This window comes from Lates calcarifer, linkage group LG11 (assembly GCF_001640805.2).
Source record: "Lates calcarifer isolate ASB-BC8 linkage group LG11, TLL_Latcal_v3, whole genome shotgun sequence".
NCBI lineage: Eukaryota > Metazoa > Chordata > Actinopteri > Centropomidae > Lates > Lates calcarifer.
Window position 1 is genome coordinate 19,850,134 of NC_066843.1, and position 72,089 is coordinate 19,922,222.

The 72,089-nt window shown below is 38.5% G+C and overlaps 2 protein-coding genes across 2 annotated transcripts; both read left to right on the plus strand.

Annotated features, from left to right (window-relative positions):
* Positions 1–6,637: 6,637 nt before the first annotated feature.
* On the plus strand, positions 6,638–21,246 carry LOC108898568 (beta-1,4 N-acetylgalactosaminyltransferase 2-like). The gene is given in 13 exon segments (XM_018698492.2): positions 6,638–6,724; positions 10,032–10,085; positions 11,435–11,578; positions 13,061–13,100; positions 13,102–13,168; positions 13,494–13,531; positions 14,398–14,464; positions 15,107–15,220; positions 16,091–16,177; positions 16,936–17,117; positions 18,645–18,788; positions 19,210–19,438; positions 19,554–21,246. Coding segments are annotated over 12 exon segments (1,344 nt in total). The 5' UTR covers positions 6,638–6,724; positions 10,032–10,050; the 3' UTR covers positions 19,751–21,246.
* Positions 21,247–23,079: 1,833 nt separating this feature from the next.
* On the plus strand, positions 23,080–25,728 carry LOC108898572 (cytochrome c oxidase assembly factor 3 homolog, mitochondrial). The gene is made up of 2 exons (XM_018698496.2): positions 23,080–23,298; positions 25,410–25,728. Exons 1-2 carry the CDS (start codon positions 23,130–23,132, stop codon positions 25,514–25,516), a joined length of 276 nt encoding a protein of 91 aa, XP_018554012.1. The 5' UTR covers positions 23,080–23,129; the 3' UTR covers positions 25,517–25,728.
* The last annotated feature ends 46,361 nt before the right edge of the window (positions 25,729–72,089 follow it).

The window sequence follows — 72,089 nt, forward strand, 5'->3', positions numbered from 1 at the left end:
GCTTCATCTGGTTTGCATATGTATTTGAATGGACTGAATGACAGGCAAGACATTTATAATTAAGCCCAAAAAAACTTCTAACTTCTGTGCTGCAGGACTGCTTTGAGAAATTTCTATAAACGTTTCATCCTTTTTCACCCACCATTAAAATATATCACCATTCTAATTTTAACAGACATAAATTTAAGATGAACACAGAGCACTGCTGCAGATTCTAAAAGTTGGGGGGTGGATGGGATGGGTGGGAGGGTTACCTCATTTTTTGTGTAGTTGGAACTGGAACCTCCATCTTTAGCCCTCCAGGACAGCTATGGAATATTACAAAATAGAATATCAGCAGGCTGATCACACACACAGCGGCAACCACCCGAACCTGTGCTCCATTAAATACAGCCATCTGTAGAGAAACACACACATTTTTAAGTTTTGGCCCCATCATTCCTGAACTATGTGGTGTTAAAAATAGAAAAGAAACAGGCCTTGGTGTTTGGTTATGAGAGATTCACCAACGAGAGAATTGTTTAAGCAAAACTTTCAAGCTCATATCACTAATTTTCACTAAATGAAAGACAAAAACTAATTCAAAAATATATGAATTACAAACAGGACAATGCAGAGCTGGCTCCACTCCACTGGCAAATTAATCATTAAGGGGGCAAAATGCATTTGTTCAAAATTCAGTGTTTGTTAAACGTTTACATTGCAAATACTGGAAGATGAATGAACTAAGAGGGAATTTTTAAAACAATCCTTATTTCATGTGTCATGATGAACAAACTCCTTTTAAGCCTGTGGAGCAGTAGCTCTGCCCAGTTCACCAGGGGTGTACCAAGCCTGAGCCACGCCTGAGATTTAAATGGATATGGGCTAGGATCAGAAGAAACAGGATATATTAAAGTTAAACACAGAACTCTCCTCGTGTGGAGTTTCCCTCAGAGGAGACTTATTGTTGTCGAGCACTTACAGGGTTTCAAAATATGAAAACGCCGGGTCAAGTATGCTGCCAAGAGCAAACTTCACTCTTACGTTGAATCCACTTTTGATGTTTCCCACGAGCATCATGCACAGTTTTATTTGTCATACAGTGATCTATAACCACCTGCAATTAAAAACCACCACAGTGCCTGTAGGCTCCAAATAAAGCAGAATTAAATGGTTGTTGAATTTATATATTTCTGGAATTATTTTAACGTTTCTGTCAGTGTAGATCTGACAGTTTTATATTAACGATTTGGGGAAAAAAAAGACGCCATTTGCAGTTGAATGGGCGTGGAGAGGTCTCTCTCTCTCTCTCTGTGTGTGTGTGTGTGTGTGTGTGTGTGTGTGCACCTTGATTGCACACTGCTGCTCGTGACCATAAACGCAGCGATCAGCTCTCCTCCTACTTCAGCGATGACAAGTGCTAAGAAATGACTCAATACCCTCAGATACACATAAATAGACCTGTAACCAAGGCGATTTGCCTCTCGATTTTCTCCTCTCATGAACTCTATGCAGGCTACTGGAAAGTCCTGTTTGTCATTTGCGCATTCATGCATATTAATACATTGGACAAAAAGAAAAACCGGTTTATCTTTCCAGTAAGTAAAAGGTCAGAAGAAAGAAAAACATGAACATTCTCTGGCTTTGTAAAAGGAATCTGTAAATAACTAACATGAAGGAACACAAAACACTTTTAAAATGGATTACATTTACAAAGAAAAAATACAGAAAAAATAGATTTTATGATGCCAGTTTAGCTTAACTCATCTTTATATTTAAGGACGACTGGTTTTTTCTGAGGCACTCCTCACAGCTGTTCTCTGAACAAACTTCCCCTGTAGAAACTTTGTGTTTGTCCAGGACATTATTGCGGATGTAGATGTGTTGTTATTTTAAAATGTGTAAATGACTAAAGCTATAAATGATTAAAACAAAGGGAAAAAAAAGGATTAGCCCACCTTGCAGAATTTGGCACATATTAATTCTCTGTTTATTTTTTCCTCTTGGTTTGTAAAGAACTCCAAAGTATAGTCCTACTCGTTTAGCCACTAGTCACTCTGTTTTGAACTTAAAAAAAAAAGAAAAGGAAAAAAAGTAACATTTTATGAAAAAATAAGGTTTTAATATAAATGTATTGAAATTACAGAGAAAAAAACAAAAGAAAAAAACAGCAAAACATCAGGCTTTACTGGTTCATATCCAAATTAAATTCCCAACATTATTTGGATTTAATAATCAGCACTCGAGGTGACAGAATGACAACATGAGAACAAACTGAGAACATTACAGGCTATAGTAACATTATAGAAATAAAGAAATACTAACCATTTCCTGCGGCTCGGGTTAGGACAGGAATAAATCCAAGAGAGGAAATAAAAGGGGACAAACAGGACGTAGGTGTTGTGTAAAATCAACAGATGGCCCCACCCTCGTCATGTCAGGTAAGGAACGCCTCTGCAGCCCACAAGTTCGACTGTTATCTGTGTCCATAGGCTACACTACCGCAGGTTAAAAAAAAGACATTTTATGAAAACAGCCTCTCGTTCCGGGATATTTTGCTACTCGCCCTTACCCATGATGAAAATCTATAGACATATACTGACTGACTGCGCCCACCCACGTTATTATATACACCGCACCCCACCCCACCAAAACACACACCTGGGAATTGCGTGCGATGTTACTATGTTACTATTACTATGACACTTCAGTAACATGACACTTTAACTTATTCACCCACTATGTATTTATTATTATCACTATTGTATAGTAATTTCTTAACTTGTTATTCTCTCTTTCCTAACTGTGTTTTGACTGTCGAATCAATTCTCCTGCGAGGGTGAGGTTTTCCGAATCATTTGATCTTTCCAAAGTTCTTATCTTAAATGCAGAATACTACCAAAATCCCGAATAACAGGTAAAGCTACCAGGTTGTGAAACAACCTTGCTTTTGAATGAGAGACTTTATGCTGTTATGGTGACTCAGGTGTGCATTTCACAACAACGAGGCATCGTGTTTGACGGTGATGTCATATCGTTTGTAGACATTACTGCTGCCTGCTGAAGTGCAGGCTTCTCTGTGCCTCTCATGTTCAGCTGAGTATCTAGAACCTTGCACAGCACCGCGCAAATTCACAATCTTGCGGCGTACTGAGGCCTGGCATGACAGACTAGCTCCAAATATTAATAATAATAATAATAATAAGGTGATTGATATGGATAGCTTAGCCTTTTTTGTATGGGCTTTTTGGTTAAATACCTGGAATAAGGTCTGTGAGTAACACAAGCTCAAGACACATTCATGTTTTATTCCAGTAAGAAAATACTCCACCTCTGACTTTTTAAGCTTTTATGTGTCTTAGAAAAGATGGCCACTAACAAGTGGCTAAATGGAACTACAGAGGTTGTGGACATTATAATGCTGCAGACAAAAAGTGATCTACTCATCAGTCCACCTCTACAGTCTCGTTGTATTTATATTTATGCTCTTTCAAACACTAACTTTAATCAAAGTGTGTTCTTTTTTAAGAAGAAAGACTTTTGTAGAAGAGTTAAGTGGCTAAATCAAATTACAAGTTAGAAGCTTATGCATGAGGTCATGATGTCATGCAACTGTGGTGTAGTTCGTTTATAGCCTAATATTACCTTTTTAATTATTAAATTTAGGCTTCAAAAAACATCAAAGTGGGTGGTGTATGTATTTGTGAAGATTATCTTGCTGAACAAAATGTTTACATATCATAAACTTTTGTTGATTGTGAAGCTTATTTTCTGCAATACATAAGCTTATTTTCTTATTTTCTATGGGCCCTGATGGCATCAGTGCCAGACTGCTCAAGGACTTTTCAGATCAGCTCTGTGGGGTTTTTCTGCACATCTTCAACTTGAGCCTCTGTCTGGAGAGAGTTCCACTCCTGTGGAAAACATCCTGCGTGGTCCCAGTTCCAAAGACTGTGCATCCCAGTGAGCTGAAATACTTCAGGCCAGTAGTCCTAACCTCTCACCTGATGAAGACAATGGAGAGGATCGTCCTAAGCCACCTCCGACACCTGGTGAGTGATGCGATGGATCCCCTGTAGTTTGCCTACAGACCTGGCATTGGTGTGGAAGACGCTGTCATCTACCTGCTGCACAGATGCCTTTCACACCTGGAGAACACTGCAAGCACTGTGATGGTCACCTTCTTCGACTTCTCCAGTGCTTTCAACACCATCCAACCATCTCTGCTCAGGGGGAAGCTGGAAGGAGCTGGAGTGGACTGTAACCTGGCTGCTTGGACCACCGACTACCTCACCAACAGACCGCAGCATGTGAGGCTTCGCAACTGTGTGTCTGATGTGGTGGTCTGCAGCATGGGGGCCCCACAGGGTACAGTACTGCATGAGACTATGGGAGACCTGAGTAGCTCCTTCAGTAACAGACTGCTGCATCCACGGTGCAAGAAGGAGCACTATAAATGACACAGGTCATTTATTCCAACAGCCATCAGACTGTACAACACCAGTCTGACCCAGCAATAAACCTGCACTCTGGACTCCACTTTCTGGTCACTTTATATATATATATATATATATATATATATATATTTGGAGACAAATGACTGGAAAGATTAAATATAACAATCAGTCAAGAAATAACATTTAAAAAATATATAAATACACTTTGTGATTCTATTTTAAGGGTTGTATTTCAAATTTGGTTAATAATTCATAATTTGAACAAAAAAAGAATGTTATCATTAATTAATGAATGTATTATAGTTCTTTACAGTGGATCAGTTTTATTCAGTGGTGTAGTATTTTGGGGGGAAGCTGATTTTATGACCTCATCAAAAAGAATACTGCACACACGAACACACACACACACAAAAGGCTTAAATGTTTGCCAGATAAGGTTGGGAAACTATTGCTAATCAAGTACAAAAATCAACACCAATTATAACAACAATTATAATGTGTGTGAACGTTGCTGGTGCTGGCTGTCTCAGAAGAAACTGATGTTGTTCCAACATTGTTGTAATTGACATCTTAACGATAGTAAAACTATATTTTTCTGGCGACTCTTTTTAACGCGGGGTTCATAAATTAGAAAGAGCTGTGTAGCCTAGAATCACATTTCTTCTCGTTTTTTTCACGAATAGGTGGCAGTATCTCAGGATGATCACGATCATACTATCATCAGTGTTTTACTTTTTATATGTGTTTTTATATGTAGGCAATTACAAAGAGATATTTGTGTGTTATACCTGTTTTTCAATTGCTAATAACACCAGTTTAACAGTAAAATTGTTCTCTCTTCATGCTGAAATAAGTGGGCGGACGGCATTCCCTGTATCTCCCTCCCACTACACTACACACATGAGACATGACAAACTGAAAAAGGAACAGATAATAACAAAGTTGCTCTTCACTGGGTGAGAGTTGGCAGGGAACTATATGATAAACCTGTTCTTGTGATGCTAACAACATGACATCTAACTTTAACTGCCCAAGTTACAAGAGGACACTATGGGCTGTGGAGTTTACTGTAGTATACTGTACAATAGACTGGCAGGATTCCCTGTTTTTTAACAGGATTGTTGTGTCTCTGTGTGTGACACAAAGGCATCTTGCAAATGTTTAACATGACTTGGGGAACTAGGGGAATTTTCAAAGTTAGAAACTTTCCTTGGGAAATAATGGGATATATGGGAATTTTATGGGAATAAACTGGAAATTTTGTCAATTGCAGGTTAGCCTGTAACAGGGAACTGATATGAACTTAAATAAAACATCTTACAACATAACGTTGGTTGAATTTCTACCCTCCACTGTGCATTCCTCTATCACACGCACAGATAATTTCTAGAATCCTGCTCACTGCAGCCACACTACTGCATCTGAGCCAAACTTTAACTAGCAAAAAATACATCAAAATGTGTTTATACAGTAGCTAACCTCTAAATCAGATATGCTAAATGTAAGCTAACACCATGTCTGTGACATTTTGAGTCTGGTTCTGCTCAAGGTTTCTGGTGCTGATCATAGTGGGAATTGTTGGGTCTCTTTCTGTAAATATTATAATATAAAAAGTACAGTCTAGACCTGTGCTATATGAAAAGTGCCTTGAGTGTGTTAGGGAAGTAATATTTTACAATTAAAAATGTGTTAATGAATTTTTGGGCAACACATGAGAGCAGCCTTGATCAAACATGTTGCTGTTAAGAATGAGGAAAATCCTGTTTAAACAATAGTAGTAGGTGTGGACTAGGTCTATGTCAGCACCTGTTTTTTTTCTGTTTTAAATGCTTTTCATTCTCTTCATACACACTCACACTGGTCATGCATGTGGAACTAGTTTGGGGGATCAAGCAGAGTATGCCTATATTGCTAGCTGACAGTAAAGAGATGCAACAGAGAGAGTTTGTTGAGTTCAGTAGAGTTTGATCTGTTTTTATCATAAAATATGATAACATTATGATTAGTTGATTTAATTTGCTGTCCTGTCTGAAGTGTGTTGCATTAAAATGTGCCATATATATATATATATATATATATATATATATATATATATATATTAACCTGCGGCAGTGTAGCCTATGGACACAGATAACAGTTGAACTTGTGGGCTGCAGAGGCGTTCCTTACCTGACATGACGAGGGTGGGGCCATCTGTTGATTTTACGCAACACCTATGTCCCCTTTGTCCCCCTTTATTTCCTCTCTCGGATTTATTCCTGTCCTAACCCGAGCCGCAGGAAATGGTTAGTATTTCTTTATTTCTATAATGTTACTATAGCCTGTAATGTCTCAGATGGTTCTCATGTTGTCATTCTGTCACCTCGAGTGCTGATTATTAAATCCAAATAATGTTGGGAATTTAATTTGGATATGAGTAAAGCCTGATGTTTTGCTGTTTTTTTTTCTTTTGTTTTTTTCTCTGTTATTTCAATACATTTATATTAAAACCTTATTTTTTCATAAAATGTTACCTTTTTTTTTCTTTTCTTTTTTTAAGTTCAAAACAGAGTGACTAGTGGCTAAACAAGTAGGACTATACTTTGGAGTTCTTTACAAACCAAGGTGAAAAAATAAACAGAGAATTAATACGTGCCAAATTCTGCAAGGTGGGCTAATCCTTTTTTTCCTTTGTTTTAATCATTTATAGCTTTAGTCATTTACACATTTTAAAATAACAACACATCTACATTCCGCAATAATGTCCTGGACAAACACAAAGTTTCTACAGGGGAAGTTTGCCTACAGGCACTGTGGTGGTTTTTAATTGCAGGTGGTTATAGATCACTGTATGACAAATAAAACTGTGCATGATGCTTGTGGGAAACATCAAAAGTGGATTCAACGTAAGAGTGAAGTCATTTGCTCTTGGCAGTATACTTGACCCGGCGTTTTCATATTTTGAAACCCTGTAAGTGCTCGACAATGTGGTGTGGTTTTGGCTTTACTTAAATACCAAAATGGGCTTGGTACACCCCTGGTGAACTGGGCAGAGTGTACTGCTCTACAGGCTTAAAAGGAGTTTGTTCATCATGACACAAGGTCGCACTCTAAAAAATATTACACTGGCACAACTTTAAAACATTAAGCTAACAATTTGTATGGATTGTTTTAAGTCATTCCAGCTCAGTCACTACTAAGTAAAAAAGCTAAGAATTTTATAGTTTAGCTAACTCAGTTACTACAATTAACTTGATTTCTCTAAAAATGTAGTTAAGGTGAAACAACTTAATTTTGATGATATTAAGTGGTCAAATTATTTAAATTTAAGCTATTCGCTCTCTCTCTTTTTTAAACATTCTTCTCAGAAATGTCAATGCAAATTGTTACCATATTTTTTTTTATGAGTAACTTATTTCACTTCACTTAGTCACAGTAAATTACACATAGCAATTCCACTTTTATGATCACACTTTTATTACAAAACCAATGTTCACTTATGTGTAATTTGTATACCACCATGTGTAAACAAAATAGACATGAGCACTTCCAAAAATACTTTGACTCAACCAAATGAGTTTTTACCAAAACAAGAAGAAACAAAACACTGTACAACATGTGAGAAGTTGTTGGTGTTGGACAAAAACACATCAAATGGCTACATGGTAGTTTTGGCTAGGTGTACAACTGCCAACTGTCAACAGTACAGCTACTGTAACTTGCACAACAAAACAAACATGTAACAGTGCAACATTTCCTACTGAATTTAAGGACCACCAAATTCTTCACAGTCTTAGTGCATCAGTTTATTTTTTGTAACATTACCTTAAGACCAGCTTTTAGTCTATCCAACTCCAGGAATATCCCTTGAAACAAGAGTTTTTCAGTTCTTTTGGGTAGCTGAGGTTGAGTTTGTATATTAGCCACATTAGCAAGGCACAGGCTATGAGGATGTCCAGGTCTTTCAGAACTTCTGTTTCCTCAATCATGATCCTTGAGCTGGCTGGGTCAGATGTTATGGCACTTTGGGTTCAGTCTGGTAATCTTCATCACTTTGTTGGTAATAGCACCACCATCCTGGTAAAAGTAGGTCACTATCAATATTAGTGTTTTAAGACATCATATTTAAAAAGGAGAGTAACAAAAAGTACAGTATGTGTGAATGTAAGCATTTGATTTACCTACCAACTGATCTTTGAAGAGATCCTCCTCCTGTTGTCTGACAACTTGACCGATTAGTTCTTCTAATACTTGTAATACTATTCTTATAGTTTCCAAATGTCTGGCAAATTATGTTTTTATGTGAGTATTACTGACCAAAAAGAGTTGTGGTGTCTACAGACCCATTTTACTCATTGCCAATGTGGAATGTGCTCGCTGCTTACCTGTCACACATTATGCAGCAGACTGTTAAACAGAAAAAAACATCTCTCATTAACTTACCTCTAAAATGTGTCCAGATGTTCCAGGTAGATAACAAGTTTTACTATGGCATTTCTACAATGTGGTGTTGGTTTCCTGTTTGCACTTGGACACAGAATATCCTTTAACTGTGGCTCAGTTAACCATTTTTAACCTCAAACCAAACTAACTCTAAGGCTAAAACACCAACATGCATCATTTTAAAATCAAAGTATCTGTAGGAACCAACATTTATTATGGCTTTAGTCATGAATGTCAAGCAGCCCACCCATGCAGCTGCTGCCAACTAAACCTGTTGCACCTAATGCTGCATAATTTCAGTGCCAATCATCTGCTGCTGTTAACAAAACAGAAAAGACTACTTTGAATGCTTCAGCTAGTCTACTGACTTTACAGTTGCTGAATTAGCTTAGGACAAAGCTCATTTAAATTTTCAGTGTTGTGTAAAAATTAATTCTTGTAGTGTCGATATAGTTAGTAGCTACTGCAAGAAACAAAGAAAAATAGTTACTCACCAACTAACATAAGCCATTAACGATAATCCATACAAATGGTTCTCCCCCTAGCAGGCACGGTGTGGCAACAAAACAAGTTCACCTCCTGTTTTGAATGACACTCAGTAGAAGTTCAAGTTGCACTAATACTTTTCTATTGTTATGTTGAGGGAAACATGTTTATTCAAAGTGTATACATATTTAAGTCAAGACAGTTTTCGTTATTTTGATTTTGACCAACTTCTTAAAATAAGTTGAACTGCTTAAAACATTGGTACTGGTTACTGGTAACAAATCATTTCTTAGAGCGCAATAATCAATGACATAATAAGGATGAATTGTTTTTAAAATTCCCTCTTAGTTCATTCATCCTCCAGTATTTGATATGAAAACGTTTAACAAACACTGAATTTTGAACTAATGCATTTTGCCCCCTTAGTGATTAATTTAAAAATTAGCGATATGAGCTTGAAAGTTTTACTTAAAAAATTCTCTCATAACCAAACACCAATTTTGAAATTCGGAGGCCTGTTTCTTTTCTATTTTTAACACCACATAGTTCAGGAATGATGGGGCCAAAACTTAAAAATGTGTGTGTTTCTCTACAGATGGCTGTATTTAATGGAGCACGGGTTCGGGTGGTTGCCACTGTGTGTGTGATCAGCCTGCTGATATTCTATTTTGTAATATTCCATAGCTGTCCTGGAGGGCTAAAGATGGAGGTTCCAGTTCCAACTACACAAAAAATGAGGTAACCCTCCCACCCCACCCCCACACACAGACATCCTGGTAATGGCTTACTATATATATATATATATATATATATATATATATATATATATAGGAAAGGACTTAAGGACTTAAGGAAGGACTTCTTCCGCTCTGTTTCAATCTTTGAGCGTGCATAAAGCTTTTGTCACAAATTTCTTACCTCCCACGGTGTCAATTGAAAACATGTTCAAATGCCAAATGAGTTGTTTAGTAGGAGTTGTGTCAAGTTAGCATGCAGCTTTCTAACATTATATAACTATTAATTGTCACAACTGCACCAGGCTTTCTTTCCCTTTCACCTGACGCTGAGGAGCTGGTCAGCACTCTGTGGTGCTGTAAGGCCCAGTATGCGCCCGTCACAGCGGCTCTTCAGTCCGGTGTTCTTCAGTATAAGGGGGTGAAGGAGAGACCAATGTGGTTATGGCACTAGTTTTCAATGTTAAAAAGCTCTAGCAGCATTCAAATTCAATACAGTTAATGCCACAACCTGTTCAAAGTGTTCAGCTGTGCATCTACCTCTGAGCTGCTGCAACAGGCTGGTGTGTGAGTGTCCACACCACCAGCACAGCTGCTGCAGAATGATTTTATTATACCCTCCTTCAGAGAGCGAGAGAGAATGGGAAATACTGGCCTTCATATTATGTTTTGTTAATTCATTGACATAATTTCAATATTTCTTGGGTTCTCCTTCACCTTATGCTGATGAGCACCAGGAATGTTCACAGGTTAGCATCAGCTCTTCAGAACTGACTCGCAGAGAACTCTGAGCTCTGACGTTAATGCTTAACTCGATAAAGCATTAACATCAGCTCAGAGTTCACTCATCTGGGACTAGAAAATCATTTCTGTTGCTAGGTCGTTACTAAGGGTCTGGTTATTTGCTGTAGTGGTAAACTCGATTCCATTACACATAGGAGTCCACTGACGTGACTGATTGTGTTCCAGTTATTAGTCACCCATGTATTTCCATGGAAAATCCTTTTCATTTTAAGAGCAAATTGCTGACAGATTAAAAAAAACAAACACATTCTCTTACATAAATGCCCTATTTTTGGTTGGTTTTTCTTTTTCTTTTGTTAGATTATTTGTTATTATTATTATTAGATTACACAAATTAATAGCACACAAAGTTCAGAATTAACATTTTTGTGACTGGTCAAATACATTAATTAACAATGTATCCTTATCATGTATAATAGAATAGCAGTACACTTCCTTGAATGTTTTTGCTGTTTCAAATTGGTTGTGTAGTAACATAATTTATAGTTGGACAAAAACAATAGCAGAATTGTGATTCTTCAGAACTTACTATTACTTTCATCCTTCCAGGTCACAACTCCCCAGTTATCTTCCTCTACCCAGTCCGTGCACTTGTCCTGCTGGCTCAGTGCTCCTGAAAGATCAGATCCCTGAGGAACAGTATGAGGAGCTGGCCCAACGCCGAGCTAAGGAGTTCCAGCAATACAAGGCCAGGTAGTAGATGGGTGGGTGCTAGGATGGTTGGATGGGGTGAATTATTTAATTCTTCACAGCAGCAAAGTTAATAAGGGAGTAATATCAAATAATAATAATAATTATTAATAATAATAATTAATAATAATTCAGAATATTTATATAGTACCTTTCAAAACAAATAATGTAATATAGTCACTGAGCACTTTGTAATTAAATTCTAATTGTAATTAATAGTAATGGATAGGGCCTTGCTTTGCTCTCAAAACAGCCTGAATTCATCTTAGCATGGATTCCACATGATGTTGGAAATATACTTTTGAGAGGCTCTTCCATGTTGACATGATTGCATCATATAATTTTGGCAGATTTGTCAGCAACACTTTCAAATTTGGTGTTTATTTTCTGTAACAGGCAGCTGATGAGGAACTTGTAAATCTAATAATGTCCACTCTTTCTCTGGCGAGCCTCTTTTTCTGGACAGACTGAAACAAAGTGACCTGACTGGTAACAGTAGTGGTAGTGGGTAGTGGGTGCTGGCAACTGGTAGACAGACCAGAAATGAGAAAACATGATGAATGAGGTGAAAAAATGTACGGTTGAAAACTGCCATTTGTGTTGCCAGGTAAGAGGTCAAAGCATTTGAAGTAAAATTTCAATGATATTACCTTGAAATAGAAGAGTGGTGTGTAGTAAGGGAGAGAAAAGGAATTTCAACATTATAACTAATAATAAATTCCTGAATCACCACACTTATATCATCCCATCAATGTGCTGAAAACAGTAACTATTACAGTGTATAGGTAGAATGATGCTCTTTTTGTGGTCCCATTACCATTTAATTACAAGGATTGTACACCCAGTTATTACTGAGAGCACATTATGCAGATGAAGTATGATTATTGTGAACAGATTAGCCTATTGTTACCACACGTAACATGTTCTTAAATGTTCTGTCCCCTAGTTACTCTCATATATGTTTCCCTAATACTACCCTGTTTACTATGTTTATTGTCCCATCAATACCCTAATTACAGAACTTAGAATCCAGCGTTACTTGCATTACCATTTTTTCACAAAGGTATTACTAGGTTATTACCTCATTAAGTAAAATATTGCTAATTAATAACACTTGTCTAGTCAGTCTCCTTGGATCTAAATGAACAGCTTTTTTTCTGGGCCCAGAAAACAGACTCAGTGCATGAAAACCAAAACTGTAATGAACACTTTTTCTGAATGACAAATTCTAGTAACAGTTTAATATAAGTCTATCTTCTGACATTTTGTTATTACAGTCTCCAAACCGGACAGTCTGCTGCACAAATATATTACCACAGAGTTACATTGTTACAAAGATAATATTCTCTCATTGCATTGTTGTATTGTGAACTGCAAACCACTCATCTACTATGAGAAAAATCAATGTAATTTTTTTAAATTCATGTGTTCTAACCCAACCTCCTCCTCCTCCCGCCACCCCCACCCTCACCATCTCCCCAACAGGACAACCTCTGTACTATCCAAACTACTATTTGCTGCAGCCTAACTCTCCTCTACAGTATCCTATCCAGGGTTTTACAGTACAACCTTTGACTACCACTCACATACCAGGTATGTCTGTATGTATTGTAACTCAGGGGACAATTTGTCGGTTTGAGGTTTTTATATTGCACAACAAAATAAAAAAACGGTAACAAGTTTGAGAAGGTTGGGTTCATCTGAGGTATGGAAAAATAAACTGAAAAATAATGTTGCATTACAGACTACAGACGTATACCTTGCTGGGACAAAAGCTGTAATGTAATTTGAAGCGCTTTGAGTGGTCAAAGGTGTATTCCAGACGCAATGAGAGCTTAACATCAAGGGTAGCATAACTGAGATGGATGTGTGCCCTTACATGGAAAGTATAAAAAGTACAAGGTCATTCCGCTTTCAGGTTTAGCGTTGTACGCAGAACGAAGGAGCAGCTACAAGGTTGGTGTGATCCTATGAATAAATGGGTAATTTTTGTTCAAATTAGCCTGGTAAGTAATGAAATGGATGTACTGTTTGGCTTTTGGTTGACACAAGATGGTTGCTGAATGTTTGACTTCATTCATAATAATTCATAATAAATGTACTACACATTGGATATACTACATATGAAACACGCTGCATGTAGCAGGTCATCCTATTACATCACATTACACTTTCTGGACACATGAAACATACACAAAACTGTATAATAAGGAAGGCAAAGGTCTGTTATAATTTAATCAGATTGATTACACTAATGACTTTTGTTGCCATAGAAATAATTACTCAGCTGGTAAAAGTGCTACTGTATTTCCATGACTTCATTTAACATCACTGCACAGCAGCCATCTTGGTGTTAACCTTGGAGATAGGGGCAGGAATTCTTCTACAACTAAGGGATACTGGTCCTGAAACTGCTGCAATAGATGCATATGGATTTGATTTTGAAAGCCAATATTTGAGTTTTAATTTGAAGCTGTCATGTCTTCAGTATTGCTTTCTCCAAAACTGAGTTCCTGTCATAATGTCAGGAAAACACATTCTTTACCTGAATAGTCAAAATTTAAAGTTGATGAATATTTTTTTATAGTCTGATTGTGAACAAGAATCAAAAAAATCACTTTTGGCTTTCAAAAATTCTTAACCAATGCAGCCTGAATTTAAGGGCAGTGGTGTAACTGTCCGCCCTGTTCTTGCAGCCTGTGCTAGTTGTGTGTGGAAAGATCTACACAGCAACAAAGCTTCAAAGACTGTGATTGTGCATCCTTGGTGCAGGTATGTTTACTCTGAGTTCTCTCTAGTTTACTCAGGTGTGTCTACCCTAGGTATCTTTAAATGTGTCCAAAGGCATCCTGTCCACAGAGATCCCAGCTGAAGGGGTAACAGTCCAAGGTGAGATGCCAATAACAGAACTAACACAATATAGTTTGTAGTCTGGGTCAACTTACTTCTTACAGACAACTGGTAAACAAAACATGTATTCAAATCAAAAACCTCATTCACTGTCTTCTTTTGAAGTAACAGTCATAGAGCTGCTTCTCTCTCTGTGCAGCATTGTTATTGTGAAGAAACATGATCCACATTACCATATATTATTCATTTTTTTCTTTTTATATTGTTATCATTTCTGTTTCACATTATTATACTTACATATTATTTGTACTGTCTCATTATCAGCTTGTCAGCACTAATCTGTATGATAAGTATAGAATTTATTAAAGTGCAAATACAGTCACTTATTGATAAATTACCATTGAAAAGAGTATTAAAGAAAAGCATTCATAATCTGAAGTTGCTTTTCATGTCATATGGAAGAAAATGCATTTAACGTGTGACATCACTGTAAGTCATACAAGCATCCATCATTTTTTATCTAAGGAGCTAAAACACTGGTATTACCTTTGAAGGCACAGCCATTTGATAGGCGTGATTTCAACAAACTGAATACAGCTGGCATCAAGCACTCAAAGCATCAGAGTCATTTTGTTAAAATCCTTTGAAATGAACTCTTTTCATGTTGTGGTAAAATGACAGGTGACGGCCAGACGAGCTTGATTATGGAGTCCAGCAGCCTGTTGACACTCAATGACCTCCTGGCTAAAGTGTCCTATACCAGCACTGTCTACCATATACACACTGGAGACCTTGGTATGTGTCCAAGAAATGGAACCTGAGCCAGAAAACAGAATTTTTATCTGAAAAATCTAAATTCAGTGGCAGAAATTTAAAGCACAATATGAAATGCAAAAGTACTGATACAGTAGATGTAGTTAAAAAGAATTAGCGCACTTGCCAATGTGAGTGCATAAAAGTGTGTTCCTGTCTGTGTTGAATGTTCAACTAGAATTACTGAAATTAGTTTCAGTCAAAAATGTGACGGCAATTTGCGTATTGTTCTTCTTTTCAGGTAATACAGCATTTTACACTGTAATTTCACTATGTGAATCAGGTATCAGTAAAGTATTTATTGGTTCCTATTAGTAGTTAAATATAACTATAGTGGCCATTTTAGATAAAAGGCCAAAGTGTGGGTACCCAGTGGGAGACAGTGAGTAGAAAACAAACATATCTTTCTCAAGTGTACAGCTATAGAGGGCTTCTATTGTCATTTCAGGAGGAAAAACTATAACTTTATAATTTCATAATAATATAACACAGAGATAAACGTGGCTCAAACAGTAAATCTTTAATGTTTAATGAGTAACCTATAATTATTATTTAGATGTTTTACTACACAGTACAAACCAGGAATGTGGGCTGTAATATTAGTGTTCACCTTTTCTCTCCTTTTCTCTATAATTCCCAATTGTAACAAACTGAAATTATATGTTGTTCTCTGTAGTCTTGTTCTTTGTCACTGTACCTACATTTAACTAGGAACCAGTGAGTATGTTATTAGTACCGATTCATAAAATGAAATGAAATTGTATTTTATGTGTTACCTGAGTTAACCTTGTTTCCTAAATGTCATAATTTGCTAATCTATTACCACCTAGCTGTTCCTCTCTCTGTACTTAGCATCCTTCAAGTTTGAAAACCATGAAGCCGTGTTTCCCATCACCATCAAACAGCCTCATGTACCAGTCCTGTATGACATGGGAAAAGGTAGGAGGGCACTCATTATAGTGGTCTGAAGTTAAAAATCGAGTTCACATTCAGTTATTTATGTTAGGAAACTACTGCTTATGTACTGTGTGGAAGAACCTGTGTGGAACCTTCAGAAAATCGTCCTGCAATGTCCTGCAATCTAGTCAAAATTAAACCATAAATAACAAAGGGAGCACAAAGATGACCCCCTGACTGACTATAGACTAGTTTCATGATGTACATTCACAGGCAAATTTGATGTGTAAATTTAGAGTTGAATATTTAATATAGGATTTTACACTCATCAAACAACACTTTTTAGTATTATTTGTTATAAGAGTGTTAGTGTAATGCTATTAATTAATACACTGACAATGAAAAATGTAGAGAACTGAAACCCACCATGTTCAATTGAATTGAATTGAATTGAATTACTGTATGTGCTATAAAAACATCCCATACTTTTAAAAATATGTTATATCTGCCTGGGGCACATTTGCCTTGAATAATGTATGTTTAGGCATACAGCCTTTCAATTCAATGTGATTTTGTTGGTGGAAGTGTTTTCCATTAGTTGTCAAAATAAGACATCTGGCATTATGGACCATTTTTGAAATGCAAACTGCAAAAACTGCTCCAATAACTAGCTAGCAATCTCATTTTAAATCCTGCTGAAAATTCACGCTGCCTTGTGTACTAGGGTTGTGTACTAACCCTAACCCTAACCCTTATCTTTTTTATTGAAATGATTCTTTGCCTACTTCCCTGTGTGTCAGACATCAGCTCTCATGTCACCATCATCACAAAAACATTCCTGCGGTACACAGAGCTGAAGGTGTTGTTGAACAGTATCCGGCAATTCTATAGCAACATAGAAGTCATCATTGCAGATGACAGCTTGGAACCAGAGAACATTACTGGAGAACACATCCGACACTACATCATGCCTCCAGCACAGGTAGACACATACACTTTTATTTGACATTTTAGTCTGAAGTGGCATTTACAAAAGATATATGTCAATTAATTTAATTCTTAAGACATGAATCAATCATTTCAGTTATAAAACCAAGAGACCCCTTCAGACTGATAGAATTTGATTTTGGCTATTAAGTATTAACCAAACTTACATATTCAATACATTAGCTTCTATCATATTTGATACATATTGACCTATCAACCATCTTCAAACAAATACAAGAACATGCTTTAGAATAATACAGCACATAAGGAAGCATTACATGGAATTATAGTGTGGTTCGTGAAAAGGCAGTCAGACACTTCGAAAGGTTTTATTAGTTTAAAGTGTTAAAGACAACAGTTACGTCAACTGTTTTTTTTTTTTTGTTGTTGTTTTGTTTTGTTTTTAATGCTGTGGCCGGGTATGGTATGTTTTGGAGAGTGATGTTTGACAGCACTGTCAGCCATAACATTATGACCACTGACAGGTAAACTGAGTAACATTGATTATTTGGTTACAATACAATGTTCTCCTGAGAAACCTTAGGTTCTGGTATTTATCTCAATGTTACTTTGACACGTACCACCGACTAAATATTGTTACAGACCAAGCACACCCCCTCATGGCAAAAGCACTCCCCAATGGCAGGGGCCTCCCCCAGCAGGACAAGGCTTCAACCACTCTGCAAAAACTGCTCACAAATGGCCCTAGGAAAATGACAAAGAGCCTAATGTGTTGACCTGGCCCACAACTTCCCCAGATCCCAACGTGATCCAACATCTGTGGGACCCTAATATTGTGTAGTTCCCCCTTGTGCTGCCAAAACAATTCTGAGCCGTCAGGGCATGGAAACAGGACCTCTGTGTCCTGTGGTGTCTAGCACTGAGTCGTTGGTAGCAGATCCTGTGGTTTGTGTGTGGGGCCTCCATGGATCTGGTTTGTTCCAGTGCATCCTACAGATGCTGGATCAGATTGACATCTGGCGAGTTTGGAGGCCAGGTCAACACCTTACGCTATTTTTCATGTTCCTTGAAACTCTCTGTGGTTGAAGCATTGTCCTGCTGGGGAGGCCCCTGCCATTGGGGAGTGAATTTGCCATGGGGGGTGGGGGGTGGGTTGTGCTATTGTCAGTGGTAGGTGTCAAATTACCATCTAGACGAATACAAGGTCTCTCAGCAGAACATTGTATTGTTACAAAATGATCAATGTTATTCACTTCACCTGTCAATGGTCATAATGTTATGGCTAATTGGTGTACAATATAACTACATGCAGAAAGAATCAGACCAGTTCCAAATGTTACAGGTATCATAGGTAAGGATATTAAGCATCTGCAACTTCTTTGCTGATTATCCTTAGATGTATATACTACCTTGGAACAGTTCATTTTTTTTTACTTTTTTCAAAAGTTTAACAACATTTTGACATCACATCAACTCCTCTGTGTTCTGCATTTAATTGCATTTGTCAAATGAAATGAACATTACAAAAGATTTCAGATGTGAAAAATGTCTCCTCCCTCAGGGCTGGTTTGCTGGCAGGAATCTAGCTGTTTCCCAGGTAACCACCAAGTACTTCCTCTGGGTGGACGATGACTTTGTGTTTACGGAGAACACAAAGATAGAGAAGATGGTGGAGGTGATGGAGGCGGTCCCAGAACTGGATGTGGTGAGAATAAAATGGATAATGTCTGAGGGGTTGGCTTGTGTTTGTGATGAAAATCTTGTGAGCTGAAGAAAAGCGCTCTAGGAGTTCAGAACTTTTATGCAGAACAATTTATTTAAGCTTATTGAATACAGACTAAAACAAATAGAGTTTTTGAAAGAAAATAAATCTAAAAAAGCAAAATAGTTGACAGTGTCGGCTGTTTTAAATAAATGTAAAATGTATTATTTATGTAATCAGGTTTGAACAGATTTTTTTGTCATGTATTCAGTGGAGTTACAGTGGTTTTATGTTATTCACTTGTTATTGCACATATTCCAGTTTCATATCTGACTCTGAGTCCTCTCTGATTTTAATCTTTGATTAAACAACTGATTAGACAATTAGAGCCTATCATAGTATGTGGTTTGTCTGTTCTCATCAGGTGGGAGGATCAGTACAAGGGAACCAGTTTTACTTCTCTATTCTCTACGAACAAGGAGAGGAAATGGAGGGTGGGTGTCTGTACAGAAAATCTAAAGGAAAATTCCATTCACTTCCTGGCTACCCAGAGTGCTATCTGGCCAGTGGGGTGGTCAATTTCTTCCTGGCTCGTACAGATGCTGTACAGAGAGTGGGCTTTGATCCTAAGCTCCAGCGGGTAGCACACTCAGGTAGGTTTACCCCCAAACAGAGTTGTGACACCAAGTCCACATCCTTCAAGTTTTTGTGAGTCATGATACAAGCAGATGTTTTTCTAAAAGGGTAAATATCTTTCACTGATTCTAGAGTTCTTCATGGATGGGCTGGGCTCCTTGATGGTGGCCACGTGTGGCCAGGTGTCCATTGGCCATCAGCCCAAAACAGGCAAAAACCCAGATGCAGCTCGCTACGCCAAATTCAGAGCCTCCTCAAGGAGCGACAACACATTCAAACTGCTGCTTCACTTCTTCAAAAACCACCTGAAGTGTATCCGATATGGATAGAAGATGACAATCAGGTCATCAGCTATAGTTTAGACTTCTCTAAATGAAGACATCATTTAGAGAAGTCAAATGATGGGGGGTAGGGGGTAACACTGAGTTGTAAGCATAAATGTCAAAATTTCATGGCTATGTCAATTCATTCCAGTGGAATTCCTGTGGTTATTGAGGAAGAGGAGTTGCAGGTACAGATGCATCTTTTGAATAAACTGTGTGACCTTATCATCTTGTTAGATACTTCACTGAGCTGAGCTTATGTCAGGGTGTCAGTTCTGAGCCAGGGCTTTTCTTTTGTAGTTCTGTTGTGTTTGTTTTATTTCCTGTTTTATTTTGTAATCACTGACCTCCCTCTTGTTTCAGGTGTCTTGTCTTCCCCTTCCTTCTGTGCTCCCTCCTCCTGGTGATTACCTACCCTGCCCTAATGTGGTTCACCTGTGTCTCATTGTCTGCCCTGCCCCTGTGTATTTAGTGTCTGTGTCTCCCTGCACTCCCTGCCAGTTCGTCTTGTGTTTCTGCCAGACCTACCAGCCTTTGAGTTTGATACTGTTCTCTAGCAGCCATAGGTTTTGACCCTTGCCTGTGTTTTTTGACCTTGCCTCAGCTCTAGTCCTTTTTGTACCGTTGCTTTCTCTTTTTGCCTATCTGTGTTCCGACCTCGTTTGATTAAAGGACCTTGATTTTGGTAACTCTGCCTCCTGTTTGCGCCTGTGTCCACATTGCTACACCCTGACAGCTTAGACAATTTTATTTTCCCTTTTACTATTTTTTATTGAATAAATTGTGTAAAATGGTTTAAAAAAAAAAAAAGAGAGAAAGTTTAAGTGGAGCAAACAGAACAGACATGAAATCTGTGACTGATTTGCAAGAGATTAATTATGGGTTACCACTAATTCCTGGTTCGTTCACCAGCTACAGCACTTCACTCACTAGCTCTGATAGTATATTCTCTATGTCACAAAACTTCTAGCACCACATACTTTGCAAAGAAGAAGATTATTTCTACCATACCACTTTCTGGTGTGACCAGGCCTTTAGTATGGCTGCTGTATAACAGGACCACCAACACCACTGATGGTTTCATTAACTGCTTCCACAGATTAAGATCCTTTGCTAATAAGAAGTGTTTCTGTTTCAGATAAAAACAGAGGAGTCATATGTCATCTCTCATGTGGTTGAACCATAAACTGTGTTTATGACAAACTTGTTGTCATAAAGTTACCTCTGCACTGGCTAGCAGACATTGTATTTTTTAGGCAATATTTGTGGTATGGTCTAGGTATACCAGTGTCAGTCCATCAATAAAATATCTGTATTATCGCAACAGTTTTTGGATGTATTCTTTTACACACTGTAATATATTAGAAGATGTTAGAATGTTAGTAGCTTTTCGTAGTGTGCTAAAAGGTGATGAAAGATGATATGAAGATAGGATGTTGATATTTATCTCTTATTTTTGGTACATATGTCATCACATCATCCTGTCACATTGCTGTGCTAAATATTTTGTTACTTACTCAAGCTGTAAGTGGCTGATATTTTGATCAATCATAATGTCTTTGTAATATGCACTACATCACTTCTCCATAGTTATGCACTGGCACTGAAAATATTGTTTGCTTGTACCTCTATCAAAATGCCAGACTTAGACACCACCCCTAAATGCCTGTATGTGTGGGTGAAAGAATTGCCATGATATTTGGTGCACATATTTAATGATTCATCATTCAATAATTATTATTACTTTGACAGGGTGTATGTTATTGTGAAAGTTTTTTTGAATGTAAGAATTTGAAAATATGAGCCATAAATGTGTAAGATTGCACAACTTCTTCTCTTTGGTGATATTTAACCACAATCAATTAATTAAGTTGTTCTTTTCATAATTCTTATTAATGTGAAAATCCAGTGTGTCCCACCATACAAATCTCTTTACAGTGTTGCTCTCTTTAGTTACAGCAAATCTGCATTACAGTTTAAAGCTATTTAAGGTTTGAATGCATAAAATTTAAACAGCCATGTACAATATGTGTATAATACATGGCCCATATAAAAAAATTCATTACTTTCTTTGGCATAATAGCAAAAATGCTCAAGCTCAGTTAGCAGCGAAAGGGTTACCACTTCGATACTGATCTACACATTTCCATACACACCATCCTCTGATATAGCCGCACAAATGGTGATTTCGGCCCCATGTTGTCCAGGTACTTGCCCAGTGGCCGCTAAAATTCCGAGGTTGAAGCCTGCCTCATCCACAAAAAATGAATTTATGATGGCTATGGTCATCAGCATCCGGGGCAGTCACCCTTTAAATAAAAAGACATGTTGGAAAGAGAATCACTGATTACAGTACAACGATGTGGAATCTTTCACAAACTTCTGCCTCTGCCTCCGCTAGTTTGGTTTAGACTCAATTCTGTACAAGAAATTACAGGAGATTTTTGTAATGTGACATTTACAGTCACATTACCTACTCTGTGCAACACATTGGCACAGTCATCTAAGAGCAGCCCACGGTACTGTAAGGTTCACTGTAGTACATGCTGAAGACTTACCGGTTATCATTGCAGAAGGTTCTGATGAATGAGGCCACAGTAGATCCTCTGAGGTTTGGTTGAATCATTCTTGCTGCCTTGGTCACTGTCTTGATCTGTGGCTTTGTCCTCGACCATGTTACCCCAGCAAAGGGCACCTCTCTGGTGAGGCCCAAACCTTCCTCCAAGACAAGGCCCACAACCACCTCTCAGACGTGGTGCTTGTGCCCTGCCATGCTGGTGTAGAGACCACTCATTTATACTCGTACCACAAGGTGAAATCAATCATCATCATCATTGATGTCAGTGGATCTCGTTCGATCCTGAAACTTGAACGTGAACATGGGATATTGTTCCTCATGTTCCATGAAACTGCATTAAGACGAATGCAACAGTTACTTATCATTTTTGAGCAGTTGTATCAATTGTTAGTCAGATGACTGTAATGAAATGTACAGACAGTCATCTAAAATATTCGCACTGCAGTGTGTTAATTGCATTTTGAAATGTGTTAATTGGAACTAGTGATGTCAGTTCAATGAACAAATTATTGTTGGTTTAAATGTATTGAATCCAAGCAATTGGAAATAATGATAAGTAGTTTAGTTTTGAAAAATGTTCACTGCTCATGAGTTTTGTCTCTAGACTTTTGAATAGTGACATCAAGGTTCTAAAACTATTGAACAAATGTAAAAAAAAAAAAAAAAAAAAAAAAAAAAAATGTCAATGATTGTACCCACTCCAATACAGGAGGTGGCGGTATGCACTTGTTTTCTTTTTTTCTTTTTAAGAGGGGTTCCGGTTCATATGTCACTGTATCCCCAAGCGGCTGATTATACAAACAAATTATGGCGGAGAAAGGAGAAAACGTATCCGCTCAACGAGCACTCACAGCGGCAGAGAAACAAGTCCTCCGCCGCCGACAGGAGCTCGGCAACTGGAAGACAAATGCATCGCGGCTCCGCACCCGAAACCTGCTGACCGGACTGGCTATCGGAGCGTTTGTGGTCGGAGTGTGTATCCTTCACAGAGTTTCCTGGTCACAGAAGTGTCATAAGCTATTACACAAAATAGATAGGGCATGTCATTCATTCAGGAGCTTGAAAGTTACATGATTAAAATATACATATATATCAAAAAAATATATGATAGTGAAATATGATATGAGCTAATCAAACACTGCATGAGAATAAAACAACCTAATGTAGAATGCTGTACTGAACTCCAACCTGCCTTCATTGTATCAACTAAATTATCTGAATTACCGTCATGATCTTTCTTAAATAAGATTTAGTTTACAGAAATTAAAGAGTTATTAGAAAGATTTTAAGATTATTTACACATACATGGTTCCACAGATTGTTAATTTGAGTCTTTTGGCCATTGAATAGACCAATAGAGTAATAACTGACTGTGTAGTTAAGATGTAACACTTCCCACTGCCAGCCAATGTGAATTGTTTTCAACCTTAGTGTGCAGTGTTAGACATGAACTCTCCCACAGTGTGTAGATTTACTGTACACTGATCATTGTAAGGTATAAATATGATTATGTTGGATTCAAATGCCTCAAATTACACAGTCCATGTTATTAAACCATTGAGCACATTTCTTCAAAACATTTAGCAGTATTTGGTATGCACACACTCAGATTATATGCATTTCTTATGTCTTGAACAAGTACAGTGACATGAACGTTTCACATTAACAAAAACAATCATGTTTGTTGAATCATTCATTGTGAGTAGGAATTAAGAGCTACATGGTTAGTTTTAATTTAATTAAGTGTAATTTACTTAAAATTAATATAGTATATATAACAACTCTGTTGCGTATTTCTGTAATTCTGACTAAGTCTGGAATAACAAGCACAGATATAAGTCCTGCTAAATCTACTGTATATGGTCAAGAAAGTAAAGAACACCTTTGTTTCTTGTGTTAATTTGTTCAAAAGGTAAGGTAACAAAACTGAGTGGTCTAAATGCTGAATCTAGAGTTCAAAAATATTTAGCCTGCCTTGACAGTATAATGTGAAAATCACATTGTTGGAGGTGAAGCTTTAAGCAGTAGGCAAGCAAAAAAGAGCATGCATGTGCTATGGGGTTCAGTTCAAACATTCAAGCATTACAACTATTTGTGACCAGAGTACACTAAAGTACATTCTGACAAGAATAATATGTGATGTAATAAAACATAAAACAACTAAATAAAACCTTATTGAACTGATATTTTGATACTGATTTAAAAGTAACAACACTGTAATCTTATGATGAACAACTGAAATTGTGAGTCATTACAACAGGACATGATATCAGCTTTTAAAGTGAATACAAGGAGGCCATCATGTTGTCTTCCTCTTAGACTGATTTTAAGTCTTTAAAAATGTGTCACAAATATATGGTTTAACTTTCAAAAAAGTTGAAGTAGTTTCCTGTCTAATAGTTCTTAGACAACAATGGCACTTTGTGACAAAGAGGAATAAGTAATACAAATTACATTAATTAAAAATACTAATACAGATCAGTTCATTGTTGGTTTTGGTCTTTTCATGAGATTTGGTGACATTAAAATCAAGCTAAGATGATATGACAACTGCTTTATAGTCTCTTACAAAGGCCCCTTTCAAAATCAGTTATATCAGTGAATCAAACCTAAAATTAATACATAAAATTAAGTTGATGCCACTACAGTCAAGCATCCTGCTTTTGTCAGTGAGAGATTTGAATCCTCAGTTTTTGGTTTCAGGCAACAGCTGAATTTGTTCACCGTCTTTCCTGCCTTATTAAACACTATTTCATACATACTGTGTATGCTGTGAGGGTTGTACTTAGTAATGTGGTTTATCCTTGACACTTGCTACTAGTGTGGAGCTTCAACTATACCCATCATGTGACTTTTTTAAAAAAAAGTACAGCCACATGGTTAATCATGTAACATGTACTTTTTTTTCTTATTTGTTTTTTGTAAGCAATAATTGAGCTTTGAGTTCTCAGTCGAACAATGATCAACGAAAGACTTAAAAAATAAATAAATAAATAGAATGAACATTTATACACCCAGCAAAGTAAAGAAGTTACATGTCTGTTTTTTAAATGTTGTCATGTTTTCTTTTAACCTGTACTCATCCAGTTAGCTACACCATCATGTCCGTCAAACAGGAGAAAATCATTGAGGAGCTGGATGATGAAGCCAAGATCCACATCTACAGAGGGCCACGGACCGGTGCCAACTCCTGAGCACTGGCTCTCCTCGACTTACTGCTCTCTGGCTCCTCCTCCTCTTCAGTACGGATGTATGGCAATATCACAATGAATGGCATGTGACGAGTCATGTCAGCTGAGCCTCTCATACTTAAGACACTTAAATACCACTTGCCGCTGTAATTAATATAAGGATGTTGATTGTTTATTTTCTGTTTGGAAATATATAAATTCTACAATTAAAACTGTTTATTTTTTAACCTTTTTTGTTAACCTATAAGCATAGCCTCAACATGTGGTGGTGGTGGTGGTGGAAAGACTGGTAGTGCTTCATTACAGGTCCATATAAGGCCAAATACATTCCTAATAGTTTGTGAGATTTCCTTAAAAAAACAGCATAATTTGTTATTTAAATAGAGACAGTCTTCAGTTGAGGTATTTCCAACTAAGAAAATATATATAATATATATATATATATATATATATTTACAGCCCTGTAAAAGCAAAAAATCTTTACATCAAACATTCTCAAATCTTGCAATTTAATGTTATCTCACTTGGTGGCTTATATGTGTGGTGTGATGGATCTCAGTATAAAAAAGAATAAAGCCTGTGGGGTTTAAAGCCTACCCACATGACCGGGACCCAGTGTTTAATAAGTGTGTGAATACGAGATTATCCATATTCTAGTTGTTATGTTCCAGAAAAGCGAAATGCAGTACTGCTTAACTTGAGATGAGTACAATAACCCTTCACAGGATTTGGATTTTATTTTCCAACACATCAATGAACACAGCAGCAAAGACATTTTCATATATATTTTTTTAAGTCACTACAAGAAGCCATACATTTTTGGCACATATGGATAATCATGACAGGAATAATTACATTTTGTAGCCAAGGTTCACAAAACTAGATACAGCATGTAACCAGAGCAGTTTCTGTATGTGCTTCCCTGCCTCATTAGTGGCCCATAATCCAACTAGTGATCAGATTGAAGACAAAAAAACTAAACTTTTTGTGTGAGGGGGGTTTCAACCTACCTAATACATCTACATTGACCAGGAGATATTTATATCCCAGATTTGGAGGTATATATAGGTATATATATATATAAGTTTATTTGCAAATGATGCAAATGATCATGTTTTGCTGCTTATTTGCCCTAGTTGTTCTATGCAAACACTGCATCTACTTACTGTACCAGCGACCCATTGGGTTTTCCTACATGTGTCGACCCATGTGCAACTTGTGCTATCACATGGAATGTCATAATCTGCTCCCTTGTGCCCCTTGACCCCTTCTCCAATCTCTGGTCCTTCCCTCATCTCCCTAGCTGTCCACCAGATACTCTTGGGCATTTCTTTCAGTGTTTCATCCGCACACCTGCACCCTCATTCTGCTTCTAGGTGGAGCCACAAGCCAGAGTCTGGATGAGTGCAATCTACATTCAGTTCTGAAAGCAACTGCCATTTTTTGTCCTTCATAGCTGATGACATGCAGTTACAACCAGTTTACTCAAGCACTCTTCATAGGTATTTCTGTTTTATGTTAGTTTATATCTTTTTACTCCACTACATTTCTTTGGCAGCTGATTTAATGCGCACACATTTCTGATGAGGGGGGAAAAAATAAAATAACATGAATATGAATATGAATATGTTTTGAATGTAGAGAACATCAGGCTTTGAAAACACATCACACACACAGAAGGTTTAACATAGTTAGAAAGTTAACTTTATATTCAATATTCTGTGATAATATTTTTACACTTTCAAATACTCTCAAAGTAAATGAGTACATTGAATATATTAGAGAGGAACTTTTCTCAATCTTTCAGAACATATTTGTATGTTATCATACATCATATTTTATTTTGCCCCATTGAAAAAAGTCTTTAGTTAGGTAAGAAAATGACCTAGGTGTGAGTTTTCCTCGTGTGTACATTTTTTTTTTTTTTCTACGGGTCAGAAAAAAGTAGAGCGACAATCACTGTCCAATGTAAAGCTAACTTCATTTCAATGTTAAAGCCTGAGCCCTGAGACAAGCAAACAAAGGGAAACAGCTGTGGGTGGAGGCAAATCCAAGTAAGTAAAACAAAATCTGAGTGACTAGACTACTCTTAAATATACAAAATTCAGAAGAGGTAACCCTCCATACAGACTACTCATCTGTCTAATGCTAACATAAAGCTAACATAAAGCAAAATAACACAAAGATGGGCTTCTCAGGTTAAATCACAGCTGCAGCTGTGTTTGCTCCAAATGACTTTTATTATATTGTAATCAGCAGAGCAGGTCCTGGTTTGGAGGACCAGGCAGATGATGAAGGGAGGAAGAAGCATTTCAGAGAAATGCTGAACAAATATACTAAGCTCAAATTGATGTCCTCAAATGTCTTGTTTTGCCCAACAGTCCAAGCCGACTTAATTGCTTTCATTTAAGACCAGGAAAAGCCATGCATCATTACACCAAGCTGACGCCAGGAAATGTGGCCTGACATTTTTGCTAGAAAAAATACTTAAATAATTAATCAGTTTTCAAGAAAGTCACTTTTTTGGTTTTGTTTGTTTTTTGACTAATCAACAGCTTTATTAATTAACTAGCTCATATGGTTTGGTGGTTGAATTCTTTTGGTAGTACATAAAAGTTCTTAAGGTTTATGTGTAAAATTAAAATTTGCAAAGTAATTAATAAATGTAGAGTATCGAATGCAATATTTCCATGTGGAAAGTTACACCTCATATTTATACTTAACTAGAGTCCCACAGAAAATTGACTTAATTACACTTCACCACTGGTTTGAAGCTTCTGGTAACAGAGGAAGTTCAGTCTCTGCTTGCAGTCCCTCATCCCGAACTGTGTGGTTCCAGTTTTCTCCAGGATGCCACAGGAGGACTGTCCTGGGCAACTTTGAATACCCTCGTACTGCATTTGTTCTCCACCCACCCAAACCCACTTACCAGCCAGGTAACGCAGGCCCGTCCACACCTACCAACATTTACAAGAGAGATGTAAACACAGAGGACGAGTTGTTCAATAACACAAATAGAGACTGCAGAAAACTGCCCTACCTCATCAGTGGTCGCCTCTTGTGCTTTCTCTCGTGCATAGACGTGGTCATCTGGAATGAGCAGGGTAGCCAGGTCATAGCGGTAGTTTTGGTAGTTGGTGGCTGGCTTACTTATGTCCACTGCCTCCATCGCCCTGCAGTGCTTTAGTGCCTCCTCCCATGTCTTCTGCTGCTTCACCAGAACTACCCTCTCATTGAAACACATGAAACTATGAGATCTGTCACAGGGATCGGTGTTCCATGCAACCTTATTGGAATACTTAAAAGCACAGTTTTCATTTATGGTTGGATCTGCAAGGAGTAGGAGAAGTGGAGTTTAGGTTAATGCCTCTGCATAAGTCACTGTCAGCCATTTGTAATCTAAATCTACACTACAGTGTAAAGTTTGTGTGCAAACATTTAGTGAATCATTTGATCAGCAAGATTTTAGATAAAGATAAAAGGTGCTCCAAACTGTTGGCTAATTCCAGAGACTTAAAAAAAAGAGTGCAAGGTACAGCATACATTTTGAGTACTGTACAGACATTAAGATAGAAAAAAAAAAAACATAAACAGCCTGGAAGGGACTAGTAACCCTTCACACCTTTAAAAATATCATCTAAAACAATAATGGAAAAATACAATTCCACACATAGTGGGTCAATTAAGGGGAGAGAGACTGAGCATAGAAAATAAGAAATTAATTTCTGGAAGTATATTAATTACACAACAGATAACAGAAACCCGACCAGGAAGAGCAGCATCTAAAACAGGCCAACTGTAAAGATAGTTCTTGACTTCAACCGATGTATATATTCCAAATATCTACTAGGTCTCCCTGCCAATTCATGGTACTTTTGTTAAATGAAGGAATTCAGCCTGTGCAGAAGTAAGACACCTATATCGTTACTTAGCAATGGACAGCTTTTTCTGCCTGTCCTCAGTATCATTTGCTTTTTCTGGGATTCAGGAAGACCTGTTTTGCATACAGTTTTTTCATGTTGGTCTCAATGTGCAGGCTCATCTTTTGTGGGTTACTTCCCAAAGTACATGTGGGTTGACCTGTGACTGATCATTGTGAAGTATAGTCACTTACACTTTAAGTAATATAACAAAATCCCAGAGTTATTTTAAATCCATCCATCCATCCATTATCTATACTGATTATCCTTTATGGGTCATAGGGGTACAAGCAGCATCATGTTTTTACATATTTGCTGATGCAGATTAGTTGCAGCTTGTATGAATATACTCTTTTACGTATTCATACTTTTTTAAGCACATATTCATCATATAAAAAAACTCTGAGAGGATAGCACAAATACTGACATGATAAAAATTTGAAGGTGTGATCTACAAATTAATTTTAAGCTGCTTTACTAAATCCTGAAAGCCTTGACATGCTTAACTTGATTACATGTTAGACCAGCTTACCACCCGTATCTGTGTCCCAAATGGTGAAGTTAGCTAGCTCGTCTCTTCTGGACCATTTCCATGGACTGTTTGAATCTTCTCGGTACAAACCGATCCAGCCAGCACCACTGACAAAAAGCTGATTCTCTTTTTCACTACTGATGGTCACCAGGTCAGTGTATTTTTCCCTGCACTGGGCCTGTGCATGGCTCCAGGATGTCATGTCACTGAGATGTATATAGTTCCTAGTTCTCAAACCTGTCGACTGTCCACACACAGATGGAAGATGGAGCAGCAGGGGCACAAGAATGCAGATCTTCCGCATCATATTTTACACAAGAGGATTCCCATATACCTGCAGTCACATGCAAATTCATATTAAGCATATATTCTATTTAAAACATTTTTAAACTGATGGAGCTAGTTCGTAGAACTCACAACTGCTGCAATGGTGCAGTGAGGTAGATTGGTGCATATGATTTGGTGACGGGGGTGCATTTTTCAGCAGAAGGGCAGAAATTGTATTTATTTTTAATTCACTTAATTTACTTAATGTACTTGTTTGTATCATGCTGTCTCTGAATAAAATCTTGAACCAATATGATGTAAATGACAGGCATGTCATCCACACTAAGTCAATTGAAAATCAGTTGACAAACAACATGCAACTGTCAGAAAAGGAGTGGGGCAGACAGCAGGTTAAACCATTCATTATACTGTTTCTACAGGATTGAACTCACTTATAAAACCTTCTCACAACGTACAGCGCAAGTTTTTCAGATGAATAAGGTACTAATAAAGTTCAGTGGTTGCACTTAAATGTAGGTATCATTCCCTTGTTCCCCAATGGTATTGTTTCTCTACTGTACCAGTATTTAAATATGAGCAGGGACCAGTCACTATTTTGCTGGTATTAACATAGCAAAATTACACTGTATATCGTGACTGTATTATAAAGTATAACACTCACATTTTAGCTTGTAGCCCTGGGTATTAACTCTCAACCCAAGCAGCATTAGTGCCTGGCTCTCCTTAACTGAAGATGTTCGTATAACAGCACTCACCTTGGATGATGACAGCTTTGAATCTCGTGCACCCTAATAGCCAGTTGCAACAATGTGCAAAACCAAGGTGGATAGGCAAAGTAACCCTGCCAGCTATGACACTCACTATGTCGCAAGCCACCTACCCATCCTTTCTATCTGTCTCTCTTCCTGTTTCCACAGTCATCTGGTAAATCCCAGTGGAGTGCAGTATCACATACAGAGCAGAGCTTAGTATTCTAGTATTAGTCCTTGTAGAGGGTATAGACCTTAATTATGTCATAGCATTTGTTATTACAAGTCCAGTGTCCACTCAGAATGTGCATGTTGGTAGGGGCTGATTGCTTGGCCCGCGTTAATCCAGCTTGCAACTGTCCTGAGATCATCATCCAAACTGCCGTCACAGTTGAGTTCTGTCATTCTTAAAACCCAGGCATTTGGTTTAATACACCCCACACTCTGAATAAATATATTTGATAGTAGGTCACTTGTGATCACAGATCTAGACTACAGCTCTGGAGGCAGAAATACCTGCAGAAAACAACAGGAGAGAGACAAGAGAGCATAAAACTACAGGGATATCCATATATAGGATAAACATACATACGGATAGAGAATGAGATGGGGAGAGAAGAGCTCAGTGTATTATGGGAAGTCCCCCGGCAGTCAAAGCCTACAACAGCATAACTAGCAGATGGTTCATGCTAGCCTGAGCCAACCCTAACTATAAGCTATATCAGAGAGGAAGGTTTTAAGCCTGCTCTTAACAGTGCACAGGGTGTCTGCCTCCCTGACTCAAATTGGAAGAAGGTTCCACAGTAGAGGAGCCTGATTCTATTCCCATTCTACTCTAGGAACCACCAGTAGGTCTGCATTCTGGAAATGCTCTTTAAACATGATGGTGCCTGACCACTGAGGGTTTTGTAGGTGGAAAAATTATATTTGTATATATATTATATTCTGGATTTTATAGGGAGCCAATGCAGAGAAGCTAACACAGGAGAAATAATCTCCTCTCCTAGTTCCTGTCAGTAATTATGCTGCAGCATTTGGATCAGTTGGAGAGTCTTAAGAGACTAGTTGGGGCAGTCAAAAAATAATGAATTGCAATCATCCAGCCTAGAAGGAACAAATGTTTTTCTGCAACTGCATCACAAAGTGCCTGACTTTGGTAATATTATGCAGATGAAAAGGGTAGTCTCGGGAGTTTGTTTTATGTGGGAGAAAGGACATATTCTGATCAAAGGTAACTCAGAGATTCCTTATGGTGGAGCTTGAGGGCAATGCTATCTAGCCTGACTACATCATTGGAAAATGTGTTTCTGAGGTGTTAAGAGCCAAGGACAGGACCCTGTGGAGGCTACACACATGGAGCCTCAGTTAAATCTCTCGGACCTGAGAAGGAAAACCCGTAAGCTGGAGAAAAGATGATCACCAGGAATTCAATGTCTCAGGCAGAAATATGAAATATGTATTACAAGCAGTACACTAGTGAAAAAAAAAAAAGAACAATACAGTGACAAGTGTGCTAGAGAAGTACTACACCAAAGCTGTTGAGTTTAACAGGGTGTAGTTAACTGCAGATGCCACATGGTTGCAACACTTTTCCGTACAAATTGTGAACAGAATTTATTCTAAATCTATGGGTGTGAAAACCCCATTGGTCGCTCAGATCTTACCACTGTCACATGTTCTTACCCAGTGACTGCTACACGTATCTAGTCCTTTCCTCTACTTAGGTCATCCTGAAACTGGATTTGGACAGTATTGTCTAAGTTTATGTCTTTGTCTTATCTGTCTATAAGACCTTGGTTACCACAGCAAAGGAGAGAAGTGTCACTGTCAGTCATAGTTACCACTGTAAAACACTGTGGAGATCTTTATGTCTTGCAGATGTTGAGATATTTCATTGGATAAGTGATCACTTGACTAGCTAGCGCACTAGACTTTGTGTCAAGAGATCACCAAAGTCATCAGGATTCAGTTTTTAGTTGACTGTCTCATTGAATGTCTGTTGAATGTACAAAATGTTATGACATGTCACCCAACTGTGGCGTGCCCTGCCCTTTCCTGCCAATCTGTTTTTGTCTGCCTGTATTTCAGATGCCTGATGGGTATGGTAGGGACAGTTAGTATCAAGTGGAACACCTGGGCCCACTGTTCCCAGTCTGCAGAGCACACACACTAGCCCTGCTCTCATGCACATCCTACACCACTGATTCATCTGACCCCCACACTTAATGTGTTTTTTTGCTTTTGTTATTTATTTAAGTAATCTCACTTTGATATGTGTTTAATCATTGAAAACGGCGTGTCCCACTTTTGTCATGACCTTTTGAGCCAGGTGGTGACACAGTAGTTGTTGAGATGTGTCAGACCAAAGTGGTACATGCCTGAAAGACCAACAGTGTCATGCCTTGAGCCCTATTGCTAGCATGACTAAAAAATTACATCAGTGGATATCAGCTATACTGATATCAATACTGGTTTTGCACAAACTGTGTTCATCAGGTGTGTGAAATTAAGTTGTTGGTAGGTCTTCATGAAAGTGAGAGTGTAAATGTGCACTGGTCAGTTTTTATAAGATATATTATTTTATTTATTTAATTTCATTCAATTTCATTACTATTGGATATACAGTACTTGCTAACAAGTACATACTTACTTTTTATATTGTGTTCTTTTCTTAATGCCTTTTTGTTTTAGGTAAAGCACATTACCTTGTTTGCAGAAACATCCAAATAAACTTGCCTTGCTTGCCCAGTTTTGAATATGATCTCCTAAGGCACCAATGAATTCAAATACTTCTATGCCTCAGTGATAGTCAAAACACTGTATATTTGACAAACAGATGTCCTTCATGACTTCAAGTCAAGTCAGTTTTATGTATCTCAGGGCACTTTTCACTTTTCGAGGTCTAGACCATACTCTTCCTTCTCCATTTTCCTTTTCCTTTTAATTTTCCCACCATCAGCTGCTAGGTCATCCAAGAGGTAGCCTTCTACAGATGAAAGTTCTTCTTAAGTCCTGATCATTTAAGCTGTTAATCTTTTACTTTTTTGTCCTTTTGTTCGTAGTTCCTTCTGCTTCTCTCTTACTGATCAGACACACTTACTATCAGCTTTACAGTTACGTTGCAAGCTTTCTCTTTGTTCTGCCTGACTTTTTGTTTGCAGTTTCTCACACAAACCTCTTTTGTGGGCAGGTTTTTCAGGGGTGTTCCCTTTGGCATATGAGCTTTCAGTGACAACTCAGTGCCTGTGACTTTGCTCAGTGCACTGTTAGTGTGTGCGTGCATGTGTGTGTGCGCGCATTTAAGCAAAAACACACACATGCAAACAGATGCATGTGCCTCATTATACTGGTCTGTTTGCATTTCTGCTTGAATCTGTAGGTGCTTGCGATGATAGCTTTTGTTTGATTGCATGCTGTCCCTGGAGGCTGTTTAAGGCAATATCCAACAGACCTATCCCATTGGTATCTTAACTGTCTTCTCTCTGTGTAGCACTGTAACGCTCTGTATATCTACTGAGCCACACTGACATTTTCCTGTAGGACAAGTTGATTAACTTGAGAATTTGTCTGTCAGGGCACCTGTGTTAGAACCACATGCTAACCTTCCAATATGGCCACCAGGGGGCGATAGGATGCTACACTGTGGTGAGACACACTTTCCCTGCTTCAGACTTTGGTGTCTTCTGTGGAGATTTCAGCAACGGAAGTTTCATGAATACCCATTTGTGTTTGGGATCAATAACATTGCATCGACTCAAGTCTCTGCAGAAAACACTGGAAAGCCTTTAAAAATTTTGAGTAGGGCTTTTAAACAGGGGGAAATTAAATGTATTACAACTCACATTTAAAGCTATAAAAGTTACACTGGTTCCAACAACTTTAAATATTCTAACAAGAGATCATGTCAATACATGATTGTTATTGGTAACTCCAAACAGCCTCCAACCATGGACAGAATATAAGACTATGAGACTCAACAAGACGCAGAGACTGAAATGGATACAAAACATCCCTTTGTGGTTGTGGATATTTCTTTGTCGTCATTTTGTGTCTCTTTGTAGTCATGTTATTCTTCCCTGTGTGGTCATGTTGTGTCTTTTTGCAGTTGTTTTGTGTCTCTTTGTCGTTTTGCTTGTCTTTGCAGTTGTTTGTGTTTCTTTATTATAATTTGTAGTTGTTTTATGTTTATTTATAGTCTTCAGTTGATTGATTGATTTTCCAATCCAGTCATTTCATATACAGGCTCTGATACTAACCACAGCTCTGCCTGAATTTGCTTGGATACACCAGTATGGGGTTTTTAGAGTAGATAAGAGGAAGAGAATAAAATCTATGTGAGCCTGAAAAAGCACCTCAGAAATAACACCATGCCTTTATCTGTGGATTTCTGTGCATGTGCCTTTTTTGGTTTGGACATAGAACAAAGCTAGAAAGACAGAGCTAAGAGTTAAACTTATTCATGTGCCTTAAACCATGTTACTGAAAGTAGACTTTCCCGTGTGTGTCATCACTGCAACATGGAATTACATGAGGCTTGTCTGGTGTTGGATGGGTTTAGATGGCTGAGGTCAACAACACATCCAGTTAAAACAGTGTTGAGCTTTAGTCTAGTGATCTGATTGGTCAGTCTGGCCCACACTGTGTTGAGAACTCCCATAATGCATGGTACTCCCTTTCTGTGGTGACCAGGTTTCTAGTTAGCCAACTCTTCTGCTTTCTGCTTCACAACTGAGGAAAACAGTACACGTGTATCACCAATGAGTGTAAGCAGCAATCCACTAGAGGGAGCATTACACTGAGATGACTGTGAGAGATCTGGACACACCCATCCAGAGACGTGCCCATTTGGTCTCACTGTGTCTTTTAAAGTTCAAACAACTGCACACTAACAATAGAAAACACAGCCATGGAACAACATATGGCTTGTAATATGGGAGTTCACAAAGTTAAACAAATTCACTGTGCTTTACAAAAGACAATATTTTACAAACATTAACACATATACAAAGAATAACAAATAAAGACAGACACTACAGCATAAAAAAGCAAAGACAACAAAAATAAATAAATAAAAATCAAGCCTCCTGTTAAAAATGTTCCTCTGGAAATTTGCCCCACAATCATGGAGGACAGGAACTACGTGAAGCTCCAAATATGAACATGAAGTAACAATTCCAGTTAAAGAGGATCGAGTCTGAAGGTTTTACATCTCACAAGTGGGACAGTTGCATCTAGGAGCTCCATTAGTCCTCCAAGTAACGATGCTACCAGTGTTTGTTATATTTTGTGTGGAGAAATTATGAAATAGAAATTTAACATGCTGTATGTAAATAGGATTACATATGGTATGATGAATGTAGGCTTTAGTTACTATCTATCAAAAGTATTTGTTTACAGCAGTTCAACAACAGTTTTCACACACTGATCATACATGGTCCAGTCATATGCTAGATTTTGACCTAGTCTTGTTTATGGTAGTTCTCAAATTTTGTTTATATAGTGCTAAATTACAACAGAAGTTATCTCAGGACACTAGAAAGCATCTCAAAGATTTAACATCTCTCAATGATTTTTCTGAGGGTGAGGCGCCCTGGTAGCATTGTCCTTGAGACACTTACTAATATTTTTTGCCATAGATCTGCTTTGAGTTCAGGAAAAAGAGGCAAGATGTTGAGATGTTGGGAACATAATCTGTGGAATACTCATTAAAGACATTCTTATTTACTTTGGTAAAATTAAAAAATAAAAAGAATTATTATTACAGGACAGTCGAATGTAACTTTCAAAAGCAGATCTGTATACTGCATTGCACTGCTTCTTTGTCTCTTGTTGATTGATGACGTATTTATTGAAGGTATCCTACAATTCTCTAGGGTCTCTGAGATCTGATTTTTTTCATTAGAAGATTTTATAACAAAGATCAAGTAGATCAGGAGCATTTGCAAAATGTTTCCTCCTCCCCATTGGCACTGGTGGTGCTGGTGGCAGGTGTCGGTATTATTTTAAATATTTATTTTCTCTTTGAATATAATTTTCAAAATCAAAAATGCAATCTGTGAAGGTTCATAACACTTTTATGTATGCTTACAAGGACACATGTATCACTTCCCTTTACTTTTTTGTCAGTGTGATTAGTGAGTGAGGCCAGGAAAAAAAAATTCCACACAAGCATTCATAATGCGATAAAGCTGATTTGATTCTTTTTTCTTTTTTACTTCACTGACACGTGACACCTGCAAAACCATGTTCTCAGGAGGTATAACCTGACGGGTATGAGCCACATATTGTGAAAGTACACACAGTAATGTAAACACCATAGAGTAAAGCCACCAAGTTGACGTAGAAAATCTGCTCCATGGTCTTCTTCAAGTCAGTGTGATCTATAGCTATACAAGGATCAATACTGACCAGACGTCTAATTAACCCTAACTTCCTCTTAAGTGCAAATTAACAGTTCTTTTCCTAATCTTCTCACTCTTAGGTCTTGTTTTTCTTGGATTAAGGACATGGACTTTCTTCTGAGTTTAAATCCTAAAACTAATAAATTATTTACCATCCTCTCCTGTGCCAGCATGCCCTGCACAAATGTGTGTGTAACCCTATATCCACAGCAGCATGCCTGTTCAGGCTTGTCTTTATGTATTTGTATAGGCAGAGGTCAAGCCAGTGGATCTTAACGGGCCTTGCAGGTGTGTGTGTGTGTGTGTGTGTGTGTGTGTGTTCCTTGTTCTTATATCTCAGTTTAACCCAAATACATAGTGACCCATGGGAACTCATGTCACCATGAGGATAAAAACTGAGGTCCCAACAAGATGGCGGACCTCTGGACCACATCTAGAGTGTACTACTGCACATTTCAAATATATTGATGCACTGTGGGACCATATTCTGTTTGCACTATTGCTGGTTGCACTAGCAATGTTAGCTTGACTGTTGCTAATGGTTTATAGCCATTATATTACAAAAAAATGATGCTGAAGCCTTCAGTTGGAATCAGCACTGTCACTGTTGCTGATGTACATAGACACACACATCCACTGGAGTGAAAATGATAATCCCTCATACAATGTAATGCAGTCTACTTTAACAGTGTGCAATAAATCCTACTATTAATATTAAAGGTGATGGTAATATTATGTTCCCCTATATAGGAAAGTGGTGGTGGACTGAATATGCATACACACACTCACCAGCCTCAAATAGGACTAGTATTAGATCACCACTGATCTAATGCAAATCAGTAGGCTAGCTCCTAGTATTTTTGTAAGTAAGTCTTGTATTGCATTACATTTAAGAATACAGATGTTTCACTTTGTCAAGTCATGTAAATTAGTCAATGCTTTGTTCCCAGTCCTTTGTGTCAAGCTGTAATTTAAAAAAATGCTCTCTCAATCATACATGCAGAAAGTTTTAAGTAAAAAGCTCAAAGATAAAACATGGCATGGGAAAAATTCACCGTGCTTCAGTTTTTGCAGTCTACTACCTTCAACCTTTAATATCAAGAGGAGGCGGCCTATACATCACAGTCCATTTAAAGGTACCCACTGTACTCTGTCAGGATTATTGCACATGATTTGTTAATTCAAATGAAATTCAGTATTAGTTTAACTTACAGATAATGCTCAACACACATGATTGGGTAATCTGTTGTATAGCATTATACAGCATTATTATAGGTAAATTGCTGTAGAATTGATAAATGCAGAATTCCTGTAATTCTTAATTATAGAAAATGTCATGGAACTAAGGTAATTTCACTGTAAAAATTACAGTACTTGGATGGCAATTCTGCTGCCAATATTTTGCTGTAAATTTTACAGTACTCTTCTTACAGTGTACAGGAAGATGAGGAGCACAAACACTAAGGTGCAGAGAAACAGAGGAAGGGAAAGAGGGAAAAACTATTAGAAGAAGTGGGCTGGAACTTGAGGTATGCTGAAGGCAGGCACAGACAGGCTGACTGATAGGTGAGACGTAAGGGGAACAACAAAGAAATGACAGAGCAGCAGTCTGAGGCAGCACTCTGAAGAGACACTTGTGCTGCATTTAAATAACTGATATTTGTTCAATTGTATGCTGTGGTCTGTATCCTCCAGGTTTTCTGATCCGATATCACAAGTGGAACCCTGTTCTGCAGCAATGTGATAAATTCAAAGCCCAAACATCACCAAAAATGTGGAGAAATAAAAAAAAGAAAATATGTATAGATCCAAACAGCCACAATATCAACTCAGTGCAATATTCCACAACAGCTAATATTGTCACCATAATGTCAACGTTTTTATAGTCGCTCCAGTACATTTCTCAGATCAGAATTAAAATTCTTCTTATTCCACTTCCACATCAGCTAGTCACTTGTACATATCATATAGGGATACTGATAGATTTGTGTGGATGTGTGTGTGTTCATATTGCCTTATATTCAAGAGCCCATATAGAAAAAACATTACTTCTCACATGGTGCCAAATATTCATTTTTCATAATAGTAACTGTAAAATACCCAAAGCACTGTAGAGTCAAGTCATGTCAATTTCAAGTATATATAGTGCCAATTCACAACAGAAGTTATCTCGAGGCACTGTACATATAGAGCAGGTCTAGACAGTACTCTTTATCTTATAACATTTACAGAGAGAGACCCAACAGATCCCACCATGAGCATTGAATTTAACACATTTTGATATGGTAAAATGTTGTAATTTTACAGTTAAAAATAGTAAATGTTTAATAAACATCTATCTTTTTACAGTGTAGGGAGTTGTAAGTCACACTGTATGTTATTAATGGTGTTTTAAGTCTGTGGGTTAAAATTTGACGGACTTATGACTCTAAGAGGGACTGCAATTTTTTGACTCACCTCAGTAAATCCTAGCTACCAATAAATCCTACCCCATGAAGGTTATATTGTGCTGTTTTTGCTGGAACTGCTTTAGAGATGTGCTTATTCGTCTTTATTGTCCTTTCGAAGGCTTTATATATTTTACCTACTCTGTAATTGTAAATGTCATAATACATTTTTGATAGTTATGCTCAATCTCTGCAGTTTGTTGGAAAGCCTACTTCTTGAACAGAGTCAACAACAACTGGTCATACCATAAACATTTGGAGAAAAATAGTGAAACAATAGCTCTTTAATGCTTTCACTGTATTGTAAATGCAGGACTTTAGCATTGTGGAACTACATGTAAGGCACTGTGCCTTCACCGATGCATAAATGAGGTTATACGTTTACACCACAACATTTTGGTGGAAAATACTGTATAGCATATTGTGCCTTTTACTGTACTACAGCAATACTTACAAATTACATTACACATTTGACCTACAAAGCATAGTATACATTTGATTTCTGATCACTGTGTATGTATAACTTTTACTTTTGATACTTTTTGTACATTTTACTTATCATCCATCCATCCATTATCTATAGGGCTTATCCGTTAAGGGTCATGGTGGGGCTGGAGCCTACCCCAGCTGTCACTGGATGAGAGGCCGGGTACACCCTGTGCGGATCACGAGTCCATTGCAGGGCCAACACATAGAGACAAACAACCATTCACACTCACATTCATACCTACGGGCAATTTAGAGTCACCTGGAGAGAACCCACGCAAGGAGAACATGCAAACTCCACACAGAAAAGCTCCGTTCATGAACCAGGGCTCGAACCCGAACCTTTAATTAAGTAACATTTTGATGCAAGACTTTTACTTGTACAAGGTCACTTTTACACTCAGCCATGGATACTTTTATTTAAGTAATAGATCTGAATCATTTCTCACTTGTGAGAAATCTGAAAGCGCGTCACTGTTATATTCGTATGTCTGTAGATTTGTGTGCTGTTAATTTTATCCCTCTAACAGAAAACCACTTGACCACAACAGTCACTAGAAACTGAACTGGAAGCTCCAGACGTTGGTCTTAGGGTGTTATCTTGAATTTTAGATCAACGTGATTCGACATGAATGCAATATGCACATACTGAAATCTCACAGGACAATATTTTTTGCCACCTTGACACATGAAAACACTCAACACAGCTAAAGGGTACACCACAATAGAAACACATGAAAAGCTTGAGAAGCCATTTGGCTCTCTCTCTTCATCCCACATTCCAGGGGAGTTCTCTTGCTCTGGGTGAAAGGACACACCCTTTGAGAAGGGAGGAGTGAGGGAGGAGGTGGTGAATATGCTCAGCCTTCACTCTTTGGTTCAGCCACGACTGAAACTTTTCCTCATGTGAACTGAGGAGGAGTGACGATGACGTGTATTCATTTTTGTCTTGTCTGTTACTTGCCTTTTGAAATCAGCTGTCTTTTCAAACCAGCATGTACAGCATCGAGTCAGTAATTCACCATCTACACCCCCAGTTACATCTATCATCTTGACATTTTATCCCTGATTATGCAGAAGGAAATATATAAACCTGTCTTTTTATAAACTGCCTTTTACTTAAGGGTTCAGTAGCAGGATACTACCAACCATCAGGATACTAGCACTGCTATCTAAGCTACAGCAGGCACTTGATTTTGAGACTGAAAAGGAGATGAGATTTCTTTAATGTGAAAGGATTGACTTGAAAATACTAATCTGCAGTCGATGCTGTGCAGGAATGAGTCCTAAAACCCACTAATAGCATTTAGCATCCTGGTTCCCTAGTTCCAAAGTCAATGGGTTTTTTTGAATGGGTTTTTGGTTACTAAAATAAGCCCTGTGGGTAACACAAGCTCAAAACATTTTCATGTTTCATTCCATGACATAAAATATGTTATACAATAACACACCTTTATTTAAAAAAATGTCATAACGCCAGACATTATCTACTCACCACTTCGCCTTTGCAGCCTTTTTTAGCCTGTTTATACTCACACTCTTGAAAACTATTATTTATTTTCTAAGAAGAAAGGCTTCTGTAAAAGAGGTAAGCGTTAAATTAGATTCCAAGTTGGAATTTTAATGGTGGTGACACTGACGTCACACGACCGTGGTGTAGTTTGTTTGTAGTCTAACATTAACTTTTTACTTCTGGCGATTGTATTTTGGCTTCAAAAACACAAACACAACACAAAAGTAGTTTTCGTTTGTGAAAATTATCTCACCGAACCAAAGGCATTGACTTTTTGTCGAAGGAATCAGGGTGATGCTAACTTCCAAGTTGCCCAACAAAAATATGTCATCCCTGTGCCACTCTTTAAGCTCAGTGTTTGGTTTTACAGCCACAGTTTCCAGTTTTTGATTGAGTCTCCACACTCTGTTGTGGAAATTTTCAGTTGCCTGGTGAAGAATGAAATAGAGACTTGGAGACCAGGAGATGGCAAAAGACCCTGAACATAGGGACATCTAGACTCTTATACCTGAGGAACGCCCCCCAAGGTGAACGAAGGGGTCCTTGATCTTATTTGCCCTTTTGCACTTTGTCTGCCTCCAGACGTGGCACCCTACCCCTAGGGTGGGGTGCCACAGAATTTACATCTCGGTGAGAGGTAAGTAAGCAGCTTAGACAACCATCACAAATGGTTACAAGAAAAGATTTTTACAATTACAACTCTCATTGACCTTACTTCCTGTAGTAACAGGCTACTGTTTTTGGAGAAAAAAGGTCTGCTGAACCCATTGAAAAGTACCAGCCCATTTCCAAACAGCAGACAACCAAAGTTGGTGAAGAGGGAATCTGAAGCTGTGTATGTTGACATTTTCATAGAAAAATATTACATTGTTTACGTAATTGGCTCTTAATTCAAAGCATGTAGCTAAATGCTCTTCAGACCTACACTCCCTCTTCTTATTTCGGTGTAATGGTGTGAAACTATATACTATATATAGCTATATACTGCCACAAAAAATCATGTTTTCTTGTGTATGAACAGAAATGTTAATAACAGTAACATTAAAAATGAAAGTTATTAGTCTTCTGTGTGTGTATTGACCCGATTTGATCTTCAAAAAAACTGACTGTACATCATATTTATTGTATGACATCATCAGTTCTACAGACTGTAGTTACCACTTCTGACCTTTTGTCCAGGGTTTACTATAGTGGCGAATTATCACACAGAGTTTTTAAGAAGAAATGTTTTGTGAAAAAGGGTGAAATATCCTGCAATTCACACAGTTTCCTGCTTACAAAGTCAGCATGCGTTCCAAGTTGAGCAGAATAATGTATTTCATGAGTCAGGATTTCATGTTAGTATCTCCTTAACTGCAAGTTTGATTTTGTGGTTGTGACAAAGACATTTCTTCACAATCAATCAAATAAGAAACAATACAATGATCACCATGATAAGATCATATCTTAACATAACAAGTTTTGATCACATGAGCATCATTGTCAGAGACGACTTTGTGAGAAAGTTTAATTGCAGTGTGGACTTTAAGGAAACACTCAGCTGTGAGGTTTTCAAACCACAACCAGCTTGTGTTCCTTTCCTGGTATGACCTGATGGTGAATCTGCTTTTTCCATCCTGAGGAGACAGAAGGGGGAGGGCTGTCTGTGTGTGTGTGTGTGTGTGTGTCTGTGTCTGTGTGTGTGTGTGTGTATGTGTGTGTGAGTAAGTGTCTGACGGAGTGAGTAAAAGGGAAGGAAAGAGAAAACTATAAAAAAAATAGAGAGAGACAGAGAGAGAGAGAGAGAGAGAGAGATTTATTCTGCTCAAAGCTTATGTTGGTGGTGACTCACAACTTTATCTAGAGTCAGCCAATCATTAGAGACCTCCCCTGCATCTGGCTCCACCCACCTCACCAAATGTGCACATACACACACATCTGGCCTGCTGATGTTGGATGCTGATCTACATCAATAGTCACAGCCCCCCCCTCCAGTTGATGGCCCTTTGCCCCTCTAATTCAAGCCTGAGAGACTGTTCAGACCAGCACAAAAAAACCCCACACATGTAGATATCCAGCATCCAGATTGTAATCATTCTCTTCTTACACATAAGCTCTCTCTCTCTCTCTCTCTCTCTCTCTCTCTCACACACACACACACACACACACATATTTTAACATAAACTATCATGCTGAGTCCTGTGTTGGTCCAATAAACAGTTACACAGTCTTTTAGGAGGTGGGTGAGAGGAGTTCACAGTCGCACACAGAACATTTTTGTTGTATTGTTATGAGTAAAACAGATAGATATATCAACAGTTGAAACACAAAAGCAACAGATTCTTTGCATGAGTTGCATGACGGTTTACTGCTAATCAGTATGGAGCGCTAAAAACTGCATTAAAAACAACAAGAAAAAAGAAATGTAAGCAAAAATGTCAATCCTGCATGTCATTTATTAAATTTACTCTTTGTGTACTCTACATATGCAAGTCTGTCAAATTAGATGCAGTGTTCATTATCAGTGAGTGCAGGTGTAAAAATCACCAAAACTAACAATGTGGTATAGATAATGGATGGATGGATGGATGGACAGGTCTCTAATATACACTCAGTAGGCAGCTTATTTGGCACACCTAGCTAAAAAATAATGGAGTCCAATACAACGGTCCTTAAACATAAATCCTACCATTATAAAGATTATCCTACAGAAGTTTTTATTGACATTATTTTTAATTTTTTAATTTTTTAATTAAATTAAATTATTATAAGAGAGGTGTTGATCCAAACTTCATCCTCCAAAATTGGAGGATGTTGGAGTCATTCATGTTTCAGGTTTTGTGAGCTATTGATTACTATAGCACTGATGAACTGTTATTGTAATAACAGTATGATCTGATTCACTGAACATGTAGGTGTTTATCTCTATGTGTAGGCTATATGTATTTGCATGTGTTTAATGTTATCAGCTATGTGGCACAAGACGGTGACAGCCCACATCTTGGAGTGTTTTGTTCTGCTTTGCTTTGCCTTCCGACTGGAAACAGGGCACCTCCTTCCTTTCCTTTAACCCACCCTTCATTCTTTGAGAACACGCCCCTGTCCACTACAGAGTTCTACCCTCAGCTGCCTCTCCCTCCCTCTCTCCCCCAACACCCCAAATCTGCAGTGTTTTCCCACACGTAGTGAATACTGGGGATATCCAGGTAACCCAGTGTATTGTCTTTAACTGTTCCAGCACCAGTAAAACCAATCCATCAGTGAAACCAGTATGAGTACCTGTGGAGCAGCAGCTTAGAGGTGCGGCAGGGAACCAGGGTCTGTGTGTGTGAATGGGAGTTCTGGTTGTGGAAGTACAGTTACTCAAAGTGACCACTAGGGGCCGCCAGAACAATTCTGGTTACCAAAATAGAGCTGCTGAGGTCCGAGGTACCACAGACAGTACTGATGAAGAAGAGTCTTTTATTATCATTGATCCTACAACCACTGTCACAGTCAAGGACACACAAAAGCTGATGTTAAAAGAAAAGTTTACAGGTAATTAAATAAACTGTTGAGAGGCTCCTCCAATAGCCAGGTGCAACGATTAGCGCGTCATCAATCTGCAGTCTGATGGTTGGTAAGTCAGTTTGCACTGATCTGTTAATACAAGTGATGCTGAGTATCTGTTGTCCACAGCTTCTTTATACTGTTTTAAAAGCTTCTGCTTCAGTTCATTAAACCATACAGCCATCTGATGGCAGCAGGACACATGTATTAATAAATCTGCAGCATGTCCAAAAGTAACAAAATCCACCTATCAGCACGTTGTAAAGCTCGCCAATTAACAAATTAGATCCCCTTTTTTAATCTTACCTTTAGAGAAAGCCAGGCTAACTGTTTCTCCCTGTTTCCAATCTTTTGCTAAGCTAAGCTAAGTGGGTGTTAGCTTCATATGTACTATACTAACCACAGTTCTATCACCTAAATAACAAAAAAGTCATCCAATACAGAAGATATAACACTGATATTGATATCTGGTAATATTGGAAATGCTGGATTACATTTAGTATTATTGTCACTGAATGTCTTATCTCTGTCATATCTTCACCTGTCAATCACAGCATAGTTAAAGAACCGTTAAAGTATAGTTAAGATTAGACTAAAAAGTCTGACTATAGTTTAATTAAAGTTTAACACCTCACACACTCTACACTGGCCTTCCACACTACACTACATACATTACACACTAATTTGACTATTGTTTAATATGGGAAAATTAGTTAATGGGAAAAGTCCATTTTATAAAGAAGAACATTCCAAAAGCAGAAAACAAACTCTAAAGCAAATAATTGTATGAAGGGAAAGTAAGACCCTGTCAGAGATTGTCATAAAAGAGATCCAGGCACGTCAGAAGTTTAAGTTTGTTCATCTTTACGTTCAGACTAAAAGGTGACTGCGACTTTGTATAACTGAGATATTGTGACCATTCTCCAGTTCTGCTGGAAGGAATCCTCTGATATGGAAGAATAAACAGTGAAAAATAGAGGGACAGACAGAGAATCAGTGAGAGAAAGCGACGAGAGAGATTTAATCAGGCCACATAACTGTTACAATGTAGTCAGTAATGAGTAATCCATTGGCTGTGTATATCTGTATGAGTGAGTATGTGTGTGTGTGCGCATCTTGGTCCTCTGCAGATCTCATCAGCCAACTCAGATTCCAGCAGCTCCAATGTCACAGCACCACAGCAGCCAATAGCATGTGACCTAACTTGCCATTGACCAATCAGAACCCATCAGTTTGGATGAATCTGCCCACTTCTCGTAGCTCCACCCACCAGTAGCTGCTGGACCCTCTGACGTCCTTCTCTGAGGATTTTCCCTCAGAGTGAAAAAACTTTCAGCTGTTTTCACAGCAAATCAAAACTCACTAATGTAAATTTAATGATGTCAAACTTCACGATTCAGTTGAAAATCCAGTATGTATTTCTCAGGACACAGTAACATTGTGGTAAATCTACCTAAAACAATAAGCAGTCTGAGTGTAGAGATTTCTGGAAATGCTGGACTTCTAACTGCTAACCAACTGCTAAATATAGCTTCCTGTTTACGACAAAGATGTGACATTTTTAATCAGCAAGTGTGTATGTATTTCAAAAAATGTTTTGGAGTGAACTCAGCTAGTAGACCTCCACCTATTTAACTGAACCTTAAATGCAACATTCAGATGCTGCTCCACAAGAGTTGAACCATTTTACATGCAAAATTTGACTAGCAGCACCCACATAGCTGAGGCTTTATGTATAAATCACAGCTTCTCTGAGGCACTGACATGCATCAGTGGTGGGAGACAGGACAATTGCACCAATGTGTTGGTCTCTAGAGTTCAGGGCATTACTCTCAACAACTTTGCTGGTGTTAATTTGTTAATTTATCCATTTTATGATGAAACAAACAAGAAAATATAACCAAGAAATATGCCATTGATATGCAGGGGTGGCTTGCTCTTCAACACTTTATGCCCAGATTTTTTTTTTTTTTTTTTTTTTTTTTTTCAGATCAGAGTGTAGATAGGAGATTTCCCCCTCTCTCTCTCTATGGCTCAGAGGGAATTCCTCAGCATCACTTAGCTGTTCACACTTAGTCTGAATGCTTCAGGAATCATCTGAATTATCTAAAGCCAGGTCAGATATGTTCTCCCGTCCCCTGCCTGGACAGGTCGCAGTCTAGTCGTGTGTCTCTTCATTGTGAGCTTTGACCCTCACTTTTGTTCTCTATTTTCTGTGATATTCCTGTGCACTTCTAAAGCGCTGCCTCAAATGGCTGTGCAGTGTTTTAGTGTCAGATAAACCTTCAAACTCATGGACCTACAACTTCAGCACTAAAACACAGTGTAGTCTTAACCTTATCCGCTAATCTGCATCTCTAATGAATGTGGAACTGCTTACCCACTCTGATTTAAATGGAAAAGATAGATTCCTGACAGGGAGAAAAAAAATGGAGCAAGGCAGAATGGAAGCAGCTATAAACTACATTTTGTGACCTAAAGCCCTCAGAAAACCCATTTAAAACACTACCATAAAACTTCAAAAACTTGCAGGTAAAATCTAAGCAGTCCCTCCTATTCATCCCTGTGTGGAGACACAGCCTCTTAATCGGTAACCCCCCCTGCTAATGTGGCTAAGTGCTAACAGAAAACAGCAGTGCGTTTTGGGGGGAGGGTGTTAATAGGCTTTCAGAGCAGCTAATATGGAAAGAGGGACTGTTAAATTATTGCTGAGAGGGAGAGAAAGAGGGACATAAAAAGAGGAGAAGAAAGGAGAGGAAGAGGTGACCTGTGGCCCCCCGATGTCATACTGGAAACCGCCAGAGGGGGGCCATTTAAAAACCACTCCATAAAGATATTTAGGAGTTTGGAGGTGCCAGCGTGGTGTAGCTGCTGATCTTTTAGCTGTTTATGTGGGTATGTGTCCAGGTAGCACTGAGCTACATTCAAAGATGGTCGTCTTCTGGCCCTGTGGCAAGAGCTGATGTTAGCCTTTGGCAACCGCACAGGTAACGCAGCAGAGGTTTGACATGTAAGCTTCCTCTCTGCCTCTCTATCGGCTTTTCATAGGTGTTGTAGCCTTTAGTCGTTGCATCTCAATATGAAGGACAGCTCTTCAGAAACCTGGGAAAAGCAATGAAATAATGACACGCAGTATATAGCAAACGTGTTTGCAAACAGTTCCAACTTTTAAACATCCATCCCACATGGAGCAACATTAACATTCATTTGGAGTTACTCTCCTTGCAGCTGTTCTTTTCTTTTATTTAGCTACTACATGCTCCACTCGGCTCACCAGCTAATCACTTACATTTTCTGTCTGCTTGTTAAATGAAATATCACCCTGCCGCAAATGGAAATGAGGTTGATGAGAGTGGCGAGCCTGAGGGAAGTATGGGTGCATATGATGAGATGGGAAACAAATGTAAACAAAGAAGACAAGATCTGAACAAGTTGATGGAACGACAGAGCTTAATTGAAGTTTTAGTTTATTTAATGATCTACACAAGAGGCACACACGGCAACTCTACACAAACATGGAGAAACACTCCAATAAGTGGTTCTGGTTTCTAAGGAAGCAGTAAACACACCAGGTATCCCACCAGGCTCTCTGCTTCTCCTCCTTGATCTTCTGTCGTGTAAAAACCTGCTGCCGCCAGCAACACCAGGCACAGTGAGAGTGTGCATCCACACATGCAAGCTGCAGTAGTACAATCAGTACCAATCCATTTAAATGGATGTTTTGTGCTCACATCAACAGAACAGTAGCGGTCTTAAACTTCTGAATTTCCCAGAATGCCTCTTGCCAAAAACCAGTATAGCGAGCCAAAGTCCTGTTTTTTTCTGTACTTATATTCTTGCATTGCCTCTCTGTATTATTATTATTATTATTATTATTTTATTGGTGACATGCACCATTCCCACTCGTAATTGAAATGACCTAAGCACAAGGAATTCATAAGAACTCTCTTGTTGTTACCACAATTGACCACCATCGTCATCAGATCACCCAAGCCTGAAGTCTTAAGTCTTGGAAATTTTAAAAGCTTAAATAATGTGCAATATGTTTTTAAAAACTACACCTGAATTTTTTCACTTGCAGCAGTGCATGTATTATCCGTCACCTTGACTGTATCTTCTTTATCCATGATATTCTCAATGGCTCTGCTCTAATTGTCTTTTTAGATATAATTCTAGATATTTTGTGACTTTACAAAGCCATCCCCAAGATGTCTAACAGGAAAGGACTCCTGCAGGGCCTTAAGGTTGGTCTTGTCTCATTACCAGACCTTGGGGTCCTGCATTTAGGAGGTTGATAAGAACAAGCCATTTCCCAGTGGCCCCCTTGCACAGTGGTTCTCACCAGCTGGATGGAGTGAAAAACACTACATTCTACTCTACAGTGTAGGGCTGAAATTTTAGTAATTTGCATTATTACAAATGTAAATGTAACTTTAAATCAGGTTTTTCATTTTTGTAACAAACCCTATAAACTCTGGTTTCACTTTGGCTCTTTATGCGAAGGAGAGGAAAACAATATGACTTGATGAGCTTTGCCATTTGACCAGTCATATATCTGTAGAGGAGCTGTTGCTGTATTGTATTTAGGTCTTCTGAGGCTGCTACAGTGAACACTGATGTAGACTTTGATTATAGAAGTTCTCTGCTCTCAGACTCAACTGGAGCTGCTGGAAATATCTGGATATGGAGTCATTTAATATATGACTGACCACCTTAGCCACAGGCTAAGGAAAATGCAAAAAAAAAAAAAAAAAAAAAAAAAAAACTACAAAATGCAGCCAGCAATGAAAAGAACATAACCAACAGCTGTTGTGAACTAAGTTACAGTGTTTTAGTAGAAGAGCACCAGTGGTAGTAATGTTAGTGCAGTGAACAACTTCTTAAACAGACCGCCAGTCTCTTCTCTCCTCACTGTGCCTGTAAATGAAAAGGTTGGAGGCTTTTAAAAGCCTCATCACACCTGCTGCCAAACACAAAGTATGTTAAGAACAGAGCAGAGGTGGTGGAGAGAAGAAGGAAGCTAAGTGGTGATGGACACTTTGAGCTTTATTTCTCACTGGAGGGTTGACAGTGCAGCCACGTCATTCCAAAATGGAAAAGAAATTCACAGGGCTTTTTCAGCCTCGAAATAAGACCATTTCTAGTGTTTGATTCCAGAGTAAAAAACAGATATGGTCAACATACTGCACAATTATCGAAGAGTAAAGAGAGAGAGAGAAAGAAAGAAAGAAAGAAAGAAAGAAAGAAAGAAAGAAAGAAAGAAAGAAAGAAGAAAGAAAAAAGAAAGAGGGCAGACGAGTGGTCAGACCAGGGTCATTGTAATCTACAAACACATAGGCAAACACAACTGTTCACGTTCTCTGACCCCAAGGACCATTAGTCCCCCCCACCCCACCCCAACACACACACACACACACACACACACACATACACACGCACACACAAGGAGAGTCTCTAATTTTATGCGTATTTATAGCAGCCTGAGTGGCCTGGACGCCATGGTGGATGGAGTAAAATGCAGAGGCGTGATTACACACTACTATTCCCAGCCCTCCCCCTCCCTTCCTGTAACTAGCACACTAAGTCTTTACTATTTGAGCTTTTATTCTGAAAGGTGAAGTTTCAAATGCAGAATGTAACAAACTGCAAAGTACGCAGATGAGCAATGTTAGTATTCACAATGGAAGTTCAGTATTAATGGTAATGTAAGTTAGTAGTAGTACTACGAGGATAGGTTATGGTAAGTGTTAGTAATACAGGTATTACTAATGATTTAAGTAGAAATACCTACAAATGGCTAGTGAAGCAAAAGCTGTGAGTTTGATAATGACAAATATAAATCACAAAAAAGTACAAAAACTGCAGTATTGAATTACAAAGTGGCCACGATCAGTAGTAAAAATCTCAGTTTTACAAAGCAACTTTACTGTTTTGGTTCAGTTTCTCTGGTCATAGTATTGTTTCCAGCTACAACAGGCAGCTATTTCAGCAGAAAAGTTGTTTTAAAAAAAAAAAAAAAAAAAAAAAGTCAAAAAAGAGCTGGTGGAGACCAAAAGCAGAGCTGAAAGCAGGGACTTGCATGCATCAGGTGGTCAGGAACACAACTACAAATGAAAGCTGATGTTGCTCTGTAACAGCTAGATGTGAAAATAGACAGCCATTTGCTAACAAATTCGCCTTATCACTTATTATGTGGTAATATGTCAATTTTCTGTTTACAGCTTGTCTCCCAAAGTGATCAAAACCTGTTTTGAAGAAAATGAGATCACCTATCCCGTTTGGCCCAGAAACATCTTCAGGTTCCACAGGAAGAGCTAGAGAATACTGAGGGAGAAAGATGTTTAGGCCACTTTGCTAGCTACCGCTGCGACCTGGACCAGTATAAGTGACAGAAGATGGATAGAAGGAAAGTTGGAATGATACAATGAGTCCAATTTCACATTGTTCCAAGTTCAGGAGGAGTTCAGGTAGATGGGAGGTGGGGGTTTCCTGGAAAGGTGGCAGCTTGAAGGCAGGGTCAGGTGGAGGAGTGGACTGAGCCGCCTTAAAGGATAATGAAGGTATTAATTATTCTGTGTAAGAGCAGTAAAATACTGATATTTTAAAAATACCATGAGAGATAAGAAGAGTCAAATTAAAACATTGGAACTAGGAGTGTGTGTGTGTACACACATTTAAACACCTGCCATTTTCTGAAACCAAGAAGGGAGAAGGTGTGGTTTCCATTGGTGACAGAAAACCTGCCAGCAAAAAGTCAGGGTTATGATGAATTCTTTCCATGTGTTCAAATCATCACAAAAAGGGACAGTTAGACACACCCACACACACACACACACACACACTGATATACACAGTCACCTTGAGGTATGATCTTCTTCTTCTGTTTAACTGAATGAAGGCCACAAATTCCTGGATTACTTCTACCCTTTTCCTCTTGCTAAATAGGTATGCGTGTGTGTGTGCATGCCTGCATGTGTGCACTTGTGTGTGTGTGTGTGTGTGTGTGTGTGTGTGTGTGTGTGTGTGCACGTGTACATTGGCACTCCAAAATCAGAGAGAATTTCTGGAAAGGTCTACTGCTGCTTTTCAGTGTCCATCACCTTCTCTATCCAAAAGACTGTAGGATAGATCAGTTCTCTGAGTCTCTCATTTCTCTGCACTGATGCCATTTACTCCCCCTGACATTTTTATCTCAGGATCGCTCATTATTTCATTCAATAAAGATTTATTGAAGAGGTGGAAAAATCCACAGCTAGCAGCGGTTAACTGGTCACTAATGAGATGATAAATTCACAAACTTTATTTAAACCTAACATTGATTCACGTCTCTCGAGTCCATTTGCAAATCCTCTTTTGCATGGACTCTTTGTGTTTAATCAGAGGAGGATAAATAAAGATGATGGTGACATACAGCTAATCAGCTACAATAGCTTCTTACATGTTGGGCTTAAGATGTCTTGCTATTGCTAAACAGCATGGATTTTCAGGTCAAAGTTAACCAAAGTTCAGTTTCACTGATTTATTTTGCCCCAAACGCCACATCAGCTAATTATGGTGATTCTACTGAAATGTATTGATTTTGTCATTTAAATGAGACCAAACCTTCAAATACAGTTCATTATGGTTTATATGTTTTATTATATGTTTATCAGTTTTTTTTCTATACAAATAAATTCTCAAGCACACCTGCACATAAACACACATGCATAGGCACTCAGATAAATGCACATGCAATGCAAATCCACCCACACTCACACATCAGCTCCAGTGTCCTGGAAAAAAAGCAGCAGGATTTTCAATCAGGAGGTTAGATGACACACACACAAACACACACACATACTCACACACACACATTTCACAGTCACACACAAGTATTTGTCCTATCATAAACAAAAAGAGGGAGGGAGAGATCTAAATGTGTGTGCGTTCTTTACCCAGGAACAGGAAGTGATCTGAGAAATGCAGAGAAAGGAGGATATTATGGAAGAAATTTTACTTCCTTACTATACTGTAACCTCATGATCATGTAAATAAAAAAGAGCATGAACAAAATAGTTAGAGGGATAAGGTATGCTGGGCTTTGGATACCCACACCATGCCTGTTACATCCACCAAGCCCAGTCATTTAATTCTCCACTTCAGAGTGGCTTCTCAGAGTAAGGTGAGGACAGTGAGTCGTTCCCAGAAGCTCAGACTTGTTTCTGATATCTCCACAAACATCGACTTCACTTTCCCTGTGCATATAAGTGGCTTTCTAAAGTCCACCCTGAAAAAGAGGAGAAAAAAAACACCACAAAACGACTAACCTCTTTGTTCGGAGGCTATTATTGTCCTCCATTTTTTTTTTCTTTCTCTCTGTCTGTTTCTCCCTCTTTTCTTGTCTGCTCCAGCCGTCCTTTAATTGTAAAAACCCAACAATGCACAATCACAGGGCACGACTGTTCAGTTTGTATGCACGTGGTTGTCTATAGGTTGACCTTGTGACCTCTTTATATGTGTAATGTTGCAGTTACAAATCCCCAGTGGGATAAATAAAAATATCTTAACATTTTCTTCCTTTTCAATGTTCTATGATTCCTCTCATCATCCCTCTCTCTCTCCGTCTCTCTCTCTTTTTGTTACACACACACACACACACACACACACACACACACACACACACACACTCCACTTCCAGTAGGTAAACCTCTAATCATAAGAAAATAACAGGGGTGTCAGGACGATCATAAAACCTCACATATTTCTCCCTTCTGCCTCCATAATGTCACATATTACAGACCAAATGGCATCATGGGAAACACCTGCTTCAGAGCACACAGGTGGTACGATGTGAGAGAGAGAGAGACAAAGAGAGGGAGAGATTTAGGAAGGGGGGGTAGTTAGGGGATGTGGAGAAACATGTAATTTTAAGTATTTTACCAGGACAAGTGAGGCCTGGTTGAGGAATGTGTTTGAAAGAGTGTAATTATTTTTTGCCCAAGGAGTACAGTTTCAAGCAGACTGTACTGATGGTCAGTTTAGCTGTAAAAAGTTGAGAGCACACTGACACAAAAACTATCCATGTCAGCCTGCAGTGACTCAGTCGGATATTTAGCATTGGAGAATGGTTGAACACTATTTCATTTAATGCAGTTATGGCTTTGTTCTATGACAGTACTTTATATTGTGTAGTGTTACATTGATATCTTGCAATTGCATTTTGCAATATTATCAGAATCATTTAATCATTAGTGGAGTACTCCCTAGTTAACAGTGTCAACAAGTAACTGGATTGATTGTGAGAAACGTCATGATCTGGTTCTCACTTGCAGTGACGGATCGGTGTAACACATTTTTACAAGTTAGAAAAAGCAGAGGCAAATGGTTCAATCAATGACTGCTGAATGCTATACTTTTTTTGCACAATGTTCCTGAATTCCAGCCATGCTCAACAACTACAGGACATGTTTTATTAAAAGTGGTCAGCACAACTGAACTGCTTGAGGGATGTCACACTTGGGGAATCTCTTATTCAGCAAAGGTAAAACCAAGCTTTGAATAATGTGAGTTTATATTTACCAAGGATAACTCTGGTGTTTTTGTGAACCTGGGCCTTATGCTTCCATGTTTTTGTGTGTAAATTATGAAAAGGGACAAAAATCTTTGGAATCGGTACAACAGCTACTGCAATGTCATCAGTAAGTCCATTAAAGTGCTTTCTCAGATTGTTATAAGTTAACTTAATAAGTTCTGGGAATAGCACTGCCTCAATTGCTGTTTGTGTTATTGTGATGCTTTTATCTATATAAAGGATCTGAATACTTGTTCCACTACTGAAAGTCACACAGCAACACCAGAAAACTAACTGATAATAACAACCTGAGTCTGAGCCTGTCAGTGGCAAAAAAGAAGAACTTGGACGTACATTGACACAGGCACATAGACTGCTTGTCTACAATGCATCAGCTGTTCGAGGCGGCCAGGTACAGTGCATTCGGAAAGCATTCAGACCCCCTCACTTTTTTCACAGTTTGTTATCTTGCAGCCTTATGCCAAAATTTAAAATAAAATAAAAAATCTCTCATCAATTTACACTCACTATCCTAAAATAACAAAGCAAAAACAGAATTTTAGAAATGTTTGCAAATTTATTAGAAAGGAAGACCTGAAATATCACATTGACATAAATATTCAGATCCTTTGCTATAAATTTAACTCAGGTTCCTCCCATTTCTCTTTATCATTGCTGTTTCTCCACCTTGACTTAAGTCCACCTGAGATAAATTCAGTTGACAGGACATGGTTTCAAAAGGCATGCATCTGTCTGTATAAGGTCTCACAACTGCCAATGCAAATCAGAGCAAAAACCAAGCCATGAGGAAAAAGGAGTTGTCTGTAGAGACATGACTGGTGTCAAGGCACAGATCTGGGGAGGAAAAAATCATTCTGATGCACTGAAGGTTCCCAAGAGCACAGTGGCCTCCATAATTCTTAAATAGAAGACGTTTGGCCTTGGTAAGAGAGGTGACCAAGAACCTGATAGTCACAATGAGCTGGCACTGAATGTACATTTATTAGCATATTATTTATTTGACATATTGTCATTTTGGCATCAATGCTAACTAATGCAAACTCTGGTCATAATCATGTGGGGAAAACAACACAAGCAGACAGTGCTGCAGGTCAGCAAACATGGCTAAAGGCTTGATAATCATCCACTGGATAAAATATAGAATTTCTCATTTGCCTTCCAAAACGACCATATGAGTGTCTCCTCATCTATGGTTAAAGTTTAGTTAGTTTAGGCAACTATAACTTGATGGTTAAGGTTAAGAGGACAATACATTCGTAGTTAAAAGAAACCACTGATGAAAAAGAAAGCAGTGATGACTGCTGGTAGAAGACAGAACCTGAGCAGCTCTCTCCTTCATAGAATGACTATCCACCCCACTGCCATTTTCCAAATTCTTCCTCTTCTCCCTCCTGCATTGAAAAATATATAATCTAAATATTCACACATATGATGAAACATAGAAAGAGAGACTGGACAAAATGGGATATTTGAGGCAAAGTAAACAGAGAGGAGAAAGAAGAGGAAAAGGGAAAAGAGGAAATAGGTGAAGTCATGTGGGCAAGAGATTATGGAGTGTAGATAAGTGGGGGTACTGGAGGCATGGCAGAAACTGAATAAGCAGACTGTCGTGACAGGAGACAAAAGGAAAAAACCAGAAGGGAACAGTGAAGGAAAGTAAGAGACAAAAGACAGATGAGAGATAGGAGGGATAAAAACGATTAAAGTCACACGTCAGCAAACTACACACACACACACACACACACACACACACACACACAACCATAGGATAATGACTGTGTTATCGCAACAGTGTAGTAATGCTTATGAACATTTGATATAAACATCATCATATATGAGCAAAATATTAGAAATGTGTTCTTCTATCACCTCTGACAATGAAATAAAGGCACCACAGCTGATTCCAGAAAGTCTCCAAATCCAGCTGGGAGGAAGGTTTGGAGTCTGACATACACACACACACACACACACACACACACACACACACACACACACACACACAAAGACTTGCGGTGGACTGTAACTCATGTTGGGAGTGGTGAGAGTGTGAGAGAAACCAGAGCAGAGAAGAGTCGTTTGGAGAGAGATTAACTCTTCATGTTCATCCACACTGACCACATAGAGTAAAATTACAGGGCTGCTGATAAAAATAGTGTGTGTGTGTGCGTGTGTGTGTGTGTGTGTGTGTGTGATTCTCCAAGCCTTCCTGTGTGATACATTTTAAGACCAGTCGCATTTCACTTCAGTCTAGTTTTAATCTGCAAAGTTTTAGTCTCATTTTTGAATTTAAAAACCTTTCACACACGGTGCCCCTGTCACTCTGCAGTAACAAAAGGCTTGTCCCTGCTGCTTTGTTGCCATTTCCCATTTTATTCCTCTGTTGCATTGCAGGTGACTTTAAGCCATAAATCTTTTTCTTTATTCTGTTTTGGGTGGTGGAGGATTCCGGGCATGGACTACACTGTGAGATTTTCCAGATGCAAGAAGACTATTGTAGTTCCTTCATCCTTCCTTTGAATTAACTGTGAAGTGGATCAATGCTTTGAACACTGATGAACCAAACCGCTCTCACTGCAGTTGGTGACATAGTCAGAAATGTAATTATTGATTTTGTGCACATGGACATGAACTTTCAAATGCATGTATTTCGATTAGAAACATATTTTTGAATTAAGCATTACCAGTGACCTCTGTGATTAGGAATAGGCAACAAAAGCATCTTGGTTGAAGTTGGAGAAAGATTGTAGTAGCACGTCGTGTCTGAAGTCTGAAACTTTAAACCAGACTACATTCTTTCACTAACCTTATCCAAGTGCAGTGTGCCTACATATAACCAGAAGTAAGTGTAATACTGTCAATACGATATAAGTATCATTACTATTTCATGTACTGCAAGTTGTGCTGGCTGTCATGAGATGTACACGAAAACAAGAGATTATTTTTACAACTCATGGAGATCCACACAGACACATACACACACACACACACACACACACTGGCAACTGTTACTGTATGGAAAAAATTAAAAAACCTGTTCATTATTGTTGGAATTGTCCCCCCCCCCCAACATTTCCCCCCATTTCTTCCAGTTTCATCTCATTTTTCCTTTTGCCGATCTGAAGCTCAGCAGAGAAAGAGAGGAGAAACATGAGAGAAGGGGTGGATGAGGAAAGCAGAAAGATGGAGGAGAAAAGGGAAAAGTCGCAATACAGCAGGAGAGCAAAAAACCAAAAAAAAGAAGCTGAAAATGGACAGTGAGGGATGGCTGAGAGGGCGGAGAAAGAAAATGGAAAGTTTGATGTCACAGACAAAAGAAAAGAGAAAAATGATAGATACAAAGAAGAAAAAAACTGGAGAATACTAAGGAAAAGAGACAGACGCAGTGTGATGTGTGAATAGAGAGGAGGAGAAAAAGAGGGAGGACAAGGAGACATTAGAAAAAACATGATCTGACAAGTGATCTGAATGGGGACAGAGGGAGGGAGAGATGAAAAGTAGAGAAACACTAAGAGAAGAGAAAAATGGAAGGAGGAGAAAGAGAGGGTGGAAAGTGCAGAGTCATCAGCAAAAAAATCTGCAAAACATCTAAACTAAATTTCATTTAAACAAACTCTCTTAAAAACAAGGCTCCATTTTAATTTTAACCCAATTCAAATCATAATTTGATATTTTGATCATTATTAATTATTATTATTATTCAAACTAACAGAAAGGAAAGGTTTTAACTGCTGTGCTGAAACTCCTCCACAGACAAAACAGGTCCAAGCATCTGGCTGTGATGTCATAATTATGAGACGATGCTGACACGTCATTTGGAGAGTAGCACCAAAAAGAGAGGAGCAGATTTCAGTGTCAGAGCAGCAAGTCGATTATTGATTATTGATTACAGAACAGCTAAACAATTCTCATCATGCAACTGCATTTTGAGTTGTACATGCACTCGTTCTTCTGCTGTTAAGTCAGACACACACAGACACACATAGACTCTGCAGGCAGTGGTCAAAGGCTCTGTAAAACATTGACCTCAATGGAAAAGAATGCAAACCCTCTCTCTCCCTCTCAGTCTTTCTCTCTCTCTCTCTCTCCTTCCCCTGATGTGTCAGACACACACATATTGGTTAGATTAAACTGCCACGGAGAGAGAGAGAGAGAGAGAGAGAGAGAGAGAGAGAGAGAGAGAATTTTTTTTATCCACATTTGACCCACTCTCTGTCTCTCTCTCACATCACTCTCTTTTTCTCTCAGTTCAGCCTGGGAAGCTGAATTGTCATAAACACGTTTTATCTTTACAGCACTTTTCTAAGAGCAGAGTGTACATATAGTGCCATAAATCCATTACCAAGTTTACATGCAAAGGGGTTCCCAAGTTCGTAGAAACTACTAGCTAGTGACAAATTAAAACATCTGAACTTGAGGAGTGTCTTAGCTAGAGTGGAGATTTTAGAAATGTGTAAACTTGTTGGTTAGAGAAAGAGTCTTAAAGTGGCATATGAGTAGGCTTATATTATTTTTCTTTACCAATTAAGTTGTAGTTTTCTCTATGGGTGCAGAGGCCTGAGCAGGTGCGCGTAAGCTTTAAGTGATTAACATCCACTGGAATGACTGAGGTGACATCCTGAAAACACAGTCCAGCATATAACCACATACATAGCATTTTTTCATGTTTATGCTTCAGTTTATGTATAGATGAAACAGAGGATGTGTGTTGATCAATTCAGTTCAATTCAGTTTTATTTATATAGCGCCATATCACAACAAAAGTCATCTCAAGGCACTTTTTATATAGAGCAGGTCTAGACCGTACTCTTTAATCAGTGACATTTAGCAAAATGTATAATTTGAATAATATAAGGTAATGTGTAAATCTTCACTTAGTAGACAATTACAACTAAACAGGATGATGCAAAAAAAAAAAAAAGGTTTGAGGGAATCCCTGTTGTGGGGCTTTCTCTCTGTTGCATGCAAATATTTGACTGCTTTACATTTCTCTCATGTTTGCACTGGGTGGTTTGCACAGTGAGGTTTGCAAAACATATAGTACTGTATGTTGTCAGACTGTTATCCAACACAGAGCAACAGACAAATATCTGCTTACTTGTCATGATCAGGTCACATTTTACATTTGAGACTTATACTTGAGTTTATATTTGACACCCAGTAAATTTCTATAGACATGTTTACTCTTCTCATAGACTCGCTGTATATCACAGCTGACAATTATTTTTGTATTTTGAGCCATTTAGCAAGTTGATACATAGAACCAAACAAAAGTGGCTGAGAGAAGTTTATTATGGCTCATCCATCAGTGCTTATAATCCTCCATCATGCATTCCCAAAGCCAAAAGCTGACTTACCTGAGGAAGTGAACAAAGGAAATGGGAAATAATAAAATGTGACACAGCTGACCATGCACAGCCAGGTGGTTTTTCATGGAAGGAGAAAGTACTTTATTTACTGGGACCGTGTGTTAATTTGGTGACAAATTGACCTGATCTTCCCAGTGGGCCCACAACTGTTTTCATTTTCTTTTAACCCCAGGTTGGATTGCACTTCAATGTATTCACCACATTAGAAGCTAATGAAACTGGTCATATACAGAAACCCAAGACAAAGCCGCCGAGGCTGAGTTTTGAAGAAGACAAACTCCATCAAAATGTGACAAAGATGGTCAGCACTTAATAAATAGTAGAGCTTTCTGTCCCTTCATGACAGATCAGTTTGTGTTGAAACAGTTTTATGGGTGATTCAGCTTCATGGTGAATATCTCATTTACAGAATACCTGTCAAACATCAGTATGTTAGCAAAACACCAGTATGATAGCAATGCCTTTATGAGCATGTTAGCATGCCGATGTTAGCATTTAGCTTAAAGCACCACAAGCACAGCCTCACAGAGCAGCTAACTGCCTGTAGACTCTAAGTCTTGCTTTTATGTCTGCTGTGGTGGTGATTTGAAAATAAAAGTGCATACTAAGGGTTAAAGGAGGATATGTTCACTGAGAGCATGTTTGCATCATTGACATGCGTCTCAGCCTATCGTAAGCCAGTGACAGTGATTTGCCCAAATTAGGATTTCCTGGTTCCAGATCACCACGAACTCCATGATTTTGTGCGTCCCATGGATGCCATTACTAATATTTTTTAATCTCTGTTGTTAAAATTATGCAAATTAGCAGAGAAGTAAAAGTTTATTTTTAATTGATGGAAATAACAAACAAATGATTAATAATTCACTAATATTCTTAAAATGTACTGTAGAGACTTGATTTCTGATTAAATGTATTCACTTTTATTCTAATGTATGTGTCCACTGTTTGTTACTCTATCATTACAAAATTGCATTACACAGGAAATGATTTTTTCTTGTTTCTTTCTTTATTTCTTTGTCTCATAGTTTTAAGAAATCTTAATTGGTATGAGTTGTAAATGGCCAGTCTTTAATAAACACTGAAGAAAAGAAAACTGCCTCCTCCTCCTCTGTCTCTTTTTTTTTCTCTCTGTATAGTTGCCTCTCAGCCAGCCTCAGGGTTTGTCTTCAGGTTTTGCAACGTCACCCTGCCACGTCGAGGAAGGGCAGTCTGCCTTTCTCTCTCTCTCTCTCTCTTTTTCTCTCTTTCACAAGGTCAAGAGAGGTAATGTAACAGAGCAAGAATATATGAGGATTGTTTTTAAGTGAGACTGCAAGACAAGAAGAAATGAGAGAGCATCGTAAAAAAAAAAAAATCTTCGCATGTCAAACATCACAGGGACTTGAGGCAGACATGTTTTCATCTTAAGCATTAAAACACACTTCAACAGCACGTTAATCTCGGAGAGACAGATAAGTGAGAGGGAAAAGACAGGGTTAAGGGAAGAGCAAAGGAAAAGAGAAAATGTGAAGCTAGCAGACAAGAACAGAGAAAGAAAAGAAAGGACGAGATCTTGAAATAGACTGAGAGAGAGGAGGTTATTCTGAGAGCTGCATGGGCAGGGCGGCCTGGAAAGTTTCCTTAGGTCCTCATTACCTCACATTAACTCTGTAAACCAGACTGGAGTTTGGACACTTTAAGTATTCTGGGCAAAAATCTTCACCAAGAGGCAGATAAGTTGGTTTTAGCTGCACTGACTAAACCATCAGAGCGTCTGACTACAGTCTGTGTCCAGTTCCATACAACTTGAATTTACTTGGTTGAGTCAAATATGCAGGCCTGTGTAAATGTCAAAAAGATAAACTGATCCACCACAACACTAAAAACTTTTTATTCTAATCTTGTGGCCGATTGATATGCATAGGTTTAACTGAAAAAGTTCTTAAATACATATCCCTATGACTAAATGACAATATACCATATATTTGTTATTGCCTTGGCTGCAGTCATCAAGTGTAAATATTCCAGTCAGAGGTGTGGGATAGTGGAACTAAACACTTTGAAGACTCAAAAGGCCTGGAATTAAAAGTGGGTTTTTATCAGCATTTTAATATTTTTTATATCATTAGCATTGTAATTAAACTTAAATTTATTAACAGTATTTGAGGTTCTCAGCAAAAAAATATATCTGGCTGCAGAATTACATTAAATGAAAATATACTAGGAGTTTAGTCCACTCCTGCTGAGTTGACAAAATAGTATAAAAAGTTACATCTGGCTACCAAAAGAAAAAAAGTCAGTAGCCAGTAAGAAAATAATCAGCTGGAAGCAGCGAACAGCAGCAGTCATTGTTGTCTGTAGTGGTCCGTTCTTAAAACAGTCTGTGTAGCAGCTAATAATGTTAGAGTTAACTTGCTGATAAATGAAACAATATCTCATCTCTCTCTACTGAGGATGTAGTGTTTTGATCAGTTGCTTGATGCAAATAAACCCTCAGCAGATTCAGAAAAGTTAACTTAAACTGAGTCCTTATTAAACATAACTAACATTAAGTTTTGTTGTGCTACTTCTGTGTAATTGTTGGGTAATAATTAATTAAATCAATTCATTCTCTATTTTTTTCCTAATAATTCTAATTTTGATCCAAAAAATATGTTTGCTTTTCCATGCCTGAGGTGAATGCTATTACAACTCTAAGGGTGTGATGAAGATGGGTGCCCAGTGATTTTTTTTTTTTTTTTCCCCCCAAAAGCAGATGGAAAGACCAAACCTGGACTTCTGGAAATGGAAATAATCCATCAAATGATAGAGGACAGCTTAGTGATGCTGCTGATGTGGCTGTGAGAATATCAGATTTCAAACCTGATCACAACTCCACATGAACCAGGAGAGCTACTCCTATCAGCTTAGAGCTTAATTTATGAAATAGCAAGTTAGAGGAGTAACACAGTTAGAGACACAACACAATGTTGGATTTAAAAGTTAAAACTGTGTAAAATACAAATGTTTTATTTCTTTATTTATGTATTTATTTACTTATTTATTGTTGTTGTTGCTAGGGTTTAATCTTGCCAGTGCCAGCTCTGGTGACACTTTAAGTGAGATCTGAAAATGTAAACTCCTCCAACCCCTATACAAAACAAACAGAACAAAAATATTAACATTATATGTTCAAAACACCAGTGAATGTCATTGTTATAGACTCATGAAAGTAATTGTGGCAAAACTCAACTAAGAGGGTGTTTTTTTCTAATTTGGAGCAATCTGAGTTTGCACCTCAGCCAACAAGATATGAAAATTGCTTACTAATGGTCAAAGGAAAATGCAAGTAAACATCTGTACTGGCAACATGAAGGGCTCTTTTGCCTCCAGTTTGCAAGTAGTCCTATAACTAAGATGCTTTCTCCCTTTCTCTACCTTTTGCAAGCGTTCAGCACCTTGGCACCCCCAGCATCTTTTTATACCGCCTATGCTAGCAGTCCTGAATTTTACAACCACATATCTTATAATATGTTATACAAGTCTTATATATATATGTGTGTGTGTATACAAGTGTTACGTCCTTGGCATAGTACAGTGTCATGCTTACAGCTGTGTAGCTTAACAACAATTTGGTTCAATAATAAAACATTCAAAAACACTGCATAGCCCTTTACAGCTTGTCTTAGCCTTATTCCACTGGAGCCTCTCCAGGTCATATTTTTGTACCGTTGTAGTCATCTTTCCAGTCTAATTCCACACGTGTCAGTGCAGAGAGAGGACTTGTGGGTGATGATGTCCTCAAACATGTTACCTCATGCTGCGTGTGTGCATGGAGCTGCAGTGTAATGTAAAGGAGGTGACAATGTTCACCATTGCAGCTGACATGAGGATCCATACTTTGACCTTTCCTCTTTACTGTGTGTTTTCACAAGCCGGTGGGGTCAATCACCTCTTAGCCGATGAGGCACAGCATTCAGCAGTGATGGAAAAAACACGTGTAGGACCAACAGGAGGCAGGGTTTATGTTTAACAGCCCCAGATGGTCAGAGTGTCATCTCATAGCCAATCAAGTATAACCGAGTATTTGTAATAGTAAGTCAAAATAGTGTTTTGTTTTGTTTTGTTTTGTTTTTTTTGTTTTTTTTTTTTTGGGGGGGGGGGGGGGGGTTTAAAGATTTCATTCTCAGGTGGGGGGGTAAAGAAAAGCAGGATCAAAGTCAGACTGATAAACTTAAGAAAAATCATGTTCTCAAGTGAATACAGACACTGATGCCTTGTGAGCCATCTTATGCAGCAAAGCTCCACCCACTCTGGTGCTTCAGGGGTAATTAAATGAACGCATAACAATTAATAGAGGCATGGAGTCTGGATATAGAGTCTGGAGCTGAGGCAGCTGGTGAGGGTTTTACTGTGTCAGACTGAGAGCAACTGTTCCACCCCCACCGACACTTACAGCCTCTGACCTTTGACCTCTACCAGGGGATGAGCAGTGATGTCTCTCAGAGTGACCTCTGCTCTCATGTGGAAGTTTGTAGACACACACACATATACATACACTCCTTCATTCATGACATCCCTTTACGCTTTTAGCTTTCCAGCCAAATCCTGCTGGCTGTTTTCCCATCATGCCTTTTTCATCCCAGGGACAAGGGCAGAGGCAGATTTACAATGCCACTTTGTCCATCTCTTGGTTGTAACCATGGCAACACGGAGCTGAATGTTTCCAGATGTTCTAAAAAGCAAATGTTTCGGGAAAAAATGACAAAGCAAAGGTTGTTGTGTTGCTTTGTACTGGATAAAAAAGCTAATGAAACACAGGATACACTCAGGGAAGAAATGACCACAGATCAGTTCCTGTTACAGTACATTCATATATTGTAAACCCGGTGTGTTACACTGAGAGAGGGTTTGGAGATCAGGTGGATGAAAGGACAGCAACAGTGCTCCTTACCAGGTGAGTATAATGTGGGATTTGATCCAACTTGCTGATTCACATTATCCACTTTTTTCTACCATTATCTCCTCACTGCTGATTGATGGATACATTTGTGTAAGCGTGTTGGAGATTCTTATCTCCTAACTGTTTGTGCAGGTACAGGACTGTAGGTGTGTAACCACAGAGGTAGTGTAGATAAACACGGCTCTGCTCAGTGTGTTGTGTCTCTTCCTCTTCCTGGGCTGTGGGCTTGGCTAGCAGCCCGGGAAAAACATTAGCTGTGGGGCGCTGGAGAGCTGAAGCTCTGCAGATCGGCCTCGGACCATGGAGGAGTTATTTGATCTCAGTGTGGGGAATGGTTTAGCACCTCCCACTCTCCTTTGACTAGTCACGCTTTTTATAAATGACACAGATAGTGTTTGGATCATACATGTCAAAAGATCCAGAATCATCAGGTCTCTCCTGGATATTATTACAGTTTTGAGAGACAACCTCTCAAGGCTTAACTGAGATGCTTGTCCAGAAGGGACAGGAATCTTTTTATAACTTGTTTAGATTGTTTCCTTTTCTGTAAGATTTTTCTCCTCAGACAGACACCCATCAGCCACAACATTATCCAAGCAATGGGAGGAGGTATAGAAAAAAAAAGTCTACTATTTTGCAGTAGCAGTTTTGTTTATTGTAGTGTTTTTTGTGTGTGTAAATTGGTTTGTGTGTTTCTGTGTTAAATGATATTTGTTAAATGTGCATACAAGACTGTGAAAACAAATTCCCCCTCAGGGACATTAAAGTATGAATCTCACCAAATTGGACCAAAGGACCATACTCCCAAACATAAAAGGAGCAATACTGTCCACTTCAGTGAGAAAATGCATAGACCTATATGTTTTGGTCTGGTTGAGAGGAGTCAGATGCCCGCCTTAGACTTGGAATTAACATGGATACCTAAATTTGGAAAAATGCAGAGAGTTGCAAAATAAAATGAAAAAGAAGTAAAAAAAGAAAAAGCTCAACAAATGAGATACAGAACTAACACAGATCAACCAAAATGACAGCAGCACATTAACACTGTGCAAGTCTACTATCACAGCATTCCTAAGGAGACTCTTTAAGGACATTTACAATGTGCAAGATGACAGTCACATGACTGACAGAGGAAGCACTAGTGCCAGAGAGCTTCTCCACTGACTTTTACCTTCCTTCCAGTATACAGTATATAACTTTAGTTTAGATAACAAAGCTACCTAAAAGAGGCTCTTGACTGCCTTTAACAGCGTCCATCGGTCACATAACCCTCACCTTGCTACAATGAGCAACATCAATATTTTCAATATCAAAATAAGATTTGAAATTGCAGACTCTATACCATGACATGAGAATTAGCTCTTTTGTGTTTGTTTGCTTTATATAAACATTGAACCTACATACACTGAACCTGGCTCAAATATTGCCACAACTCAGTGTGACATCATCACCATACTGCACTGGTAGCTAAACAAATACATGCCTACACTCCTGGTAGATAACTTAACATTAAGTGAGTGTCTTGCTTTCATTGAGACAGAGGATAAAACAATTGCCACTGTTGCTGATCAGTTGTAAAATGTTTGGTCAGGTATTATAAACCACAGTGCAGAGTCATCTTATGAGCCTTCAAACAAATCAAATCAGCTTTGCTGGATTGTATTTATCATCTCAATGGGGTCTGAAATTACACACCTACACTGATGTGGCCTCTTGTGGTTTTTTTTTTTGTTTGTTTGTTTGTTTTATGTTCTTGTTTATTGTTGTTTATTTATGTTTGCCTGTGCCTGGTTAGTCCAGCTTAATCAGTTAAACTCAAGCTCAGAATTTAACATTGCCTCTCTAGTCATCACTCAGTGAATTGCCTTTTAAAATGCATACAAATGGCGCCTAAGCACACCATGAGGTGAAGGCACACACACACACACACACACACACACACACACACACAGGTGTGACTGGAGGCTGTGGATTTACTACGCAGGAAATGGAGGACAGCAGGAGGTTATGGCATGTCATTAACACACACAACACACACACACACGCACTCACACACACATACACACACAATTTGCTATCCCTTCCTGTTGCACACATACACAGTTTTACTGTAATATGATGTCAGTAATAATGTACAGCTACAGATCAGACTCAGAGGGGGTGGAGCTCTTGATTTTGTGTGTCTCGGTCTGGGACACTGGAAAATGCAGCTGATCATGTTTGTGGTGGTGCAACAGCAAACTTGAAATTAGCTGCGAGGCTGTATAATGAAGTTACATTGTTGCACTTTGTATCCTCTGACCACACCGAGCAGATTTTATTTTTTGCCACTAGCCACTGTGCTTTGCAGCTATGTGGAGGTTTAATAGCTCCCGGAGGTCTATTCTAGAGAGGGGGTTTAGCTGAAGGAAGCTCTGAGTTTTCCATTCCAGAAACTGAGATCACTTCAAGTGAGTCAGTTAATGCGGTAACTTAGTCTGTGAACCTACAGGTTCCACCTTCATTTTCCTGGGCACCCACATCTCGGCCGATCTCTCCAGGACTCCCAACACCAAGGCCCTCGTGAAGAAGGCTCAGCAGGCCATCTGCGGGCTCAGACAATCTGGACAAGAAGCTGCTGCTGGCCTTCTATCACTCCTCTGTGGAGAGTGTACTAACATACGGCCTGAGTGTGTGGTACACAGGCTGAGGACAGGAAAGCTGTGCAGAGGGTCATCAACACCGCCGGAAAAATCATAGGTTGCCCTCTGCCCTCCCTGGATGACATATCCAGATCCTGCTGCCTCAGGAAAACCAGGGCCATCACAGGAAACCCCTCAAATTTTTGTATTAGTTGTATTTTTGTATTATTTGTGTACATGTTGTATTTCTAAATGTATATACCTTTCTTCTATAGTGCACTGTTTGTCTTTGTGGAGCACCCACAATTTCATTGTAATTAACTGTACAGTGACAATAAAGCCTATTCTATTCCATTTTATTCTCACTGACAGGTTTTCTTCCACAAACCCTGTTGATATTAAAATGCATATCTGAGCACACTGCAGAAATGTATGTCAAGAGAAGATGATGCATATTATCCAAAGCCGCCCATTCCAACATGGCCACTTTTATGATGAATCAGTCAGTTCTTTAAACAACAATCTTTCCTTATATCCAGATATTACAGACTGTGGCTTCATCCTCACCTCAGAATAAAATCTATACACTGTTTGTCTTTATAACACTGTGACTATAACACTAGATCTAGAAACTTATATTTTCATCTGCAGTCAGCAGTACTCTGTCCCCATCAGGTTGCAACTGAATAAATATATGAATAAATGTATTTGAGAAATAACAAGTTATATTATAGTTATATTATATTACAATAAATGAAACCACTACCTTTTACTGAGATTATCATATCATCATCAATTATCATTTTTTCATAGAAATAGTAGACTTTTTTATCTGTACTTCTTCCCATTGCCTGGATAATGTTGTGGCTGATGATAATGTCCGTCTGAAAATCTGAGAGAAGAGGAAACAATCTAAACAAATTCTAAAAAGATTCCTGTATAAGTCCCTTCTGCTTGTTTTATCAGTGTGAATACAGATATTTTTGTAACATAAACAGATAAAGATAATAGCTTTTCATCACAACTCTAACAGGAAACCACAGACTTTGAGTATTTTGGTGAAACTACTATTATCAAGATTAGGAATGAACTTTCACATGCAAAGTTCAGAAGGTTTCCATGATATTTAACTGCATAGCATGGGTTTGTGATGGCTGACCCAGAGTTACTCCAGAACCATTCAGACATCAATACAGATGTTCCAGGAAGGCAGGAGCAGAAGCTCGATAATGTCTGACATCACCAGGCTCCACCCCCTGTTTGAGTGAGGAGACACTGATTGCATGCTTGTATTTCATGCCAATTAACACAACCTTATCATTATCACCATAACTCTCTGCCTAGATGTATGTCTGTCTTGGGGGTGGGGTGTCATGTGTAGATAGGTGTGTGTGTCTGAATTGGTAGGGTGTGTCTACACACAGGTAGGTGAGCTTCAATCATATAGAGGTGTGTTTTGTTTATGTCTGCTCCAGGCTTATTCACCTGAACTGAGCTCCAGATAAATATCAGTATCATTAAAAACTTTCACTCTGACAACGATCCCTTTCGTAGACAGAAAAAAAAAATCTAATAGAATAGAACAGAATAAAATCGAATAGCCTGAGTTGCAATTTTACTAGCTACTTTCCTTCTGTTGATGATTTCTCTCTCTGCTGTCTGGCAGCAGCACAGTGCTCATAGTTTCCGTCCTTAGTCCGTCTGCTCTGTGTGTGTGTGTCAGGAGAGGGGGGGATGGGTTTGATATTCTTTGCATGTTGGGAAACAGAAAAAAGTGTGACAGAGAGACATAAACTGTATTAAACATTCCTCTCTCTCTCTCTCTCTCTCTGGCTGTACTGAGTCACTCCTCAGTCTGCTTTTCCATTCGTTCACTCTCAGCTGGCCTCCTCCTCTCTTCTTTTTAATCCAACCCATCCTTTATTCATGACTTTCCCTCTTCATTCCATCCCCTGCCTTTGACTCTTTGTCTTTCCTTATTTTTCAAGTCCCCACTTCTTTCCTAAAAAGGAAACTTTATTTGTATGAGTGCCAAGACTGTCACCTTACTTAAAGGCCTCACAGCTGAGCCAACATGGCCCACACAAATCTAAGAACATTCTAAATATTTATTACAAGTATGTGATTGGCTGATGATGAGTGATGTCACTCAGATGATCTTGGTGCATTGTGACTGGAGGGTCTCCCTCTGCTGACTTAGAGCCTGTGAGAAAAACACTGCCCCATCAGTAGGTCTGTCTGTCTGTCTGTCTGTGGTTTGAGAAGAGCCAAACGCTACAGCATTACCCACCAATGAACTGTTTAGGTTTCCAGTAATAGGCAAGTGTGTACCACGTCTGACAAATGCCATCACACAGTACACTGAACCCACACTCAATGCACATTTTTCCTCACGCTACTTTGAAGTAGTATGTAGAGCTAAGTGTATCCTATAACTTATGACCATCTGCTGTTCCACACTAGTTCAGCTGTTGGCAGTAACGAATCAGAGTTTTGACACAGACAGTCTGTGATCACCAAAGCTCTACACTGACTATTGATGGATGAGTCTCACACTGTGATCTGGGACCACCATTTTGGACTGATGACAAAAGATTTTTCAAAATTGCATAGTAATGGTTAGAGAAACTGAAGTGTCACTTCAAGTCAGAGCTGGTTTAATGGTACAGGGGCTTCACATACATTCAGTGAGACTTCTGTTTTCCAAAAAGCTTCATTCAGTGCCAAAGCAGCAGCTAAAGATACAGAGGTTCATTATCATGCTGCTTTGGTCATTGAATATTAACTAGTCCCTTTACAGTTTCATTTTAGATGTAAAAGAACCTTAATATGTGTTTAGGCTGACATATTCTGCAGTTGGTGCAGTTAAATGTCATTATCATTGATTATCATTATCATTATTATCATTATCATTTCATATCATATCATTATCATTAATACTGTAATGTCAGTAGAAAGACTTGATTGGACAGTGAGTTACAGTGAAAACCTGAAAATTAGCACGATACAAAAAAGTTTCAATTTGCAAGATTATTCATCCTGTTTATCATAATCTTGCCTTGTTGTTTTATGCTCGCAGTTATTTCTTGTGGTTAGCATAGGAGCATGTAGCATTTCCCACACAATACACAATATATATTTAGATGCCAGACACCCTCCTCAAGTCAGTCTGAGTTTACCTTGGCAAGCACATCAAAGACAGACTCTGTGTGTGTGTGTGTGTGTGTGTGTGTGTATGCGTGCGTGCGTGTATGTGTCTGTCTGTCTGTCTGTCTGACACTGACACCAAGAGGGAATCAGTTCCTTGCCCCCATTTTAATTTATCTTCTAATGATGCTCTCACCAGCACTACTGCTCCTCCTAACTCCACTAAAACTACTGTTGCTAGGTATATTAATGTTAATCATTTCTGCTTAGAGCTACAAATGAATAGTAGCAGCAGCTGTAGTATTTTCTGAGAAAATCACTGCAGCTCTGAGTTCAGTTTGACCTCAATGACAGAGACAGAGAGAGAGTGGGAGAGTGACATAAACAAAGAGTTATAGGGAAGGGGGAGGGAAAGAGAGTGAGTCATACATGTGGACGTGGCCTCCCTCTCTCTCTCCCTCTCTCTCCCTCCTCTTTGCTCTTGATGACTGCGTCTTGCTCTTCGCCGATCTTTCCTCTTGCTTCCGAAACCAGAGTGAAGCCTTCAATTATCTGCTTTTGGCAAAGAGAGAGCGAGCAGGAGACTCTGCACTGAGAAGCCCTTCATCTCCACACCATCCCTCTCTCTCTCTCTCTCTCTCTCTCTCTCTATTTCTATCTCTCTCAACCCAGGAAATTCCTAAAGTCCTTTATAATGTTCATTGAGATTAAATTGATTCTCTCCCTCTCCTTCTCTTGCCCTCCCCTTCTCTCTCTCTCTCCCTCTCTCTTCTGTGTCTCTTCTAATTCCAGTAGGTGGTTTTAATAACAGGTGGCAGTAGAGTGTTGTCAGTCTGGCCTAAAGGCCTGCATTGTACACTCATACACACACATATACCCACTGAATGAACTTCTTACATTCTTGAGGTCAATTTAAAGTCTTTCTACAGTGTTTTTGATCTCTGTCACGTCTCTGTCTCGCAGAACAGATATGCCTCCATTTCCACAAACAAAACTCTGAGACCTGTGATGATGTGTGATGCAACCCTGTACTTCTCCTACTTTTTCCCTCTAGTATCTATATGTTTAACTTATTTAATAATC

Excerpts from the sequence above, each read along its gene's own strand:
- LOC108898572 (XM_018698496.2), top strand. The coding sequence starts at position 23,130 with ATGGCGGAGAAAGGAGAAAACGTATCCGCTCAACGAGCACTCACAGCG. Across the intron at positions 23,299-25,409 it reads AGCGTTTGTGGTCGGAGTGT|TTAGCTACACCATCATGTCC; the intron begins GTATCCTTCACA and ends GTACTCATCCAG.